This window comes from Neophocaena asiaeorientalis, unplaced genomic scaffold, assembly GCF_003031525.2.
Source record: "Neophocaena asiaeorientalis asiaeorientalis breed wild unplaced genomic scaffold, Neophocaena_asiaeorientalis_V1.1 scaffold77, whole genome shotgun sequence".
In the NCBI taxonomy this organism is placed as follows: Eukaryota; Metazoa; Chordata; class Mammalia; order Artiodactyla; family Phocoenidae; genus Neophocaena; species Neophocaena asiaeorientalis.
The window spans coordinates 3,865,288-3,928,214 of record NW_020174645.1 but is presented as its reverse complement, the minus strand read 5'-3'; the positions used below and the strand labels follow the sequence as shown (position 1 = coordinate 3,928,214).

General features: G+C 54.3%; 1 protein-coding gene across 3 annotated transcripts; it reads left to right on the top strand.

Annotated features, from left to right (window-relative positions):
- The first annotated feature begins 3,955 nt into the window (after nt 1–3,955).
- On the top strand, nt 3,956–53,930 carry AACS (acetoacetyl-CoA synthetase). 3 transcript variants are annotated; one of them, XM_024758554.1, is made up of 18 exons: nt 3,956–4,200; nt 8,672–8,775; nt 10,625–10,745; nt 11,477–11,590; nt 16,170–16,267; nt 24,435–24,549; nt 24,735–24,816; nt 28,461–28,608; nt 33,697–33,777; nt 37,503–37,627; nt 41,644–41,708; nt 41,844–41,966; nt 43,819–43,932; nt 44,630–44,755; nt 49,244–49,313; nt 49,883–49,941; nt 50,747–50,949; nt 53,606–53,886. In XM_024758554.1, exons 1-18 carry the CDS (start codon nt 4,068–4,070, stop codon nt 53,741–53,743), a joined length of 2,019 nt encoding a protein of 672 aa, XP_024614322.1. In that variant the 5' UTR covers nt 3,956–4,067; the 3' UTR covers nt 53,744–53,886. The 3 variants fall into 3 exon arrangements, with proteins under 3 accessions (XP_024614322.1, XP_024614325.1, XP_024614324.1); XM_024758557.1 differs by lacking the exon at nt 50,747–50,949 and having other exon boundaries at nt 53,606–53,930; XM_024758556.1 differs by lacking the exons at nt 49,244–49,313; nt 49,883–49,941; nt 50,747–50,949 and having other exon boundaries at nt 53,606–53,930.
- Nucleotides 53,931–62,927: the final 8,997 nt, after the last annotated feature.

Here is a 62,927-nt window from a genome sequence, read left to right as displayed (position 1 = left end):
CATCTACAAAGAGAGGGTGTGGGGGGGGTGTGTGTGTGTGTGTGTGTGTGTGTGTGTGTGTGTGTGTGTGTGTGTGTGTGTAAATAAGATTTCTCTGCATCTTATTACACCATCTATACCCCCCTTCACCATTTGTGCCCCTTGACTGCACTAGAGACAAGTTTTCAGGAAATACAGTCCTTCTCCTGGGAGCCTGGCTCCTGAAGAATGAACTTTGCAAATACATAAGAAGCCAAATCAAGCCAGAGGGTGGCAAGTCACCTCATCTGGTCCCTGTGTCTTGCCCTGTTAAAAACAATATAGAGGGCTTCCCTCGTGGCGCAGTGGCTGGGAGTCCGCCTGCCGATGCAGGGGCCGTGGGTTCGTGCCCCGGTCCGGGAAGATCCCACGTGCCGCGGAGCGGCTGGGCCCGTGAGCCATGGCCGCTAGGCCTGCGCGTCCGGAGCCTATGCTCCGCAACGGGAGAGGCCGCAACAGCGAGAGGCCCTCGTACCACAACAACAACAAAAAAGAGAGAGTATAGAGAGGAAACCATGGCAAGCCTTAGAGGACTTGTACGGTTGTTTTAAATCTGTAGGATTAAATGAGGCCTCTGCTTGTAGGAATACCTCTTTCACCAGAAGCACTTGGCTCATAAGGATTAGGGCTGTCTTAACACCCAGTACATAGTGTATCACCGAGTTGTGGGTGATCTTGAGTGGCTGAGTGTCATACAGAAGAAGAAGGACAAGAAAGTGGCCTGTGCCCTCTGGGTGTTTGCCTTAGAAAAATGAACAACGTTAAGAGTTGCGAGTTAAGTTTTATTTGGGGCAAAATGAGGACTGCATCCCGGGAGACAGCGCTTCAGATGACTCTGAGAACCTGCTCCAAGGAGGTGAGGGGGGAGCCAGGATATATAGGAGTTTTGCAACAAAGGGCGGGTAGCCGGGAATGTCAAAAGATTCTTGTTAATTAAAGAAAACCAGACGTCTCAAGTTAAGGGATTTAGGGCTTTTCTATGTATGGGAAGATGCAAGAGTCTGGGCTCACTGAAATCATTCCTTTGAGATGCACTTCAGCTCTCTGGGGCCAGTATCCTGTATTTTCACATCCTGAGTTTCCTCAGGGCTCACGGGCTCACGTTAGAGGGTTGCAATCTTTGGTGACTGTGACATCCTTTGTTTATTGATATGGCAGGAAATATTCCATTTATAAATATTCCATTTATCAAGTGGTAGAGATCAGTGAGCTGTAGGGGACATTTGCATTCACGTGACACATATTTCCTGCCTGCCATGTGCCACCACAAGGAGAAGGGACCCTGCTTTCATGGAATTTCATGGCGGTGGGAGAAGACAGAATAGAAAAAAGTAAAGAGATTAATAATCAGAATGATTTAGACTTAGACTATGAAGGAGGCAGAGCGAAATACTTGTAGCTTGGGGAAGGGGAAGGAAGGTGTATCTAACTGTTGGCTGGCTGCGGAGGGCCTAATGGAGGGGATGACAGTTGAACTAAGAACAAATGTCTATGTCAGTTGATACCAGAAGTGGTCCAATTCATCCAAAACCAATTTGCCAAATGCCAATGTGCCAAATAAGCAATCACTGGGTTAGCAGAATTGGCCAGATTTACCAATTTATCAAAAAACAGGTTTTATGTGAAAACCACTGATAACATTTCATCCCATTCTCCTACTCATGCTTTTTGTAACCAAATGAGCCTTGCATTTTCCCATGCCTCAGCTCATGCCTCTGTATGCCACAGAAAATATTCACCCACCTTTCATTTCTTTTATATGTATTTGCCCTTCATCAAAGTGTACGTCGAATTCAACATATCCATGAAAGCTTTCGGTTCTGAACGAAATCATGGAAAAGTACTTATTTGGCACTTCCACAGGAGATCACACTGAGGCAGGAGGTAGACGGGCTCCAGGCTAGACGTTTACAACTGGCCTCCTGTTCACACTTCCTGAGGGGAGAAGAAGATGGGCTCCAGGCCAGACATTCATCACCAGCCCCCTGTTTACATTTGCTGAAGCAAGAGATAAACAGACTCTAGGGCTACATATTTATGACTGGACTCCTGTCTATATTTTGAGATCTGCACCTCGATATAAAAACCAGTAAGAGAAATAGGGTAAATAACCTGACATTGGACATTTTTATGGCAGGGATGGAGTGGGACTAAATCCTGTTAAAAGATCAAGAGGTCATACATCTCTGATCCTTGGGGCAAGGGAGACATTGCACATGCACAGAAAAGCTCCTTGGGGGTCAAAAAGGAGGGGACACCACCCCATAATATGTGATGGTAGGGTCGTCGTATAAGCGTCTGGGCTGTAATCCATGTTGGAAAGAAGTTGCACACGCATGTTTGGGAGGGTCCTAGGGCAGGGCAGGTGGGGAGAAAGAAACCTACTATGGATCGGGCTCTGGGGACCTTGTGGTGACCAGTTAGACAGGGTTTTACTCCCGTGGAATGTGCATTCCAGTGTTAAAGGGATGAACATACATACGTGAATCCCTCGCAGATGAGTCTTCTTCTGGGTTGAGATGGACTCATGCTTTCACAAAGGAGATGACTTGCAGACAGAGCTAGAATTGGTCCAGAACTTGGAGGTCAGGGGAGGGGGATATTCTGGAAGCACCCTGTCTTAAGTTAGAATCTATGTTTCTTTGTCGTGACTGGGAGATGGACACTATTTAGGATTAAGTGGTGGAGGTAGGGGGTGGCTTCCTAAAACTCCAACACTGCAAAAAACTGTTATTGGGGGAAGCTGATTGGGTTGCTGTTAGAATAAGGAACGACGAGGAGTATGGGAAGGTCCCTAGCACAGTGCCAGCGTGCAGTAAGATTACAGTAAATAAAACTTCAAAATACATCCCATCCCATTTTTCTCTCCATCTCCACAGCCACCATCATCTCTTGCAACATCATCGTAACCAGCCCCCCTGCTTATGTCCTTACTTCCTGAAGGCTATTCTCAACACAGCAGCTGGAGGGATTCCTATGACAGCTGTAGTCAGAGCTTGTCCTTCTGCTCACCACCTTCCAATGCTCTCATGTCACCCGGTGTAACACCAAAGTCTTCAACGGTCTCCAGGACGCACCTGAGCTTCCACCTCTTCCTTTATTGACCTTGTTCTCTACTCTAGGTCTCTCTAGGGAAAGACATTGGCCTCCCTGCTAGTTCACTAACCAAGTCCAACACTCTCCTGCCTCAGGACCCTAGCACCTGCTGTTCCCTCTGCCTGGAAACTTTTCTCCCAGATACTAAATAGCTCACTCCTTCTTCAAGTTATTGATAGAAGTACCCTTTTTAATGGGACCTTCCCTGACAACCTTTTTTAAATAGAAACACTCCTCCCATGTTTTCTACCCTCCCCTGATTTTTCATAGCACTTATCACCTTTTATTATATGAGTGATAATCTACATATTACTCTATTATGTATATTATGATACTCCTTGGTATACTGTTTTTTATTGTATATATTATACTATGTATGACGTATATATAATGTATAATATTTGTTGATTGACTCCGCTTCTCCCCACACCTGTCCCCCACCCCTTATCTCTTGTTGACAGAGGGCAGGAATTTTGCCTCGCTCTGTGTTGTATCTGCAAAGCCCGCACAGTGTCCGGTACCCAGCAGGCGCTCGGTAAATAAGGGCAGGAAGAATAAATCAATCGTGAATGAATGAACACAGGAACGAGCCTGCGGCTTCTGGCTCTTGCCTTCCGGCGCTGCTTTAACCCCTTCGCTCTCCAGGTGAGGTCGGGGAGCCCGGGCCCAACGCGCCTGCGCAGCCCCACCGGGTCGGCGGGCTCAGGCTCTAGTCCGGGCGGCGGCAGCACTCCTTTGCGAGGCGCGGCGCCCGCGGAGGGTTACATTCGGGGCGGGGCCGGACAGCTGAACGGCGGGACCTTCGGGGGCGGGGCTTGCTGAGAGTCGAGTTAGGGCTGCATCTCCTCTTAAAGTTGCTCCACGTCGGCCGCTCCGCTCAGCCCCGTGTCCCGCGGCCCGGTCCCCATCACCGCGCAGCCCCGGCTTTTCCGCCGGTCGTCCCCGTCGCAGCCATGTCCAAGGAGCCGCGGGGTGGGCGGGAGGAGATCCTGGAATGCCAGGTGATGTGGGAGCCTGACAGCAAGAAGAACACGCAGATGGACCGCTTCCGGGCGGTCGTGGGCGCTGCCTACGGCCTGGCGCTGGGTGAGTGCGGGGCGCGCGTCCTGGGGGCTCCCCGGCCACCTCCCGGGGCCAGGAGCTTCCAGAAATCGGGCGCCCCCCCTTGGGGGTCCGAGGGACCACCTGACAGAGGGACCCTCCTCCTGGGGTCCCGGGCGCCCCCTTTTCCAGGGCGTTGGTGTCAGGGTCCCTTCTAGTTGTTGGAATGGTCTCCTGATTTCCAGTCTCCCTCCTCTGGGGGTTGGACGAGCCGCTGGACGGGGGGGCCCCTCCCCAGGGGTGGGACATCTTCTGACTGTGCGGTTTTGCCCCCTTGTCTGTGCGGGTTGTCACCTCCTCTGCTTTCAGGGAGCCGGTCCCCTCTTCACTGCAGCATCCATCTCCCTGAGACTGTTCCCCATCTGGTCCTGGAACCCCTGTGGACTGAGAGGTCCCTTGCTAGGCGTTCCTACCTGTGAGGTGTGCTCCCTGGGGTCCTGCCCTCGAGCCTTGGGGGCTTCCTCCCCGACCCAGGGCCTTTCTGGCTTTTAGCTCTTCCCTTCTGTTGGTGGGGAGTCACTTGTCAGCCAACAGTACCTCGTGCTGCCCCCTCATCCCCTCCCCAGGCTGACCCTGCTAGAGGCCAGCATGGATCCTGGGCACTGGGGAGAAGGGTGGTCAGGTAGGAGTCTGCCTCTGGGATTGGGGCCGAACTCCGTCCCCTCACGTGTTTACACTCCCAGCCCCAAACCGGACCTAGTCAAGGGCCCCCCTTCCAGCTGCCGCCCTGGCCTCGGGAGCCACCTGGCTGGGTGTGGACCTGGGCGAGGAGGCCCTTTTCCGGATGAGACGCTTTCCCCCGCATCCACCTGGCTGGTCTACCTACCTTCTTCACCCTCCCCGCCTCAGGGGTTTGCAACTCATTTTGGCCCTTTCCCTCCCCTTCGGGCCCCCTCCGCTGGCTGCAGGGACCCCTGTGTTTCTGTTGGTGGCATCGCAGTTCTCAGGGAGCCTCACAGAAATGGAGGTGTGGGCCGTCTGACTTCTTACATCGTCCCCTTTCCAGCCCAGCGTCAGCATCTCCCCTGGGGCCCTCGTTTCCTCTGCCCTGAACTGGCTGGTTTCCCTGCTTCCTGCTTTTCCTCCCTCTGCCCTTCAGTGCCGCCTGCGTGCGGGCTCTGCCAGAGCAGCCTTGATGCACAGGCCTGACTTTGTCACGCCTGGGCTCCAGGGCTTACAGTGGCTCCTCGTTGACTGAGGATTTGCAAACTCTGCCGCCTGGCAGCTTCCAAGTCCTCCACAGCATGGTGGGTGTCATAGCCTCCACGGAGCCCCTTCCCTTGGCTAGCCCAGCTGCATCCCTCTCCCGCCCTCCTGCTCCCTGGACAGTGAACCCCTGTAGACAGGTGTGGCTTATTACTCACCAGGCCTTCTTTCAGGTAGTAGCTGGTAATGTGTGCTGGATTGGGGGATAGACCTTTTTTTTTTTTTTTGCCACGCCGCGCAGCTTGTGGCATCTTAGTTCCCCGACCAGGGATTGAACCCAGGCCCTCGGCAGTGAGAGCACGGAGTCCTAACCACTGGGCCACCAGGGAATTCCCTGGGGGACAGACTTGATTCCTAAGAAGAGCCAGGAGTGGAACTGCATTCTTCTGTGTTACTGTGCCGTGGTTCCGTCTCTCTTTCCTCCGCCAGCTGTTCCCCCTGCTGCTTTACAGAACGATTTCACAGAAGGGCCGTCCTGTGAGGTGCGGGAGACTGAGCTGCAATCTCCCGGGATTTTGAAGTGGCTCCACCACTTACTAGCTGTGTGGTCAGAAGGAAGTCACCCGATCTCCCGAGCCTTGGTTTCCTCACCTGTAAAATGGGCATAATGAGAGGACCCGTATCACTGGGTGACAGATGATTGGGCCGAGCGCCCACCCGCACCTGGCCTGTGGGGTTTGCTGAGTAGACACTGGCAGAGGCACCAGTAGCTCCCCGTCTGCCTGCCCAGCTCCTCTCTGCCCTTTAAGGCTGGGACTGGTAGCCTGCGGGCCACGTCGGGCCTGCAGACTTAGTTCGGGCGGCTCACACACCGAAAGACCGCATAGGAAAAGTAAGATTTGCAACTTCTTTTGAAAACCCGAAGGCCCGTGCTGCTGGGTCTCTGTGCTCACGTGACGGCATCAGCTGGGCTGAGTGGGGCTCCTCTCTTGGTCTGGGGGTGGCTTAGACCTTGGTGTTTTTCTTTTCCTCCTCTCCCACGACTGATGGTTAACCCACCCTGCTTCTCTCCTTTCCGTGGGCCTGGCCCTGGACGTTTTGGTCTTTGCTTTAAGAGCCAACTCAAATGCTGCCTTCTCTCTGATTATTCTCTCTGACCGTTTTCTCCTTTCCTCTGCTCTCCAAGTGCATGTAATTTGGACTTTCAGCCTGTCTTGCCTGTTAATTTATTTGTGAGCATTTTTTTGGCTGAGCAGCATACGGGATCTTATTTCCCTGACCGGGGATCGAGCCTGTGCCCCCTGCAGTGGAAGCGTGGAGTCTTAACCACTGGACCGCCAGGGAAGTCCTCAAGTGTCTTTACACCACAAACTGTGACTCGCCTCTGCGTGCCAGCATCTGGCCAACAAACAGAAGGCCTGGTCTCTGTTCTCCAGCAGCTCAGGTGTACTTGTAGGGAGAAGGCTCGTGCAAAGGTAGCAGCGCTGAGCAGCGGGTGTAGGGATGCGTGCTGTCCGCCTTCTGAGCTCCGGGTCTATCGGGATGCTGTTGAAGAGGGCTGGCAGGATCTTGAGCTGAGACTTGAAGGTGTAGGCTGGTCAGAATTCTCACAGATGGAGAGGAAGGAGCAGGTGAAGTGGCAAGCGAGGCTTACAAACTCGGATGCCTGCGGGGACCAGGCAGGTGACAGGGGTATTAATAACAGCTAATATTTAGCGAGCGCTTCCTGCACGCCAGGCCCCATTCGGGAACTTTACATGGATTAACTCACTTAATCCTCAGTAACCTGGCCAAGTAGCTGCAGCTTTGATCTCGTTTCCCAGCTGAGAAAGTGGAAGCTCAGAGTCGTGGTTGAGATCTCGCAGCTGTGAGCCGTGGAGCTGGGCTCAGTGCTCAGTCACCGCCGGGTTAGGTTGCCTCTCGCGTGGGTGTGAAGGGCCAGGTGGGGCAGCTGTGAGCTGCTCCAGCTGACTGTCACCGTGTGCAGTGACAGGGCACCAGCTACCTACTGCTGCGTTGCAAACCACCCCAAGACTTAGTGACGTAAAACGACGGTAAGTGTTTAGTATTTCTCGGTTTCCGCGGGCCAGGTTTCTGGGAGTGGCTTAGCTGGTGGTTCTGGCTCTGGGTCTCGCGTGGCTGTATCCACCCGTGGGCTGGGGCTGGAGGCCCACTTCCCAGGGGCCGGCTCACGTGGCAGTGAGTCAGTGCTGGTCGTGGGCGGGAGGTCTCCGTTTCACGCCGCCTAGGACTGCTTGAGTGTCCTCACAACATGGCCACTGGCTTCCTGCAGAGCAAGTGATCAAGGCGGAAGCCGCGGTGTCCTTAGGACTTTGTGACCCAGCCTCACGAGGTGCACTCGGTCATTTCCTTAACAGTCGGGCTCAGCGGGGGGAGGGGACGACACAGGGACGGAAATACCAGGAGGCGACACTCGTTGGCCAGCTTCCATGGCCAGACGTCCTGTCTTCTCAGGAGAAGCCAGAAATCCTGCACTTTATTTGGAAACCGAATTTAACGTCAGCCCAGTTCCTGAGCATCGCGCAGACTGAACTAAACGTGCCGGTGGTCCGTCCCCCAGGCTTCCAGATCGCAGCCTCTGAGCTGGGTGGGGGGACGGCGGGGGACACGTGTGGGCAGAAGCCCCAGGAGCCCCTGCTCGACTGGAGAATCGTGTCAATCCCTTGGCTGAGTCGTGGACGGTGGGAAAGTTTCCGCTCAAAGCCCAGCCACTCCTCCGCCGTCCGCTGGGGTCCTTGCGGTGCTGAGATGCTGCTGTGACTGCTCGCGCCCCGGGTCGGCAGGCTGGTTCCATCCTCCGCCCTCCCGGATGCTGTGGTGGCGCCCTTTGTGATGATGGGCTTTCCAGGTCTTCAGGGGGAGGCCCTGCGCCGTCTCTCGTGTCAGCCCGGAGGGGTTTTTGGTGCTGGAGCTCTTTGCAATTTGTGAGGACCAAGGTGACTTAAAAAGCACTTACATAGATTGCCTGAGGCCTCACAGCTAATAAATGGCCAAGCCAGGATTTGAACCCAGGCCTTCTGGGTCCAGAGTCCATGGTTTTTAGGCATGCTGGTTAAGGTATAAAATCACCGCCTCGTGACTTTTATTCATTTGGGGAGTAGCGGTGGTGGGTTTGCTTTAACAGAAACTAAGATGCCCTGCGCTCCCAAGACCCTCTCTCATCAGGTGCCTTTGAACCCCTCAGACACACATAACTCCTCAGGTGTATCCATCTTATCACTGAACCAAGACTTTCCTCCTAAGATTTGTAGGAGTTATGTGCCTTTTCTTTCTTTCTTTTTTGTTTCAGAAAATTATGATGACTTATATCATTGGTCAGTTGAGTCATATCCGGACTTCTGGGCAGAGTTCTGGAAATTCAGTGGAATTGTCTTCTCGCGCACGTATGATGAGGTAAGTAGAGACTGTGCTTACACGTTATCTTTTCGTGGTTCTGATCCAAAACGAAGTGTTAATTTTGAGGAAGACTAAATCATATCTTCTTCTAAATCCCCACATCAGCGGGGAAAAAAATCATTGCCCTAGAGAGTTGGCAGGAAACTGTGTTGGGGTCACGGACCTCATGGGGACTCTGCAGGCTCCGGGTCCCCCGATGCGTGTGGACCCATGCCTCGTCCTGGGAATCTGAGTGATCCAAAGAGTAGGGCATCGCCGTATTTTATTAAAATTTTTTAGAATTGCGGTAAAATACACATAATACAAAATTTACCATTTTATCCATTTTAAAGTGTACAGTTCAGTGATGTTCCATACATTCACATTTTAAAAATTTATTTGTTTTATTTATTTATTTTTGGCCACACTGTGCGGCCTGCGGGATCTTAGTTCCCCAACCAGGGATGGAACCTGGGCCCCCCGCCGTGGAAGTGTGGAGTCTCAACCACTGGACCACCAGGGAAGTCCCCATACTGTAATTGTTTTTTCTTTTTAAAATTTATTTATTTATTTATTTTTGGCTGCGTTGGGTCTTCATTGCTGTGCGCAGGCTTTCTCTAGTTGCAGCGAGTGGGAACTACTCTTTGTTGCGGTGCGCGGGCTTCTCATGGCTTCTCTTGTTGCAGAGCACGGGCTCTAGGCATGTGGGCTTCAGTAGTTGTGGCACGCGAGCTCAGTAGTTGTGGCTCACGGGCTCTAGAGCTCAGGCTCAGTAGTTGCGGTGCAACAGGCTTAGTTGCTCCGCGGCATGTGGGATCTTCCCGGACCAGGGCTCGAACCCGTGTCCTCTGCATTGGCAGACGGATTCTCAACCACTGCACCACCAGGGAAGCCCCCTGTAATTGTTTTTTAAACTATCAGTAGTTTTGTTATTTACCTGGATTTTAGAGATTTTTTTTTATTCCCTCAATAAATATCCAGGGAATAAGAAGTCTGTTGTATGTTTGGTTTGATTATGGGGTGAGCCATTCTGAAAGGTTCACCTGAAGAAGAAACCAAGGTTCCAGCTCTGATGGATGAGGCACGGATCCAACTTCCTAAAAACTGTGGCAGGGTGTCCGGTGGGCCGTGTACTTTGATCTCCTGGTTTCCATGCTCTGGTCAGCCCTGGAACATGTGGTAGCTGCCGTGTCTGTCCGTCTGTCCTTTTGTCATCAGCATCACTCATAAAGTAGGTGCTTAATAATTAACAGACTAAACTAGTGGGGTGGAGTTTTCCCTTGGCATTAATTTTTTTTAACTTTAGTGAGGAATAATTGATACATCTAATTTGTTTTTTTTATTTGGTTGCGCTGGGTCTTAGTAACGGCAGGCATGCTCCTTAGTTGCGGCATGCGAACTCTTAGTTGCGGCATGCGTGTGGGATCCAGTTCCCTGAGATTGAACCCGAGGCCCCTGCATAGGGAGCACGGAGTCTTAACCACTGCACCACCAGGGAAGTCCTGATACATATAATTGTATCTATTTCAAGTGTACACGTGAATGATTTGATATACATATGCCTTGCGGAATGAGTACCAAGTTAACTGACACATCCGTCACCTCACACAGTTACCTTTTTCTTTTTTTTTTTTTGTGGTGAGAATGCTTGAGATCTACTCTCAGCAACTGTCAGGTACACAACATCGCATTCATTTCTATTCTCAGTTTCAAGCCTTTGGGCCAGGTCAGCGTTCAGTCTGTACAGCGATCTAGTGATGCCTTGGGCTGGCGAGTTAGCTGGCCTCCTGTGACGCGGAATCCCTTCTCTGCATCTGATGTTGCTCTCACGCACGTGTGTGTCTTGGTTTGCTGTTGTCCTCTGTAGGTCGTGGACACGTCCAAAGGGATTGCGGACGTCCCCGAGTGGTTCAAAGGTAGTCGCCTCAACTACGCGGAAAACCTCCTGCAGCACAGGGAAAATGACGGAGTGGCCCTTTACGTGGCACGTGAGTCCCGACAGCTACGCGGATTTTCCTCTCTTAGCGTGACGGGGCCAGGTGTTCAGAGAGGCTCCGAAGCACTCAGAACCTGCAGTATATGATTCCAAACAATAGCTCAGCACCTTTTTTTGTGTGTGTGTGGTGAAAAACACAAAACACTAACTTTACCATCTTAACCACTTCTAAATGTACAATTCAGTGGTGTTAAGTACTTCACATTGTTGTGCAGTAGATCCCTGGAACCTTTTCACTGAAGCTCTGTACCCGCTAAACCCTGATTTCCCCATCTCCTCCCCCAGCCCTTGGAAAATTATGGTAAAAAAAACCACAACCAGGGGCTTCCCTGGTGGCGCAGTGGTTGAGAGTCTGCCTGCCGATGCAGGGGACACGGGTTCGTGCCCCGGTCCGGGAAGATCCCCAAAAAAAAAAAAAAAAAAAAAACCACAACCAAATCAAAGGATTCTTCACTTCATAAAAACATTCCCAGTAGTAAAAAAAGAATCTTTAAATGGCAAATTCTGGGCGTGCATCTCAAGGATGCCCTTTCCCAAGCGTTTCTTTTCCGGAACGTCGATTAAACCTGCATCTGGTTTGCATTCCCTGCACCTGTGTAGCATCTCCTGGGCGCGTATGTCTAACCTGTGTTTGAACAGGTGTGAGTTTTCATCCGTGTCTGTGACTCAGAACCTCTGTTTTTAGGATGGTCCGAGGATGACCTGTCCTTTTTCTCTTCCCAGGGGAAGGCAGGGAGGAGATCGTGAAGGTGAGTTTTGAAGAGCTGCGGCGACAGGTGGCTTTGTACGCCGCGGCGATGAGGAAGATGGGCGTGAGGAGAGGAGACCGGGTCGTCGGTGGGTACTTCTGGTGCCTGTCACAGTGGGGGCAGGGGAGTGGCTTGGAAGGAATGAGGTGGCGTCGGGTCAGATTGCACGCACACGGCTTCGCGTGTGTACCCGTGTGGCACAAACCAGACGAAGAGGGACGAAGAGGGATCAAATCGTTGCAAGTGCGGCCCGGCCAGAGTGAGCTGGGCTGTGAGGGTCCCCGGCTCCCGGCCTCCATGTGGTCATGTCCTCCTGAGCCAGTGCTCACAGACGTCTACATTATTATTAATAATAATTTTTTTAATGAATTATTATTTTTTTTAATGAAATGTGGTCCTTAAACTAAACACAAACCAGAAAGCTCATCAGGTCCTTGATGACAAAGCCAGGACCCCTTCCAGGGTCGGGAAAAGCTGCTGCATTTTCTGGGTCTGCCCACCTCCAACTCGATGCTTTCCTGAGGAATTCCTGAGGGCTGGTTTCCATTCTGTGATTTTCGCCATCTGTGCTGACATGATTGTAGACTGATTCCTAACCCCCAAAACCCAGCAGAGGGAGTTTTGTCAGTGGAGAGACTCACTAGACTGGTTTCCTCTAACCCACAGACGCCAGGGGCAGGTGCCACCAGCCTGCTTGTTTCCCAGATGAAAAACTGAGGCCCAGAAGAGAAAAGTAAACTAATCATTTTTTTTTTTTAAACTTGGAAAGGACTTTATTAAAAAAAACGGGTGTTGATTTAAACAGTATAGACAATTTCAGTTCATAAGGTCGTTAACTGAAAGTGTGTGGATATACTCAGCCTCTGGAGGTAATAAATAGACAGTCACTTTTTTTTGGCCGAGCCACTTGTGGGATCTCCGTTCCCCGACCAGGGACTGAACTTGGGTCCTTGGCAGTGAAAGCGCAGAGTCCTAACCACTTAGCCGCCAGGAAGTTCCCTGAGAGTTAGAGAGGCATGAAATTTGATAGCCAGGACACTTCATCACACGTCCGTTGGACGATGGGTTGTAATTATTTGGTGCCGCGTGTATTTGATGGGTTGATGGGTGCCGCGTGTATCTGATACAGCAGCGTGCGCCTGGGCCCGAGGTTCCTGGTGCCCGGCTGGTGGCCCTAGGCCACACTGTTCCTTGGGATCCCCACCTGGGCCTCCTCACTCAGTGCGCTTCTTCCACTTAGTTCTTCCTGGTGAGAACTTGTTTAGCAGCATCCACTCCCTGGAGTCAGGAGACCTTCCCTCGGTGCCTGGCGCTGCCTTTGGGCCTGTGGGTTTGGATGACTTTCTCCTCCCTGGACCTCGAGTTTCTGCATCTTTAGACAGGGCAGCAGAGAGGCTGAGGGGCTTGTTATGTAGAGTCTCCCGTGGGCAGAGAAGTTAGGTGGGCTTTCTCGGCCCTGCCCATCCACACGCACCCCGGGAGGGGCTGGTGACAATGACGCATGTGTCCAGAGGCGGTTCCCAGTCTGGGTCTGGCTGGGGTTCTGTGTGCTTTTTGCTGCAGTGCTGGGGTCAGAGTTTATTTTTTATTTTTATTTTTTTTTATGGGGTCAGAGTTTAAATTGCTCCTTCCGGGATCAGGCATCAGATCTTATTCTTAAACCAAAGAAGAGGGCTTCTCTGTCCTCTGGCCACACGACTTCACTCGTGGCACCAACCCCAGTGGCATCAATGGTGTCCGTCCCCTGCTCGGAGGCTCGCTGACCCCCGCTGCCTCCAGGGTGGGGATGAGAACCTGCAGCCGGGTCGGCGGCCCTGCGCGCTTGCTTCCTTCCTGCCTCTGCACTCCCCTCCCGGCCCCTGTCCTCCTAAGAGGGTCCGGCAGAGCCTTTGTTGGGAAGCCGGCCTCCTCCCCGCCTGCCCCCAGCTCTGTCCCCAGATGGCCTCACTCAGGGAAGCCCCCTGGTTGCCCCTGAGCCAGGCCCTCCTGTTGGACCCTCTGTCGGCATCTCGTTTTCTTTCTTCAAAGGATGCGTCATTGGTAGTTACCTGTTTGGTTTTGTGATTATTTGAGCATCAGTCTCCTTTGTTTGGCTCTAAAACCCGTGAGGCCTGGGGGTCTGGCTGCTGGGCTGCCCTCCCCACCTCCGGGGGCCATGGGACCAGGGCTGCAGGCCGGGCCGTCAGCAGGAGAAGCCACCGGCATGTTGGCGTGACCGTGCCTCTCCCGTGGGACTCACTGCAAGTGGGCGCTCGGCGTGTGTTTGCAAAGAGGGCAGGCTTACCCTGTGTAAACCATGTGAAGGGGCCAGACCCCGAGTGTCCTTCTCAGATGATGGAGCTGGGCATGGAGCGACCGCTCACTGTGTTACTTGACTGGAGAGGAATGAATAGTAAGTGATGGGTAAGGGATGTGCCACTGATCGCCTGTCTCGGCCCTGGATGGAGTGTTCTGCAGATCCAAGGGTTTACCCTGGGTCATTGAGGTCTCTGCTCAGAAGCTGTCCGTGCTGTCCTGTGGAAAAATCCATCACCACTCTTTCTGCACCCCGCTTTATTTTCCTTTGTCGCCTGCTGCCTCCTTGAAATCACAGGATTATTCGTGTGTGTGCGTGTGCGTGTGTGCGCACGTCTGTCCCCCTGTACCAGAGGATGGGGCTTTGTCTTCTGTTCACTGCTGCATCTCAGTCTGTGGGTACCTGGCTCATGGTAGGTGTGTAGCGAGTGTTTATCGGATGAATGCATGAGAGTGCTGGGTCAGAGCAGGCATTTTTGTGGTTGAAACCTCAATATCTTGGGTTCTTCGTGGTCCAATTTAATTTGTCTAGAAAAGGAATTCAAAAGGTTCTTCTACCTTCCAGTAATTTTTCTTCCCTCCAGTTTTCATTTTTAAAAATCTCCCTTTGAAGCAAACGTTTCTTGAGAAGGAGAAACGGAGAACAGGACATCCTGGGGCTGCTGCTTGGCCGTGCTTACGTGGGGGAAGCCTGCTCCGTTGCCCTTCACTCCTCAGAATCAGGCTGGTGCTTGGTGACACCCCCTTCTTGAGTGTCACATCTTGGATTCTAATTTGACCTGATCACAGTTACTAGGACAGGGGACTGTGTTTCCCAGAAGAGAGCACTAGGGAAGAGTGCAGAGGGAGATTGAATGGGGGGATGCTTGGAGGCCTTCAGAGATGCGGTTACAGCTGCTCACTGCTCACGGCGCTGTTCCTTGTCTGTGAAGCGGGCGTCTCCCGGCTGCGTGTCAGTCCCCACAGCCAGCAGGTCACCCAGCCTCCCTGGGTGGTGAGTCCCGCCCTGCCTGGGGCGATGGCACCGTGGAGACACCTCAGTACGCTCACGGCCAAGTCTCTTCTTGGCAGCTGACATCCGTCAGCGGGCCTGCTGTGTGCCAGGGCTGGGCGGGGCCCGGGGGCCGTGGGAGCAATGCACGACCCCTGCCCCATGGGACACCCAGCAGGGGCGATGCAGTGAACCCGAAGAAACGAAGTATCCACCGCTGTGGTCAAGTAGGCAGTCCAGAGCCATGGGAGGAGGGGCAGCGGGAGAGCTGTTCAGGGCACCACGGGGTGCTGGAGCCCAGAGGGCTTTCGTGTCACCCAGGGAGGGAGCCGTGTTCAGGGCAGGCCCTGGACCTGCTCCCTGGTGCCTTGTGCACAAATCCTTTTTCCTCTGGAGCATTTAGGACGGTCTCGCCGTCTTTTCGTCCATAAAGAGTCTCTGCCTCTATTATCATAAAAGCCCAGAGGACTTCCCTGGGGGTCCAGTGGTGAAGGCTCCATGCTTCCACTGCAGCGGGCCCAGGTTCGATCCCTGGTCGCAGGCCACGTGGTGCGGCCAAAAACAAAACAAAACAAAACTCAGCTTCCTACTAGATGGAGGGCTGAGTCCCTTGCAGGACTGTATATGTCTTGACTGGTCTGCTCAGTCTTCATTCCCCTGCAGCCTCTCCTTCCCTCCCTCCATCCAAGCATCCTCCCACCAGCCGGCCAGTAGACCAATATCTGCGGACCTTGATCTGCAGGGCGTACCAAAAGGCATTAGGTAAAGCAGGGAGCGAGACAGGCAACGTCCCTGCCCTCACAGGAGAACCAGATATGAAGTTGCCAGTTATGATGATTGTACTTAGATGATGATTATGCTAGATCTGGTGAGGGAGAAATACGATGTGCTTTGTGGGCGACTGGCCAGGGGACCTGAGTTCTTAGGGTGGCCTTGGAGGAGGCTTCCCTGAGGGAGTTCCATTTGCCTTCGGAGCTGAAGGATGAGTAGGGGGGGCTGGTGTGGGTGGAAGTGTCCAGGCAACGCAGGCAGCTTGTGCAAAGGCCCTGAGGCAGGGGGAGCTTAGAACTGAAGGGAGGCTGTTGTGACCGAGCCCACAGTGGGAGGCGGAGCGGAGCGACAAAGAGGCCAGGATTGTGCAGGGATCCCTGATCAGAATGCGTCGGAGGGGGTGATGATGGGAAGCGGTCAGGCTGACAGCAGTGATTGGGTCATCCGAGCAGGAGATGTCAAGGTGGTTGGGTTGGGCCTGGCCCTGCTCTGTGAGCCGCTCACAGCCAGCTCCTCTCCCCACTCCCACCGTGACTCTGGGAGGTGCTTCTGGAAGTCCGCGGCATCCTCACACACTGAGCCAAGCTTTCTCCCTGTATCCCCCCTACAGGTTATTTACCCAACAGTGCGCACGCCGTGGAGGCCATGCTGGCGGCCACGAGCGTTGGCGCCATCTGGAGCTCCACGTCCCCAGACTTCGGCGTGAACGTGAGTCGGGGTCCCCTCAAATGCCCTGGGTGTGCGGCCCCCACAGGGGAACATTCCGTATGATTTCCCCGTGACATCTTGGGTCGGGGTGTGGGCAGCTGTGGGGCAGGACCAGCCAGGCTGGGAGGAAACGGTGTCACGATGGCCTCCCGTCTCCCCGGCTGGTGACTCGCAATCAGCAGGAGAGAAGGAGCCAGAAGTAGCGGGATCTCTCTTTAAGTGTAAAAGTGAACGATCCTTGCTTCCTTTCCAATATTCCCCACACCCAGCCGTGTGCATTGGCTGCATTAGTGTGTGTTACATGCGACAGGCGGTGTTGCGAGTATCCAGCAGGAGACGCCCGGTCACGGCTCCTGTGACTTCATGACCACGTGAGGTTTTCTGATGTCCGTCCTCTGCAGATTTGCTCGTGGAAGGTTTGCTTACGGAGAGTTTGCTCCATAATTGCCGTTTCTGATCCCTTCATTTGGGGCTGAGCTTTGTGCTCTGTGTGGGAGGGCGGCGGGCCTCTTTATCCCCGTAAGCCCCAGGGGCACCAGGGACCAGGGTGCGCCAGCTGCGGCGTGGCCCAGGCAAGGCAGGAAGCACGGACTGAGCCCCACCATGGGGAAGGAAGAAGCAGCAGAGCAGGACTTACTGGGACCCCCACTTCCTGATCAGGGACCTTTCCAACCTCGGGGATGAGGGACCCTCAGGAGCCACGAGGCCGGGCCCGTTAGAGGACATGCCGGGCATCCACGTCCCTGACCGTTCTTCCTCTGCTCTGGGTGTGGCCCCTGTGCTGGGCACCGGTCAGTGCAGCCCAGGGGCTAAGGGCTGGCCTGGCTTTGCTGGCCGTGCATCCCTGGGTGAGTTATTTATCCTCACGTGCAAAGCAGGGGCATCAGGAAGAGAGAGTCTCATGATACGAGCGTAGACTGCGTGGGCCTGTGATTGACGCAGGAGGATTGCTACATTTAAGATACAGGTGCAGGGACGGCGCTGTTCCAGCTCTGTGCTCTGCGGTCCATGTTCCTTGTCCACAGGCTGGGCATTTTGGGTGTGAGCTTGATACTCAACCTCTGCCTTGAGGCTTGCTCTTCTGGAAAAGGTTTTCAAGGTATTTCTTTGCTTTTTTAAAATATTTATTTATTTATCTGGCTGCACCGGGTCTTAGTTGTGGCACGCGGGATCTTTGTTGCGGCACGCAGGATCTTTTTAGTTGCGGCAGGCGGGATCTAGTTCCCTGACCAGGGATCAAACCTGGGCCCCCTGCATTGGGAACGCGAAGTCTTAACTGCTGGACCACCAGGGAGGTCTCTCAAGGTATTTCTTTGCTTTTTTAAAATATTTATTTATTTATCCGGCTGCACCGGGTCTTAGTTGTGGCACGCGGGATCTTTGTTGCGGCACGCAGGATCTTTTTAGTTGCGGCAGGCGGGATCTAGTTCCCTGACCAGGGATCAAACCTGGGCCCCCTGCATTGGGAACGCGAAGTCTTAACTGCTGGACCACCAGGGAGGTCTCTCAAGGTATTTCTCATCTCCTCCCACACCGTGCGGAGGAGGGACAGACGTGCTTCTGCAACACAGAGGCCTGGAGCAGTGAGGCGATTGGCTGAGGCCGGCCCTGGCCCCATGGGTTGAGGACTGGGCCCTGCTGAGTTCGGGGAGGGGGTGGTCACCCCAGACCTCACTGCTGGTGGCCGTGGTTGTGCCTCCTGGGGCTTTGCTGGGCCTCTCCCAGATCGCCTCCACCCCTGACCACCCAGGGCAGCCAGGACTGACCTGAGCCTGGAGCTCCAGGGGGCCTCTTGGTCCCCAAGGCCCTCTGTGAGGCCGTGTGAGCTGCTTGGGACCAGGCCATCCTCGGGGGGGGCGGGTCCTGGAGGGTTGGGACCCCGTCCCTGGGCGCTGTTGTCCTTGGATCCCTCAGCAGGCCTTGAGCTGCGCTGCCCGGAAGCGGTGAAGGAGCCTCGGGGCTGGAGCAGGCATGTGGCGTGGAGGTTACCAGCAGGCAGGCTCTTGCCTGGGTTTGAATCCACCTCTGCTGCTTCCTGTCTCTGTGTCCTTGGGGACACACCGTAGGAGGGCTTGTGTGGGCAACACCATTGACACCCATCTGGGGTTGGGACAGCGCGCAGGCCTACCCCCCAAGCTCGGTGAAGGTCAGCTGTTCCTAATGAGGAGGGAGTGGGTGTTTTTGAGTGAATCGGAACTTGTAAGCAGTTGTGATGTTGGAGAAGCATTGTGCAGCCTGGGGGCGTGGGCGTGGCCTTCTAGGGCCCGAATGAAGCCCCTGCCTGAGTGCTTCACAGAGAGCGGAGCTCCTGGGTTGGCCTCAGGTGGTGGGTCTGAGCCACCTGGTGCAGGGCGGGAGGCTTAGGGGACGGGCTGGGGCCCAGCCACCTCCTGCTTGCCTGTAGCATCAGCAGCTGGCCTGGACCCTGCGCCCATCCTCGTGGGTCTGTCTTGTGCAAAATGTCACCACCGCAGGCCACTGTGGCCGACTCTGGTCCCGGGTCCCGTTGTGGAGAGGATGCAGCCAGTGGTGGCTCTGGAGCGGCATCCCTGGCGTTCCTTCCTTGGTTTGAGGCTGGTTCGGGTTTTCTGGGGTGGCGGCTCTCGTTGGAAGCGCACACGCACTAGATGGCAGCCTGGCTCCGCCCTGACCACGGCCTTCAGCACAGTTGCTTGCAGGAGATCTTTGAGGGCGTGATGGCCTGAGCCTCAGGAGAGCCCTCTATTCGGTCAGAAAGTGACAGGGCCGAACGCCGTTCTACTAAGATGCTTCGCTCTGCCCTGAGTTCTGGGAAGGGGTCCTCGTTTTGCCGGGACCCTGGTGTAGAGCCAGAGGCAGGTAGCCATGTGCACGACCCTTTGGAGTGATTGTTGAGCAGTGAATGACAGTTAACGTATCAGCCTGGTGACTTGAGGGCCCCCGGCTGCTGGCACCACCTGCCAGCTCCCAAGGGTGAGCCCTCCTGGCCGGGAAGCCCTGGTCCGGGTCACGAGGCATAGTGCTTGCTCACGTGGGCACCGGTACCTGTGTGCTAAGGACCGGGGACGAAGCAATGACTCCAGGGCCTCAGATGTCTTCTCTGTTCTTTTCCAGTAGCTAAAGCCTGCAGGGAAGCATCTAGAGTTAATGATGAGGTGCGGCCTGGGGCGGGACAGAGGGGTCACGGGGGCCCAGGATGGTCCTCTTCGGTGGTTTGCAAATCTCTGCTTTAAAAAGAGGCTCCTGGGCTTCCCTGGTGGTCCAGTGGTTGGGACCCCGAGCTTCCACTGCAGGGGGCAGGGATTCGACGCCAGGTCGGGGAACTAAGACCCTGCATGCCACGCAGCCAAAAAGAAAAAAAAAAAAAAGGAAGCTCCTGTTCTTAATTTCCGACATCACTGTTTTACACTTTAGATGGTCTCCCAGTTTCAGTAAAGCGTATGTTTCTGAAATTTGCAGTGAAACATGAATGTTTTTCCTACTTTCAATTGTTTGCTGCAAATCACTGAAGAATTTTCTCTATAATAAAGGGAAAATTGCCACTCTCTTGCCAATCCTGATTTTAATTATTTGGTTCTTTTACAATGGGGTCACATCATTACTGACTATGAAGTAAGTTCTAGCCCCGTGGCACACACGTGTGGGATGGTTACCAGGCAGTTTACAGGTATGGGGGCGGGGTCTCCATACACGTGGATTCACCTGCCCACAAATGCGGTGGTGACCTCCCCTCGCCTTGCCAGGCTGGTGATGGAAGGACCCCGTCTGTTGGCAGGCCGTATGCCTGTCTGTGCAGGCTGCTTCAGGGAGGGGTGGGGACGCCGCCTTTGCTCGAGGATGCTGGGGACCGTTCCTCACTTCTCTTGGAGCCCCTTGGCTCTGCGTCTGCCCTGCCCCTGCCCCTCTGCTCACTGCGTGCCCCTTCCTCCAACTCTCCCACGTCTCCCACCCTATCTGCTTGGATTTCCTGCGCCCATTGGGCTCGTGGGCATCTCCAGGTGCGGGACTGCTTGTTCTTTGGGTCCCCAACCTGCCAGCCTCACCAAGACCTCCAGGTCCTGTGTGTTTTGACGCTTGTTTTTTTCTTTGTTTCACTGTTTACCTTTGAGTGGGGGCTTTTTCAAAGACATCGGGGGAGTCCCACCTCTGATATCCACACATCTCAGCGGGCAGCCTGGAGCCCTCCCCATCACAGAGCACTTTCAGGTTGCTGCACGCGCACACATGTGCGTTGGTGCACATAAATAGGACAGCTGTTCTCGCACCGGTGGCTGTCCACTGGATCCCGCATCTGCTGGGCTGTTGGTTTCAGGGCCTGATTGGTCGCTAAGGGTCGTATTTGGGTCGGCTGCACAATCACAGGTGTGTTCATTTCCTCGTGACGTGAAAGCAGCTCTGGACTGAGCAGCCCTCTTCTGGACCAGAGCAGGCCAGCAGCTGGTTTCTGGCGCTCAGAGATCCTGACCGGCTCCTGACCCGCCAGGAACACGGCCACCGTGTTGTGGGGTCTCTAGAGTCTTTCCATGGTGCCAAGTTCTGACCTCTAGTTGTGAAACACTTGTCATCTTTGCTGTCTGTTCTCTCCCCCTGTGAGGAAGGGTCACCTCTTATGTCTGAGCCCCAGGTCACTGCTTTCTGATCCTCCCACCTGTGTGGGCTAGCCCACCAGGAGGGATGCTGGGTGTCACGGAAAAAGCTCTGCCGCCTTCCAGGGCTCTCCAGTCTGGCCTCATCCAGCTCCTCCCTGGTCCCAGGCTTTCTAGAAATTCTTTCCCTTCCCTGGGCCAGCTCCCCCTGCCCGGGGCTCTTCTCTTGGTGCCCCTGAGCAGAGGTGCTCTCTCCGGGGTCTTCCTGGGATGCGCTGGCCGTGGTTCTCGCGTCCTCCTGCCGATTCAGTGTTCGGGGACCCCAGTCCTGGCTGTCTTCTGCCGCCCTTTGGTTCCCTGTCCCGAGGGCTAGTCTTTCCTTTGTGGAGTCAGCGCTATGGTTAGGAGCATCAGCCCCCGTGGCACACCGAGCAGGCTGGAACTCCAGCTCTGTCACTGGCAGGTTGTCTCACCGAGGATGTGGAGGCGCTCACAGCCCCACCCGCTCCTGGGGGCCTGACCTCGGATGTGTGAGTGCCCGTCACCAGCTGGAGAGGCGCATGGTGAACGCTCAGTGCATGTAGGGGTTTTTACTGGCAAAAATGTTCCTCCCAGCTACAGCGCAGACTCTCTGTCCCTCTTAGAATGCTGGGGTCCAGGCGTGCTGTTTATTTTGCTGTGTGGAGTTTGTACACGGCCACCTTGCCAAACCCCGTTCTAATGGTTCTACCGGCGGTTCTCACCGGCTTTCTTTGTAGCCCTTCTTGCCGTCCGCTGCTTGGTTCCCTCCTGCCCGCTCCAGGCTTCTTGCTAGATGGGGGCGCCAGGAGAGCGTGGAAGTCCGCGCACGGAAGCTAGTGTCTGTTCTTCACCAGGACTTTTTTTTTTTCTTTTGTGGCCACAGTGCGGCATACGGGATATTAATTCCTGATCAGGGAGCGAATCCGTGCCCCCTGCAGTGGAAGCACACAGAGTCCTTAATCGCTGGACCTCCAGGGAATTCCCACCAGGACTCTTTACCATCAAGAGTGATGTGTTTGCCATAGATTTCTGCGAGACACCGTTTGTCAGTGAGGAAGTTTCCAGCTTATTAAAGCTTTTTGGGAGGAAAGCGTGTTGCATTTTATTGAAAGCTTTTAAGATAATCAAAAGATTTTTCCCCTTTAATCTGTTAGTGTAGTAAATTACATTGGTCTAATCTCTTTTTTGGTTTGTGTGTTCTCTGTCTCTTTCTATCTCCTGTAATGGTTTGTAGAAAAGGAACGTCTTAGTGTGTGAGGATTTGGTGGCACTTGCCGGCAGTTCTGTACCTCCCTGGTGTCTGTGTTAAGAGGTGACCTTTGGGGACTTCACTGGTTAGGAATCCGCCTGCCAGTGCAGGGAACACGGGTTCGAGCCCTGGTCCGGGAAGATCCCACATGCCGCGGAGCGTCTAAGCCCGTGCACCACAACTACTGAGCCTGTGCTCTAGAGCCCGCGAGCCACAACTACTGAGTCCACGTGCCACAACTACTGAAGCCCGAGCACCTAGAGCCTGTGCTCCGCAACAAGAGAAACCACCACAATGAGAAGCCCGCCCGCCGCAACTAGAGGGAGCCTGTGCTTAGCAATGAAGACCCAGCACAGCCAAGAAAAAAAGAAAAAAAAATGGGGGGTAGACTTTTGACTGCTTTTTCTCCCGTGGTTATTGTCTCTTCAGGTGTTCTGCTGCTTCTTGAATCATTTTTGATAAATTTATATCTTCTTGGGGAATCACCCACTTCATCTGGCTTTCATGAATTTATTAACAAAATTGAACATAGTGCTTTGTCATTTGTTATTCCCTCTTTCTGTAGTAACGTTTGGTTTCCGATTTTGTATGGTTGTATGCCTCAGTTTATCCATCTGGAATATGGGAATCATAATTCTATGTCAGAGCATTAAGTGAGTGAATATTAGTAAAGTACCTAGGACAGTGCCTGATACGTAATAAGTACTATGTCAGTGTTAGCTAGAAATATCTGTCTTCTTGGTCAGATTTATCAAGAGGCTTATTTTATTGATCTTTTTGGAAAAAAGATTTTGTTTGTATTGATCAAGTCCATCATTAATTTTTCCTTATGACTTTAATTCCTTCCTTTCCCTCCTCCCTCCCTCCTTTCCTCCCTCCCTCCCTTCTTGTCTTCCTCCTTTTCATTTTCCTGGCTACCTAAACCATGGGTATAGTTAACTGAAAACAATTAGAAACTGGAATCCTGGCACAGTAGGTGGGATAAACAAATGCTTCCTCCCCCTCTCCGCCCGCGGCTCTTCTCTGTCAATTCAGCTTCTGGTCTTGAAAATCCGACGGCGTTGAAAATAGAATCCGTCCTTGAATCTTTAGCCCAGAGAGTCTCAAATTCTGTTGTGCATTAGGGTCACCCGAAGCGCTTGTGAAAACACGGATTGCTGGGCCACCTCCAGGCCTTCCAGTTCAGTAGGTCTGGGGCCCCGAGAGATGCTGTTGTCGCCAGGACCCCTCCGAGGGGCCTGGCGTCCCCTCGTCTTAGGCATGTGCTTTGCTGACTCCTGGGAGCTCTGAGAAGCAGTGCCTGGCCCACTCCAGGCCAGTTAATTAGTTACCTAATGAGTTGAATTAATCGTCACGCCACAGGTGGCTCTAACCTGCAGCCAGGGTGGAGACCCTGCCCATCAGGTCCTCACACGGAGGTTCTGGCATCACTGCTGGTGCCTTTGGAGTAGCCCGGGCATTGACCTTGAGCCGCTGCACTGGACTGAGGGATCAGGAGCGCCACGTGGGTGATGCCTTCCAGGTGCTGTTCTCGTGGATGGAAATGGCTCCACCACGGTCTGCACTTGGCAGGCTGAGAGGGGAGCGGGAGGGGAGTCCATCCGAGAGGGCCTGTACCCGTCACCCTCGGTGTCACACGCAGGTCGTATCAGTGCCTCCTGAGGCTGCGTGCGGCAGTTCACAGCAGTTCCCGAAGCAAGTTGCACATGTGCACGGGGGGTGCCCCTTCTCTCAGGGAGAGGGGGGTGCTTGGCGGGACGGTGATCCCACGTGTGGAGAGACAGACGGCTGGGGTGTGGAGAGCCTGCTTTTCCTCATGGGGCTTGTTTACGAGTGTACACATTTGTGAGTTCATACGTTTGCTCGGCAAGAAGTATCATTCAGAGGATTCACGAACCTCTTTGACTGAAGATTAAAGGAGGGGCTGAATATGGCACCACTTTGCATACAGAGCTGCCTTCCGGGAAGGGGCGTCTTCACTTACATATGCCGGAGGAGCTGTGTTGGGAGGCTCTTGCTGAAAAGTGGGGGATCTCTGTGGTCGTGCAGATACTCACCCTGTGTTTTCCCATTTGATAGACTCAGTGTATGTCTGTAAGTCAGTCCGGTGTTTCTTTGTACCGATGCTTTCTTTGAAGTGATGATCCTGTCTCGGGGGCATGTCCTGTTTGCTTGGCTGTCTCTCTTGGCCTCTGGGTGACGGGGACGCAGGGACGTGGCTAGTATGCTGCGCACGCTGCTTTTTCTTTCCCTGGAGATGCAGCCGTGCCGTTGGCTGCTGGAGGATTTTGCCTTTTGGATGAACAATGACGACTCTTTCCTTCCACTCTAGGGCGTTCTGGACCGGTTTTCTCAGATTCAGCCAAAGCTCATCTTCTCCGTGGAGGCCGTCGTGTACAATGGCAGGGAGCACGACCACGTGGACAAGCTTCAGCAGGTCGTTAGAGGTGCGTGGGCTGGCGTGGGGGGCAGGGGGCAGGGGCGAGAGCCCCCCCAGGGGTCCCAAGAGCCCTGCAAAAACGGAGTAGTCTCAGTCCTAGGTCGTGTTACGTTTCAGCAAAAAAGAAAAAGATTAGCGGCTAGGTATGTTGTGTCCTGTAAGCTTGTGTTTTCTCCTCCCCCCTGCTTTCAGGACTAGCAGACCTGAAAAAAGTGGTGGTGATTCCTTACGTTTCCTCCAGAGAGAAGATAGACATTTCCAAGATTCCAAATAGGTAAGCCAGCCGTATGCTGATGACTGGTTGCATGTGAAACCCACTCAGAGCCCCAGCCGGGGTGCAGGTTCTGTGGATCTTTGCACTTGGGGCTGGAGTGTTTCAGAGGTGCAAGGTGTCTTAGTTAAAAATTGTCATTCTGTAGATGGGGACCCGAGGGCCCCAGGGGGAATCCCTTGGGGCCACGTGGTAACTTAGTGGCAGAACAGAGACTGTCCCAGGCATCCTAACTCTTCCTGTCTCGTGTCCCTTGGAAGTGGTGGGCTTGGATGGGGCCAGGCTGGCTCCCTGGATTGGCCACAGCAGTTCTGAACAGTGACTCATGTGTATCCACAGGTGCGTATGTGTGTGGATGTGCGTATGTGCACACACACACGTACACCTCTGTGTACGTGGTTCATACTTATGTGTATTTGTATGCATGTATGTATACACGCGCAGCCACACAAAGGTGTACACATACGTAATATGTGGGGTTTTTCTTTCATTTTACAACCTAGTTTTTGTTGCCATTGCTAACGGCATCTTCCTTTGCTTTTCTGACATTTATAAGCCGATAGACCACAGGCCTTGACGTGGAATAGAATGGTGAGCACCTTAATTCTGAACAGAAGTTAAGAAAATGGATTATGATTTGGTCCAAGTTGAGATTCTTCCCAAAGTTCTTGTTATACACCTTTCATCTCTCTGTAAGCCATCATAGAGGAGCGAGTTCTGAGATCGGGCGTGTTTACCTATGCAGGTAAACCTGTCCATTTAGCCTCGCGTCTGGGCTGCAGGCAGGAGTCTCTGAGTGGCCCCAGGCCCCATGAGAAGCGGCGGCAGAGCCGCAGGTGGGGATCCTGGGTGTGCCATGGCGGGGAGGGAGGCGGCGAGGAGGCCTTGCTACTCAGGCAGACGGGGTGGACGCGTGGCTGAGCGGCGCTGTGCAGGCGCCCTCCAGGGGCACTGAGGGGGCTAAAGCTCATGTACTGTCCCCCACGTTTACAGTTGAGCTGGGGGGACAAGACACGCCTGCAGGAAGGGGGAGCTGTGACCGCTCGGCCCAGTAGACACAGCCATGCTCACTGAACTGGGGACAGGAAGTGCCCAGGAGGTGAGAGGAGGGCGTGGTTGCTTCTCTGTGGGGCCTGGGGGAGGTGACACCTGAGGGACCTTAAGAGGTGAGCAGGGTCTGGGGACAGCTGCAGTACCGGGGTTCCAGAGGCTGAAGGGAGCTGCAGCAGAGTGATTGTTCCTTTAAAGCCATGGTCTCGAGCCACACTGTTCGGGGTCAGATCTCAGCTGTGTGGCCCTGGGCCAGCGATCAACCTCTCTGTGCCTTGTTTTCCCCATCTGTAAAACGGGGATAACAGTACCTTCCTCGCAGGCTTAGCAGTGTGCATGAAGTTAGCTCTCAGTAACGTCGTCATTATGGGCAGGTGACAGCTGCAGGCCAGAGTGGACTGTGTCCTCTGGAGCATCCGGGTCAGGATGTGCAGGTCCTTACAGGCAGGTCCGGGGGCGTGGACTGTCCCCTAGACTGTGGGAACCCTGCCGACCTTGATAAATTACACCCCTGCTGTGAATATAGCTCCCCTGGTTTTATTGATGGGGCCGTACGCACAAAGGCCAGGAGGAAAACAGGACGGTTTGCTGGCCCTGCGGTGGCCTGGCTTTTATTTTTCTGAATGTGTTTATTGGTGATTGATAGAAAGTGAGGGCATCCAGAAGTAACATTAACCACTTGGTTTAGCTTCAGGCAGTGCGGAGAGCTCTGCAGTCCTGGTCCCCACCGCCCGGGGAAGCAGGCCCCCAGCGCTCTCCAGCCTTTGATTCCTGGGTGCCGCAGATAAACCGAAAGCGCCTCTGCGCGTCTGTGGGGGGACTGCCCTTTGGGTTTTTCCTTTTTAGAAGAAGCAGCAAAAGGAATCGCTATTTACTGTGATTTATAGACCAATGGAAAGAAAACGTTTTTCTCTGTGTGGTGCATTCGATTCGATTGGGCCCTTTGTGTAAATGGTATTCGGATGGGAGGTGGAGGCGGAATGGGACTTTCATTGACTGGAAGGCTCCACAGTGAATAATCTTCCTGACGCTCTGGAGAGGAAGGGTCTGCTTGTTTACCGCTCAGAATTATTTGGGGTGCCCATTTCAAATGGCCGCACCTCTCCCGGGAGACATCCTCATCTTTTCTTTCGTTTAAAGATTTATTTTTATGTGTTTATTTATTCATTTTGGCTGCGCTGGGTCTTAGCTGCAGCATGTGGGATCTTCGTTGAGGCATTTGGGGTCTTTCAGTCGCGGCACGCGTGCGGGATCTAATTCCCCGACCAGGGATCGAACGCAGGCCCCCTGAATTGGGAGTGTGGAGTCTTACCCACTGGACCATCAGGGAACTCCCACATCCTCATCTTTAAGGGGGCCTTTCCGTGCAAGACAGCACACTTCTTCACTTTCGTGTGCATCCGTTTGTATTTCAGAGTAATTCTCCTTGGCAGTTTGCTGCAGGCCGCGTTTAACTGACTTCTCCCCCTTCCTTGAAAGAAAGTTCCATTTGACAAAGCAGTAGTTTCGATTTTTCCCCTTTCTTCTCCCTTCTAAACCAGTGGAGGAACAGGGCCGGGGTTTTGGGATCGATGTTTCCGCCGATCTCAAAATACAGAAACCACCTGTCTCCCAAGGTGGCTTTGTGGCTTCCACTACCCTGTTTCTGCTCAGAAAACAGCCCCTTCGGCGGTTCTTGGTGATGTGCAGTGGCGCTTTACGGCAGCTCTGGGGGCAGGGTAGGGCAGGCTGTTTAGGCTGGAGCCGGTAGCTGGGCTTAATTGTATTTGTTCCTGGACAGCTGCTTGCGTCTGGCCATTGTAAACCTCAGGATACAGGAAAACAGTGAGAACAGTTGCCCCACAGGTTGGCATCACTTTCTGGCTGTGCCCTTCAGGTGTCAGAAGAGCTTACAACCCGGCACCTCCTGCCCTCCCTTCTCCTGGGGGGAAAGGGAAGGATTCAGACACGCTGGGCTCTAGCTTGCCTTTGGGGAACCTGGGGAAACCAGGCATCTGCTGACCAGACAGTTAGTAGCAAACAGGAGGTGCGCCTGGGCTCCAAGGACTTGAGCATCACTTCACAGCCCCTCCGCCGTTTGCATACAAGCAGCCAACGTGTTAAATGCAAGGGATCCTTCTCCACAGCGTTTATTAAAGCGCTTAGATTCTCTGGAGAGACAGCCCTTGGCCCCATCAGCGGTGCTAATAAAGCAACCGGAAATTTTTGGGACTTCCCTGGTGGTCCAGTGGGTAAGACTCCGAGCTCCTAATGCAGGGGCCCAGGTTTGATTCCTGGTCGGGAACTAGATCCCGCATGCCTGCCGCGACTAAGACCCAGAGCAGCCAAAATAAGTAAATAAATATTAAGAAAAAGAAAAAAGCAACTGGAAATTTTCACTCAGTTACTTTTTATTCAATTAGCATGAATCCTTGAGCCCCGACTTCTCCCTTCTCTCTTGGGAAGCTTCCAGACAAGGCAGGTCCCTGGAATCTAGGTCGTCACCCAGGTAGACGTGGAGGGGGGTGAACGGGAGGACTCGACAGATTTCCGCACCCCCGCCCCGCCAGGCGTTCTAGAACCTTCACCGTTTGTCTCCTGCGCCTTTTTGCCCACAGCGTGTTCCTGGAGGACTTCCTGGCCACTGGGCAAGGTGCGCAAGCCCCCCAGCTGGAGTTCGAGCAGCTGCCCTTCAGCCACCCGCTCTTCATCATGTTTTCGTCAGGCACGACCGGAGCGCCCAAGTGCATGGTGCACTCGGCCGGGGTAGGTCTGCACCCCGTCCCTGCCTGGGGGCTTCCTGCTGGCTAGGGCGGCACCCCATCCCCGCTCTCCAGGTGGGTGCTGCGCCGAGATCCAGCCTCGAGCCGGGCGGTGGGGGGCTGCTGCCCCAGCTGCCGTGGCCCCGTCGCCACGGGGTCCCGGGACTCCACAGCCTACCAGGGCAAGGCCTGCGCCGGGCGAGCCGGTGACAGTCATGCTGTACGTCATGACCCCTTAGGGTATTGTGAGTCCGACAGATGGGCCCTGCCCACATTTTATTTTATTTATTTATTTTTAAATTAATTTTTCTTGGAGTAGAATTGCTTTACAATGTTGTGTTAGTTTCTGCTGTACGGCAAAGTAAACCAGTGATACATATATCCCTTCTCTTTTGGATTTCCTTCCCTTATTTATTTATTTTTAAATTAATTTTTCTTGGAGTAGAATTGCTTTACAATGTTGTGTTAGTTTCTGCTGTACGGCAAAGTAAATCAGTGACACATATATCCCTTCTCTTTTGGATTTCCTTCCTATTTAGGTCACCGCAGTGCACTGAGTAGAGTTCCTTGTGCTCTACAGTAGGTTCTCATCAGTTATCTATTTTATACATAGTATCAATAGTGTATGTGTGTCAGTCCCAGTCTCCCAATTCCTCCCCCCCCGCCCCCTTTTCCCCCTTGGCGTCCATACATTTGTTCTCTGTGTCTGTGTCTCTATTTCTGCTTTGCGAACAAGATCATCTGTACCATTTTTCTAGATTCCACATTTGTGCGTTAAATATACGATGTTTGTTTTTCTCTTTCTCACTTACTTCACTCTGTATAACAGTCTCTAGGTCCATCCACGTCTCTACAAATGACCTAATTTCGTTCCTTTTTATGGCCTAGTAATATTCCATTGTATATATGTACCACATCTTCTTTATCCATTCCTCTGTTGATGGGCATTTAGGTTGCTTCCATGTCCTCCTGGCTATTGTAAATAGAGCTGCAATGAACATTGGGGTGCATGTGTCTTTTTGAATTATGGTTTTCGCTGGGTATATGCCCAGGAGTGGGATTGCTGGGTCATATGGTAGTTCTATTTTTAGTTTTTTAAGGAACGTCCATACTGTTCTCCACAGTGGCTGTATCAGTTTACATTCCCACCAACAGTGCAAGAGGGTTCCCTTTTCTCCACACCCTCTCCAGCATTTATTGTTTGTAGATTGTGGTGATCGCCATTATGACCATGTGAGCTGATACCTCATTGTAGTTTTGATTTGCATTTCTCTAATTAGTGATGGTGAACATCTTTTCATGTGTTTTTTGGCCATCTGCCGGCATTTTAAACAGAAGGAAACAGGTTAGGTGAGAAGAGAAGATATCAGCTCATCAAGGGTCCTAAGAAGTGTTGGTGTGTTTTCTCAAAGCCGTCACGTAAGCGTGGGTACGGACGGTGCACGTGCCAGGCAGCGTCGCCAAACTTCTGTCTGACCGTGGGCTGGGGTCAAAAAGTTTGAAAGCCGCCGGGTTATATTATAAAGTGCGGTTAACCAAGGGAGGACTTACCGTGCTGTGTGAGTCAGCTCGGGCTGCCGTAGCAAAAGAGCATGGGCTGAGGGGGTTCTTAAACAACGAAGATTTACTTCCTTGCGGCTCTGGAGGCTGGGTGTCCAAGACCGGGGTGTGGGCAGGGTTGGTTCCCTCTGAGCCTCTGTCGTCGGCTCGCAGGGGGCTGCCTTCTCGCTCTGTCCTCACGCGCTCTTTCCTCTCTGCACGCACATTCCCGGCGTCTCTTTGGGGTCTAATTTTCCTCTCTTCGTAAGGACGTCCATCGCGGTGGACGAGCGCCCACCCTATCGGCCTCGTTTTAACCTCCTCCCCTCTTGGAGGCCCGAGGATTATCTGAGTGGAGAAACCTCACGTTGTCTAAGAGCCTTCTAGCTACAGTGCTTGGTCAGACGGTGGTATTTGAACATGAAATACAAAATTCTCTTATTCCAGCTCATTCAGCTTGTACAGCTGTTCTCTGCTAGAACATCTAGAAGCTGTTTGAACCCCTGCCGTAGAATCACTCTAACGCCTTAATACAGCTCTTTCCATAGTGTTCTCATGAGAACGTGGAAAGAGGTTAACACAACTTTGTCATCACCTGGATTTGCATCCAAGGAAGATCCGATGGCAGGTTAGGAATGATAAACGCCAGATACACACGAGCCTGTTCACAGTGGGTGACTTCTCAGGAACCACGGAGTGGGAGGGAGGGGACATCGGGGGCCAAAGCCTTGATTTCTGGAAGCAGCGTGGACCGAGCCGAGGGGCCTCCTTGTAGGAGCGGGTGCTTGTTGCTTACCAGCCTGTTTCGTCACACCGAGTCGGGCGTGTTCAGAGCCTAAGCTGTAGCTGCTGGCATCGCGTTTTGCCTGGAGGGGGACCCCTGGTGTGCCTGGTCGGAGGCCCGATATCCGGCCACAGAGATGAGTGTTTTTAGAAGCCTGGCAGGCGAGGGCGTTGCGGGGTGTGTGTGTGGGAAAACAGCACATTTTAGGAAAGCCTGCCGTCCCCGACTGTACTTCTATTCTCAGTGCTCTTTGCCTAGCGAATGTCCCTTCTTTAGGAGTGGAACATAAAAATGTATCAGATGAAATGTAGTTTGCTCATAAAATCATTGTGCTTGGTATATTTAGAATATGGAAAAGTCAGGAAAAATTATATTACTTCTGGCTTCGCTGGGCTCTTGCATCTCCAGAGAAGTGACTAACATCTTGCCTGTTTTCAAGCGTTATCTCGAGCGGAAACTTGAAAACAACGCGGTGGGACCGCCGACAGTGCCCCTGGGGCTGGCAGCATGGTCAGGGTTGGGTTGGGACGTTGTGATCCCCGTTTGCTGTTTTGTGGTTTCTAAGCCCACAAAAGAGCCCAGAAAACAGCTTCCCTCTTCCTTCTTTTAAATTACTCTTCTTGCTTGAGATTCAGAAACCACGCTGCTTACACTTCCTGACGCTCAGGGAAAGCATTCAGACTTGCCATAGATATTTAGAAATTAAGGGACGAGCTGTGGACGCGACTCGTTAAGGTTCACACAGAGAGAAGCAAAGGAGGGCTCTGTGCCGTCGAGAGAGTGAGGTTGCCGAGCAGGTGGGCACATGGCGGGTTACGAATAGGCCGGGCTCATAGAGGCAGACCGTACGGGCGAAGGTGCCCTTGAAAGGCCAATCTAAGTGAAAAGGGAAATCGACGGGCATCTGCCACGGGTTCCTATAACCCAGGAGCTCCCAGTCCTTTCTGTGGACTTGCCACGTGAGCACTTAGCGTTCATCGAAAGGGTTCCTGAAATGTTTGTTGTCCCCACGTGGTCGCCCGCCTCCTCTGAGTGAGAGCAGTGTGTGTTGAGGGACTTTCTGAGGAAGCCTGTGACTGTCCTGGGTGGGCGTGGGTGTGCTGTCCCTGACCCTGCAGTGCACGCACGGTGAAGCCACCGGGCTCTTGGCTCCCACGTGCAGACCCAGGGTGGCCTCGGGGAACCCTCAGAACGGGCTCTCCCTCCCAGCAGCCTTTCTAACGCTGTCTCTCCGACCCCCGTGTGGTCCGTCCCCAGGGCAGGCGTCCCCACTGCGGGCCTGGCGACGGGGTGCCATCCAGGACAGACTCGGGAATAGGAGTGCTGGCTCTTGAGTTAGAGAATTTGTTGGGTAGGATTGTTTCTGTTGAGCTTTGAAAGGGATCATCTCCTCCTACTTCTCTCCCGTTGTGGAGCACAGGCTCCGGACGCGCAGGCTTAGCGGTCATGGCTCACGGGCCCAGCCACTCCACAGCATGTGGGATCTTTCCAGACCGGGGCAAGAACCTGTGTCCCCTGCATCGGCAGGCGGACTCTCACCACTGCGCCACCAGGGAAGCCCTGGCTTGTTTTTTATTTCCCTTGGGTACAATGAGGGTCATCAAGGCTGGTTTTAATACGTGGGTCCCGATAGTCCCTAAACAACCAGGGCCACCGTTGCCGTCAGCTGGCGGCTCCCGTCTGTGGCCAGACTGAGCGCAGTGGTTGGCCTTTTCAGGGGCTTCGGAGGGGCCGCGTCCCTGATCTAGCCTTAGGATCTTGTGTGAGATCCATTGAAAGGATGGGAAAACCGAGAGATGAAACAGCTGGTTCAGGGTCCCCTTGCTCTGCTCTCTGCATTGTGCTTGGGGCTGGGAAGCTTCCTGTCCTCCCTGTGAGCCACAAGCGACACAGAGTCATTTGGAACAAGTGGGGTCTGGGCTTTGGAATACTATACGGCTGTACGAAAAACCATGAGGGAATCTCCCTGTATTGATAAATGGAAAAAGCAAACTGCAGGACAGTGCGTCCAAATAAAAAACCAGCATAAATAAATACATGCAGATAGGCAAGAAACATACCTGGAAATGTACACGGGAAACGTATACGGTTACTGGTTGCAGAAGGGGATGGGGGGCTTGTCATGGTGTATGCTTTCGAGTTTCGGTCCAAGCGAATATACTGCCCTGTGAACATTAAAATAAAAAGTAATAGATCACATGTCGGGGTTGGGAGAGAGGGGTCTGACTGGGCGTTTGAGCTGAAAGCAGGGTCTTGAGCTACCCCTCGGCCAAGGAGTCCCTGAGCTCTGATCCGAGGCTCTCGGAGCTGCAGACCCAGCGGCGGCTGTGCACCCCGGGGACAGTCCTGCTCAGGCATCCAGTCTTCCCCGTCCACCACGAGGGAGCAAGGCTGGCCTGTAGTGCCCTGGTCTGGAGCGGGGCAGGTGTCCCTGCACCCAGCCTTTTACCTTCATCTTCGTGACTCTCCGCTCCGTGATCTTCACTTCTCTCTGCCTGAGGTTGGTGGGTCCCCTGTGCTCCTGATCACCTGGCGCCCAGAGCCTGCAGGCCGGCAGGGTCGGGTCAGGGTTTCTTCTCGTGTCCCCAGCGAGTCTTAGGGGTCAGGTGGCAGAGGGACGGGAGCACTGCTCGTCATGGTGAGGGTGCTCAGAGCTCTGCCTCTTCCTTGACCTCTCCTGCCCCAGGGCCAAGCGTCTGGGCTGCACGTGCCTCTGTGCCCTCGGAGGAAGCAGCCTGGTTCACGCGGAAATCCCCCGCTTCTCCCCAGGGGACCCTCATCCAGCACCTGAAGGAGCACATTCTTCACGGCAACATGACCAGCAGTGACATCATCCTGTATTACACCACGGTGAGTGCGGGGGCTGTGCTGAGACGGGTGCCCTCCCCCTCCTCCGCGCAGCTCCCAGGACGGGCTTTGGTTCATTCAGGTAGGGTGGACTTTATCTTTACTCTTCTTTTTGCCTCTCCACCTTTGCACACGTCAGGAGCCAGAAGCGCAGCTTGAGCCGCAGGCAGCGTGCGCCAGACCCCAGGCCACGTGCGCCAGGCCACGTGTGCCAGACCCCGGGCCGCGTGCGCCAGACCCCGGGCCGCGTGCGAGCAGCCCCTCCTGCGGGATCCTTCGCTCTTGCTCTCTTTCTCTCCCTCCCGGTGGCTGCCCACTTGAATCTCGGCAGCAAGGTCGAGCACCAGGCTGGCCCGTCCCCGTGTTGACCTTGGTTGCCGCTGGGAGCCCTGGAGCCCTGGGGAAATCTAGAGAAACCGAGGAGACTGTTAATTCAGTCTCTTGAGCCTGTAGAGGTGGGGATGAGTGTCACGTGACGGAAATCTGTGGCTCAACCTGGGGGACAGGAACTTACCAGAGATGCCATGAGGACGGTCAGTTCTTAGTCGTGTGCAATAGTAAAGGGACTCTGACCAGTTGAGGCGGAAAAGGAATTTACTGGAAGGCCGTGGCGTGGCACGCTGAGAGGCAGAATAACGGCCCCAAAGGTGCCCATGTCCTCACTCCCGGAGCCTGTGCGTGTCACCTGATGCGGCAAAGGGGCTCTGCAGATGTGATTCGACTGCAGCTCCGGAGACCGGGAGAGTGTCCTGCATTGTCCGGGGCCCAGGGTGATCACCAGGGTCCTTACAAGAGGGAGGCAGGAGGGGTGGAGCCAGAGGGGGTGGACGACAGAGCAGAGGCCAGAGCACGGTGGGTCCATGAGCCAAGGAGCGCGGGGGCCCCTTGAAGCTGGAAAAGGCAAAGAAAGACCCTCCCCTGGAGCCTCCAGAAGGAACTCCCAGCCCCGCTGACACCTGAGTTTGGACACCCGACCTTCAGGACTCTCAGACAGTACATTTAGACCAATGGGTTTGTGGCCGTTGTTTACAGCAGCCAGAGGAAGGGCATGCAGGGTGGCTCGAGCAGTTACTTCCATGGCTGGGGATCCAGGCGTGAGACCAGGCGGGGCCTGCGGGTGGCCGCGCGTGCAGCCGAGAGCCGCCGCTGTACTGCAGAGCCCGCGGGAGGCCCGCAGTCCTGCCCCCAGGACGGAGGTGGTCCTGCTTCCAGCCCTTCCCGTGGGTTCGCGTGGAGCGGGCGTCATCAAACCAGAGCTTGAGCTCAAGGCGCTGGAGCTGTTCCCGACGCTGCTGAACCCTGGAAGGTGAAAGGTTAACAAGCCGAAGGAAGTGCTGTTTGTCCCAAGGGAAGAAAACTCAAAATCAGCTTTGTCCAAGACCGCAAATATCCAGGGGCTCCAGAGTGATTTGGCTCCCATTTCCGGTCTGAGTTCTCAAGGAAGCAGAACGCTGAGGCATCTTCCTAACCTGGGAGGTCAAGGCCCAGGCCCTGCTGCTTCCCTGGGGCCAGAGCCCCAGGACCCGACGCAGACACAGGAGGGAGCGCTGATGTGCGACCAGGGGCAGGTCGCCCTGTGTGCCCAGCCGTAAATCCAGGGCTTTGGGCCAAATAATTTGGGTTTCTTTCAGCTGCAGGCTTTCCTTCTATCCCCCTCCCCCATCGTGAACAGTGAGTAGTGCTGGGTCCCCGCCAGGCTCTGCCAGGCTCCGGCCCTTTCAGACAGGAAGCCCAGCCCTGGGGCGTTAATGGAGCAGCGTTTTGAGTTGCAGAACCCCACCCCCCGGGGGAAGCCACAGCTATGCTGACCTCCAACTCAGCTGCCTCCCTGGGACACAGTGAGGGGACAATGGAAGGACTCAAGGATCCAGAGCAATTCTCTCAAAAGCAGTTCACTTTTCTGGGAAGTATCCTGCCCATGAAGGATGGGGCTGTTGCATTTTTCGGTGGAGGATGCCAGGTGCCAGCAGCAGCCTCGGGTGCCCCCAGCCAGGCCTGTGCTGTCACCTGCTGACTCACTTTAACAGCTGGACAGTGAGGTGGCCAGGATGCAGTGCTGCCTATTACAGTAATTCCTTGGGAACTCCCCGGCGGTCCAGTGGTTAGGACTCCACAGCTTCACTGCCGAGGGCCCGGGTTCAATCCCTGGTTGGGGAACTAAGATCCCGCAAGCCGTGCTATGAGGCCAAAAAAAAAAGAAAAGTAAAAAAGATTCCTTATTAGAAGAAACTCAACTTAGGATGTTAAAACCCTTAAAAAAAAAAAAAAGGCAACTCAACTAAATGGAGATTCTCGTGTGACCCCTGGTTCCCTTTGCCGTTTCCATGGTGCCAAAGGGGGAGCATAGGTTGGTCATCGTGCTCTTACCCGCGTCACTCACACTGTTGTGAACTGTCTGGGGATTCTTAACTGCCACTTGGGTGCCACCTCACGTGGCCGCCTGGTCCCCGATGGCGGGATTCTGACCTGGGGACGCCAGGTGACCCGGGACACTGGGCCGCGTCTGCTCCAGGCTCGTGGGTGGGCATGCTCCTGCCCTCGTTGCTTACGGGGTAGAATTGGGTTGTTCTGCCCTCTGGACAGAGGTTCCTGCTTCCTTGTTCTGTCGCTATATTGCTTTAGGCCGGAATCGCCTACACATTCTCCCAGCGTGGGTGGGAGTGCCATTGTCAGTGGGGCTATGAGCACACTCTTTGGCTGTGAAAATTTTTTTAATTAAAAAAAAAAATGCTCTCCTTCCACGTGGTAAGCATTTCATGCAGCACCTGGGAACTTGGTGAGAGGTTGGCGTCTTCCAGGGCCCAGAGGCAGCCACGTCCACCCTGCTCACTCCCCTGCCCCTCGGGCCCCTTTGCAGGCCCAGGGGTGGGGCTGGGGGTTCTGTATACGAATGGGGCGCTGCACACCCTCTGCCGGGCTGGCTCTGCCGCTTTACGGTCTGTCTTCGAGACTGTTCTGTACAGAGCCAGGCCTCGTTCTTTTTGATGGCTGCACAGTGGCTGACTCCTGAGTGCTGGCTGGGTGCCAGGTGCTGTTTCCCACGTCCGACCTCGGTCGCCTGCTGCAGCGCCCAGGGTTCCCTGCGTGTGTGCACCACGTGACCACGCAACGGGCATCTCTGTTGCCTTCAGTCCCTTGTTGTCACCAGTGAGGCTGCAGGAAACATTCTCCGACATGTCTTAGTGCACACGTGTGCGTTGATCCCCGCCATAAACTCTCTTAATTTTTATTTTTATTTTGGCTTCATTGGGTCTTTGTTGCTGCGTGCGGGCTTTCTCTAGTTGCTGCGAGTGGGGGCTACTCTTTGCTGTGACGCGTGGGCTTCTCATTACGGTGGCTTCTCTTGTTGCGAAGCAGGGGCTCTAGGCGTGCGGGCTTCAGTAGTTGTGGCACGCAGGCTCAGTAGCTGTGGCACACGGGCTCAGTAGTTGTGGCGCACGGGCTTAGCTGCTCCGCGGTATGTGGGATCCTCCCAGACCAGGGCTCGAACCCGTGTCCCCTGCATTGGCAGGCGGATTGTTAACCTCTGCGCCACCAGGGAAGCCCCTTACTGTAAACTGTTGACGGGGAATTGCTGGGGCAGAGCGTTGTGCATTTGGGCCGGGCAGTGCTTGGCTACTTTGGCTCAGTGTCGGGTGGTTTTCTAGGGATGTGAGAGGCTGCGTGACGGGGCCGAGGGGAGCTGGCCCGGTGCTGGGTTGACACGTGTTCCCTTCTGTCTGCTCCAGGTCGGCTGGATGATGTGGAACTGGATGGTGTCTGCTCTCGCCACGGGGGCAGCCGTGGTCCTCTACGACGGCTCCCCGCTGGTGCCCACCCCCAATGTGCTCTGGGACCTGGTCGACAGGATCGGGTAGGTACCCGGGACACTCAGACACAGGGCGGCCGCTCTGAGGATCTGGGTGCCGTCTCTGGAATGCTTTGCCACCCTCGATGTCCCCCTCTTGGTGGGGGTGGCTGTGTGAGGGTGTGGAGGTGCTAGGAGTAGGTGAAGCTGTCAAGGAGGGTGGGAAGGGGCGGGCGCCCCTGACAGGGACCGACCATGGAGATCCATGTAGTGCGGAGGGGGCTGCCCCACCCCTCAAGGCCCAGGTGTGAGCTCTGAAACCTCGGGCACCGGGAGAGGGAACGTGGTCTTTTTTTTTGTAACTCTGGATTCTAAGAACTTGCAGAGCTGCGACCCAGAAGAGAGGCAGACTGAGGGCTGATGAGAGCTTTGTTTCACGCGGGGCCCATGGCCGCAAGGGTGATAGAGAATGACCCAGGCTGAACCTGGGGTCGGGACGGTGTGGAGATGCTCATCCGGGGGAGGGCAGGTCTGTCTCTGGGGCGTTCCCAGCGTTTGGCCTTACCGCCTGCCTTTCTGCGAGCCCTCAGGGCTGGCCAGCGCCTCGAGGGTCTCCCAAGACCCAGCAGGGTGTTTCCAGATGCCCCGCTGCCGGTACCGCAGAAGGGCATCCCCGCCTCCCCACAGTCCTGTGAACAGGACGGCAAGCGGCATCCTGATGGCAGAGGCGGCGGCCAGCTAAGGGGCAGTGTCAGGGGAAGGGCGAAGTGGCCCCTCTTCTTCCCCAGGCCCCCTCATGGTCACTGCCAGAAACTGTCCAAAGACCCTGTTCCGTTGGCACTTCCTTTGCTGGTGAATTCATCATAGGCGGCGGACGCATTCTCGCCGCTGCGGCTGGTGGTCGCCGTTGGCCTAATGATCGTGTTTCCGAGAACGAGAACACGGAAGCTGGCCGGGCTCCCGTGGCCCAGAAGTTAGCCACGCTCTGAAATGTTCTAATTACGTTACCTTTGAGTCCATTTACGTTGGGGAAACAGGAGGAACCGCTAATGTTCTTAAATCCTCGGGCATTAATATTTGAAGTATAACTTTGGCCTGGGTGATATTTAAATCCTGACATTTGGCTCACAGTATTAGCGAGGAAATTTATTTCCTAATGAGCTTGTTGCCAGTGAAAGGTTAATCAAACCCCTGGGAGGATCTCTGCCCTGAACACCTGTAAGCCGCGCTCAGGAGGAGACACTCTGGACGTGTGTGCCTGTGCCACGGGAGGAGGGATGGAGAGAGAAAGGTACATCCCCGGGGCTTAGAGCTAATGAAGTCGAAGGATGGAAGGCCCGGGCAGACCCAGCTTTGCGTGTGTGTACGTGCACATGTGTGGGTGTGTGTGTGCACGTGTGAGCACGCATGTCTGTGCGTGTGCCCTTACACTCGTGGACACGTGGGTGTGAGAACACCCATGCCTGGGGATGAGTGTGTGTGTGCCTGCATGTGATTGTGTGCAGGTGTGTGTGCAAGCGTGCATGTGGGAGTGCGTTCGCAGCCCTGTGGTTTGGGTCTGTGTAGAACGCACGTGCTGGGCCTCCGCCTTACATCCCGGTTTGGCCTGTGCCCCGGACGCCAGCTGAGCCGTGGCCTTGGCCGTCCTCAGGGCCCCTCTGGCCTGGCCCTTCACCCGGCTGGGGGGGCTCATCTGCTGAGGTCAGCGAGGCAGGTGCCGCTCGTTGGCCTGTGAGGGGCGCCCGAAGGGCAGCACGGTGCTCCGGCCGTCCACGCGGGTGACAGGAGAGGGGGCAGGTCAGACGGGGCGGGATGCCTTCATTCCAGCTCTGCCACCTCCCGACGCTGAAGTAACACCAAATCAAACGTGCTTTCACCTAAAATCCTGTGGGTTTGTGGCAGGAGGAGCGACGCTTCAGCGCTGGCAGGGCGGGCAGGGGCCTCGCAGTGCGATTTAAGGGCCTCTCATGTTTAAATAACGTTGATGCACTTGGGGACGAAGTCTTCGTCGATTGTCACCGTGTCAGCGCACAGGCTTACTAACATGTTTTATAACTGAGCAGTTATTTTGGAGACGTGAACAAGGTTAAAGGACGGATTGTCCTCTTTGTTTGGGGTGTGTTGCTGGGCTCTCCAGGTCTGGGCCGGGGAACATTCTGGTTGGGGTCAGGGCAGAACTCTGGGGTCTCTGTCCGGGTTTGCAACGGGGCAGGCAGTTCACGTTTAGGACTGCGGGACGCGTGTTGCAGGCCAGGGCAGTGGCGGGTGCCGAGGCCCCAAGGGGACCGAGATGGGGGTGGTGCGGAGGCTGGGAGGAGGCCCTCGTGGCTGGATGTGGGCAGTCGATTAGGGCGGTGGAGCTGGGTGGGGGGGAAGGCAGGGTCCCCCAGGGATTTCGGGGCTGTGCCGCGGGGCGGGTGTCTTCCGCGTGACGTGGCACCCCGTTGGGGCGTTGAACTTGGGGGCGCTACACGATCCCCCCGCGAACTGCGGGGTCGAGGGCAGACCGGGCAGACCGGGGCTCAGGCTGGCGGAGCCTTGGAGGAGCTGCGTCTGCAGGTGGCTTCTTGCAGGGCTCCGGGCTGGGGTGAGCCGGGGAGCTGCCTCGTTCCTCGTGGGGTGCTTCCCAGCAGCACTCGCGAAAATGACACAGCGCCGAGCACACAGGCACGGGCACCTGCGCTTCATGAGCTCTGTGTTTTTTAAACTGCCTTTTACCCAAGCCCTGGAGACAGACGGTGAGGCCTGGCCGTTCCTTCACACAAGCAGGCCTGGGGCCGAGCCCCGGGGACGCCGTGGCAGTCTTCACACATCGCTGAGCGCGGTTTGCAGACAGACACCTGCGACTTGGGGAGAGGGGAGCGGATGGGGGCTGAGCAGAAATCCGCGTGCTGCTCTGTGTGGTCGGTGGCTGGAGATCTCTGTACCTGTGGCTGAGGCTGTCACTGCTGTCCGTCAGCATGTGATGGGTCCCTGGTCTCCTGTTGAAATACGGGTGACGCCTTAATTCTCAGAGGTGATCTGGAATCAGCTAATCAGACTACCTGAGTTTATGGAATAAGTGAGGAGGGGGTGGGGATTGTGTACGTTTCCTGGTCCCCACGACCTCCCAGCTCCCAAAACAGCCTTCACCAAGGACACAGCGACCCAGGAAGTGTCCGCGGTTTTAGTGGTTGCAGGGTGTCCCGGTGAAGTGAAGAAAAGAAAGGGACTGGCGGCATGAAGGACAGTAGTTTTGAGCCGTGGATTCTGCCCCTCCCAGCCCAGCCGGCCCTGGTTCTGTGTGTCTGTGCCTCTGAGCTCTGTCAAGCACCAGATAGCACATGGCTGTCTCCCTGGAATGAATCTCGCCAGCCAGGTGCGAAGGGATGGGTTTTGCTGCCCAGAGGGGCAGGAGGGACCTGGATTTTATGGCCTCCTTCAGCCCCCAGGAGAAAACAGCCATTAGTTAGGAAGGTAGAGCTTTCTAGGAAGGAAACAGAACATGAAGTAACACTCTTCCCTTGAAAACACAATGACTTATACTCAGCATAACGTGTTGTTCTCAATGCAAACTTGGGGATAAAGGACTAGATTCTAAATGTTCAAAAAGAGAAGAAGAGTGGTTTTCTAAGTTTCATAAAAATGTGAGCTTATTTAAGAAAGGGAGATGGGTCAGGAATTCCAGGCATGGCACCTGGAAAAAAAAAAAAAAAGCTCCCACGGCCCTCTCCACTTCCCTGGAAAATGATCGCAAGCGCTCAGAATTTGAGGGGTCTTGATTCTGTGGCCTCCTTTGGTCCCCCCGAGAGAAAACGTCCTGCAGCTGGGAAGATGGTGGGTTTATGTGCAGACGGTTGTTTTAAGTAGAGCCAAAGGTTAAAGGGAGCCCGGGTGCTCTGCAGACGTGTCAGTGCTGGCCTCAGAGTAACGCAGGTGTTGTAACTGGCTTTCAACTACATATTAAGCGTTAATTCAACCCAGAAAAATGACGTGTCTTGGATTTTGCAACCTCGTCCGAAATGGGTCACTAATTTGAGAAAGCTTCGGTACCTGGAATATGCAAGAGCCTTGACGAGTTTCCGGTGTCTTCTTAACTTCAGCATCACCATCCTTGGAACGGGTGCAAAGTGGCTGTCAGTGCTGGAAGAGAAAGATGTGAAGCCAGGTAAGCGTGCCTCCCAGGGTGTCCGTTCCCTGTCTCGCCAGCCGCGGAAATCAGATCCACTCTGTTACCTGGTTCCTGCAAGCCAGGCAGAAGGTGTCGGGTTTGGCTCTAATCTCTCAGTGATTCTGGCTCTAGTGGAAACTCACAGTCTCCAGACGCTGCACACGATCCTGTCCACCGGCTCCCCACTGAACGCCCAGAGCTACGACTATGTCTACAGGTGCATCAAGAGCAGCGTCCTCCTGGGCTCCATCTCAGGTACGGCCCCCACCATGTGCCTGTGCCATGGAGAAGGTTCTGGAAGAACCAGAGGACTTGGGGACCAGGCTTGGCCGTTAAGCGTGCTTCCCCTGTGACCCAGAGAGTCCACCGGCTTGAATTTATCTACGTGAACAGTCAGCAGGGCATGCACGTTTGCACGGTCGATGTTCCTTATTCTCGGTAGTTATGTTCTAGGGAGAGGCTACAAACACTGAGTTAGCCATTGCTGAACCTTTGCCGGGGGTGGAGAACGTACATACACTCCGCACCCTGATCGTAACCTTAGATCCTAAACAACTCATCCTGGTAGATTCTATTTTCTTTACAAAAGAGAAAACAAGGTTCGCACGTGCCAAGTGACTGGCCTGAGGCCACCCACTAGCTGGGTACAGAGTGGGATTCAAACCCGGTCCTGCCGCCTCAGAGCCGAGCTTCCTGCCCGCCCAGCGCATCCCTTGGTCCTCCCCAGAGCCCGCCTGGTGGGCAGGGGTGCTGCTGTCGGATGGGCGTGGGGCTGTCTGCCGGGCCGGCCCAGCCCATCTCGGGGCAGCCACGTCTGTTAGGCTCTCGGCCTGTCCTCCTGCTGCTGTCCCGAGCGCCCCAGCTCCAATCCGGAAGCAGCGGAAGCAGCACTTCTGCTCCCAGCGCTGTGCTTCGTTGGGGCGCGAGACTGCCCCGAGCTTGCTGGTCACGGCCGTGAACGCGATTCTCCCGTCTTCATGGGACGTGCCAGCCGGTACCTCGAGGTGTCTGGAGGAGGGAGGCAGGTCAGCACGCTTCGATTCTGCCCGGAATTAATCCTGCCAGTTGTTGAAGCATCGAAACATTTTATGTGGGTTTCAGTCACCCTGCCCCACCCCGTTCATATATACAGAGCGTGATCAGGGAGAAGACACTTCTTAAATCACAAGGCTGTCTTTTTAGGTGTACAAACAGGTGTAAAGGGGAGCACGGACACCAGTGTCCAGATCGCCGAGTCTAGGAAGGGACCAAGTCGGGGCTCCGTGTATGCCCTCTGCCCACAGCCTCCCCCGCTTTCCTCCCTGGGCTGCCGTCTCCAACCCCTGTGCGCCCCGGTGGGCTCCGTGCGTGTCCCTGTGCCCACAGAGCATCCCGCACCGCGGGCACGTGCGAGGGGGCAGTTGTCAGCGGCTGGGCCCAGGTTCAGGCGTTAATGCCACTCCCTCTTGATGGCACCTGGGGTCCGACTCTCTTTCGAGCCCCTCCCTGAAACGGAGTGTTTTGCATCCAGCACGTGCTCTCGTGCGGGAGACTCGCACTCCAGGGACCACGGGGTTTCTGCTTCTCCGATGATTAAGTGAACATAAACCACAGCAAAGAGACTCTGCACGCGAGCCGTCTGCCGCGGCAGTTCCTGCAGACAGGTCTGATGGGGCGAAGCTTCCACTTTCGTGAACCTGAGTCTAGGATTTCCGTGTGACCACAAGAGGTCATTTATCTGGTGTCTCCTTCAGCACGTAGCCCTGGTCAGAACGATAAATCACCCGGACACGGGAGGTTCAGTCCAGTTTCTAAGTCACCTCCCCGCTCCCTCCCTGAAGAGAAGCTCAGCTCTCTGGGAATTTTTCTGTATTTATCTGGAGAAAGAGTAGTATATATTTGTCCTCCGGGGTCTTTCTCCTTTATTGTTCATTAATAAAAAACATGGACAGTTCGTCTTAGTCTTCTGAAATTTTTTTTTTTTGGCCGGGCCGTGTGGCTTGTGGGATCCTACTTCCCCAACCAGGGATCGAACCCAGGCCCTCGGCAGTGAAAGACTGGAGCCCTAACCACTGGACCGCCAGGGAAGTCCCGGTCTTCTGAATCTTGAATCTCCTTTTGTTTGCAGGTGGCACCGACATCATGTCTTGCTTCGTGGGCCAGAATCCTTCAATTCCTGTGTACAAAGGGGAAATTCAGGCCCGGAACCTGGGCATGGCCGTGGAGGTGTGGAACGAGGAAGGTGATGGCTCCAAACCCTTTCTCTCTCTGTGACGAGGTGTGAGTGGTAACTTGGGTACGCTTGGATGTGTAACTTTGCTTGGGGCCAGTTCTCCAAAACTGCCCCATCTGAGGGGCCGGCCCCTGCCACCGCTCGCAGACTGACGGCCCCCGAGCCTGGCTGAACACCCGCTGGGCTCCCCGGCCTCCTGCAGCCCGTCTGGCTGAGGGGAGTAGGTGTTGGCCTGCAGCACAGACGGAGGGCCACGTGCTTGGAACCCCAGGCAGGCATGCAAACTCTGGGGTCGCTGCTGAGGCCACCCCACTGCCTCAGCAGCCCCGTGCCCTGACCCTGGCGAGGACCCAGAGCGAGATGCAGGACCCGAGGGGCAGCGCGATACCGTTTGTGCGGTGTTTAGAAACACGCAAAATGACATGTTATCCAGGTGTATGTAGATGTGGTAAAATGATTAATCCACATAAGGGAACGGTACAGGATTGAAGTTGAGCGAGAGTGGGGGGAGCGTGGTGGGGAGCAGTAACGTGGCTTTCGGTGACGCCGGCCTGATGGGCGTGTGGGCGGGGCCGGCTGCATGGCTTTGGATGTGTCTGAAATACTCTGTGATAGCTCAGAGCTTAAAAAAGGAGAGAAGGAGAGAGAGAGCCGGGGCGTTTGGCTGTGGCATGTTCTCAGTTTAGCTTTCATTCCTCCCCGGCAGGAAAGGCAGTCTGGGGGGAGAGCGGTGAACTGGTGTGTACCAAGCCGCTCCCCAGTCAGCCCACGCACTTCTGGAACGACGAGAACGGCAGCAAGTACCGGAAGGCGTATTTCTCCAAATTCCCAGGTGGGTCGGGATGCAGGTGGAGCTGCCCAGATTCCCGCCCGGGCTGGGCCTTCGGTGTCTAATTCTGGACGGGCCTGCCCCCTGCCGGCCACCCCGCCAAAGCCTGGTGAGGCTGCTCGCAGCTCATTCCGCCAGGGGGGCAATGATGAATTTTTGATCAGTAATCTGGTCACCGTCAGCTTGAAGCCATCTTATGAAACCCTAATCTGGGTGTAGATTACTCTTAACCACCCTCTGTGCCCGGAGCCCCTTGGCCCGGAGCCCTGCTCCTGGCCGCCGGCACGACCCGCTGGTTTGGCTGCGTAGGGGCGGGAGGCCCGCTTGCTTATCCAGGCTCGTCTGCCTGTTCGGGGAGAGATGCGTGTGCGAGAGGTGTCTGGCTGGGGTCTCCTCTGTCTCACACCCCATCAACCAGTCCTCGTGGAGGTGATGGGAGAAGAGAGCTTTTGCAGCGGGATGATTAATTCCAGGCCGTCACTCACTCAGGCTGCCAGCCTCCGTTCACCTTCGGAGTGGTGTCTTGCCCCAGAGCTGGAAAGTCTCTTTATTTAAAGTTCTGATTCCTGCCTCCTTATCTTATTTCATAAGCAACCTCGAGTGATTGCAGCTATGTAACTCATAATGTAGCGAGCCTTCTGCTCCAGAGTTATTTACACCTAAGTACTTGCTGTCTTCAACCTCTAGAAAGGTAATTCTATCTGGCATAAATCACATGTGGTGAATCAGAAAGCGGCAGGTGACCATCGCGGGTAGAAGGTGCCACGGATCCGTCCCGTTTCTCTACTCGGCCTTGCGTGTTCCTGTGTAATGTCCCACATAAAAGCCATCGTACCTGGCATAGCACGTCGCATTTGAGGGTAGTGGGAGCATCCCTCCCCGCCATGTGGCCTGGCCTCCGTTGGATGCCTCTGCATTTAAGCCCCACCTTGGGTCCTGCCAGTGTGTAGCTGTTCAGACAGACTAAAGCAGACTAGAGAGAGAGAGAAGTTCCTCAAATGACCTTGAAGAGGAGTCGGGGCTCCTGTCCTAGGAAGGGATTAGAACCTCAGCTTGAAGATCCATCTAAGAAATGACATCCTCTTCGTCTTCTGCAACACTGCTCTTTGAAAACTCTTTTCTGTCATTTTTTTGTTATATATGCAAGGGTTCTCATGATAAATGTCTCTCAGGATTAATTTCAGAAAAAGTCTTTATTTCCAAAGCTCTGATATTCCTTCTTGGAGGAGACAAATACTTGGTGACCTGTTATATTTTCCATTTTTGCCTTGGCTGCCAGGAAACTCAGAGCTGCCATCATTGCTTTGTTGTAGCAGTCCTCTCACCCCAGTGCAGAGTTTCTGATCCTTTCAATAATCCCATCATATAGTTGGCTTTATAGGTAGCTTCCTCAAATACTTTCTGGAAGTAGGTGTGACATATGAATAAATACGGAGAAATAAGGGCAGATAAGATAATGGGATCTGAAGCTGTTGGTCATGGTCAGGGTGGACACAGGCTGAACTTAGACCACTTCTCCAGGCCCAGCACTGAGAGATTCTTGGACTGTATAGGACATGGCTTGATGATAAAAGAAAACAACAACAAAGAAGCAAGGTCTTCCTTTCTGCAACAGGCATCCGACATCACTGCCCTGAAAAATTAGGCCAGGTGAAAATGTAAACTGACAAGGTGCCGATATGGAGAAGTATCCAAGGATTTATTAAGTGACAAATAGTGCAGAACCGAGGGCATTGTATGCCTTCTGTGTGAGTTTTTAAAAGGAAATGTATGTGTGTGAATAATACAAGCCATTTAGATTTTCTTTGTGACTTTTAATTATCTTTAAAAACCTAATAAAAATTTAAAAGGAGATTAAAAGCAGACTTCAGAAAGATTTAGATCATTCTGATTCTTCAAAGCAATGATTTCAGCTCTGAGTTTCCTGGTAGCCAAGGCAAAAGTAGAAGTATGATGGGTACAGGTGACTGAAGATGGTAAATTCCAAATAGGAGACCAGGCCTGCCCATGAGCCATCAAGATTTTGAGCTTGATGAGATGGAACAGGCAGAGCTTCCATTGGCCCTCGTTAGCTAAACAGGTCCAGTGGTCACAGGTCCTTTAATAAGAGAAACGTGTATGTGCAATGTGTTGTTTATTTATATTTACATTTATGTACATGGAAAGCTGGGCCACCTTTTTTTTTTTTTTTAATGTACGGGTATACATGCTCACTCTAAAAAGATTTCGGGCAGTAGACCTCCAGGAATTAAAAGCAGGAGAAAGGCTGGGTTTGCCCATTCATTCTGGTGTATTTGTTCACGGGTCCCATCACCGAAATGGGAGAGCACGAGGAAACTCAGAGTGAAGCAAAATCACCATGAAAACAAGAGAGTTTGAACTGCAGGCCCAGGGGCATGGAAACCTAGAAGGAAACCCTTAATTTCTCTGACGTGGCAACCGGGCACCAGAGCCTCCAGCCACTTGTGGATTCATCCCCTCAGCTTCGGTTTTGCAAGAGGTTGAAGCATGTCATTTCATTTTCACAAATGAAAACTTCTTCCGGGAGATTTGCATCTTCCTTTTTCTTTGCATTTCCAGGGCTTCAGTAAGGATCAGACTCATGGGAGGTCTGACTCCATATAAGCCAGACTGTGTGTGGATCTTGGCACCCAAGTTCCAAAATGAAAAAGGATTCCTGGGAGGTGGGTGGGACAGGCCCTGCTGCTTTGTCTGCAGCTTGCTGTCTCCTGGGACCACCATGTATAAGCCTGGTTTTCTGTGTAGCCATACAGATGTGCTTCTGCCAAACTTTGGCATGTCATTTGCAAGCCTAGGAATGACTTCCACCCGTTTGTGTAGGGGAACCCTTTAAATATCCAATTAGAAAGGAGAGGTTTCAGCCACAGCAATCAGACAAGAAAAAGAAAGAAAATGCGTCCATATTGGAAGGGAAGAAGTAAAACTGTCACTGTTTGCAGATGACGTGATGCTATATATAGAAAACCCTAAAGTCTCCAGCAAAAAGCTATTAGAACTAATAAATGCATTTAGTAAAGTTGTAGGGCATGAGGTTAGGATACAGAAATGTGTTGTTCTCCTGTACACTAATAATGAGCTATCGGAAAGAGAAAGCAAGAAAACGATTCCTTTAAAGCTGCATCAAAAAGAATAAAATACCTAGCGGGGAAAAAAAAGAAAAGGTTTTATTTTTTAGCTTGGGGAGGAGGGAAGAAGGCCCTCGAGGCCTCCCGTCCTCTTTGCTCAGAATAAATGAGCTCGTGAGGCCTTTCCTTCTCTTCCATGGCCTCCCACGCACTGCATGCTCCCTGCGGGCCGGGGACCTGGGCTCATCTCCGGAGAAGCCTTGGTCGTGGCTTGTAGCCACTTGTTGGGATGAGGGCCTCAACGGAGTATGTTGTCATTGGAGGGGTAGCAGCTCAGAGTCACGCGCCAACTGGGTTATTAGCACTCACAGTTGGGACGTGTGTCAAGAATTCGGAAGGAAGAGATGGCGTCCGTGAGGACCCTGTGCTGGCTTGGTCTGCCATTTTCCCCTGGCTGGATCGCGGGGGCTCTGGGGCTTGTTCCGGGAGGCCAGGCAAATGAGTTCCGGCAGAGCTGTGCTTTTGACTGCCTCCTCCCTCCGGGCGTCTCCTCTATTTGTGGGACCCGCCAAGGGAGGAGGCCTCCAGGCAGTTCCCCTGTGCGGCGTGGCTTCTCTCTGCTGCTCCGTGTCGGGTGGAGGATGTGTCCAAAGCTGGGGCCTGATCCCTTGGATCTGTTGCTTTGCTGCATCCAGGACGGGGGCCTCCCCATGAACGACACCAGCCCAAGGGCCCAGCTGCACACTGCGGGCCACGTCGGGGTGGCTCAGGGCGCGCGGTGTCAGTGTCACCTGTTTCTTCCCTCTGTCTCCGCCCTCCACGTGCCCCGGGTTTTACCTGCTCGTTAAGCCTCTGTCTCCGTGGCTGGTGCCTTAGTTCAGGCTTAGGACTGGGACTGTTGCAGTAGCCTCCCGCCTGGTCATGCTCCTTCTGTTTATTCTGTTACAAGGTGGGCCCCAACCCCTCTGGACCTGCTCCCTCAGCCACCCCAGACCACCCTCTCTTCCCAAGGCGGGGCTTGTACTTTCCCACCCTCCATTCAGAGGCCCCCCCGAAAGCTCCATTGATCTCCCCAGTCCCCCGCTTCACATCCTCACTGCTGGGGTTGCTCTCAGGCCCCGTGAATGCCCGCAACCCTCGTTGGTACCTGCGGGAGGGGTGTTTCTTGCGTGCTGCCGCATCTCAGACCTGGGTGTAGGGCAGACCCCACTAGGTGTGCCCTTGGGGGTGGGAGCTGTCTGGTTCACTTCCGCCCCCAGACCCACATCACACCTGCTTCTGGGCCTCGGGTGTGTCTGTTGACGAGAGTTACGTTGGTGTCATGCCTTCCGAGGGTGTCTGTCCAGGCAGCCGGTCAGAATTCTGTCCCCTTGGGGTGACCGAGTCCCTCTGCCCCCCCCGGCAGGTGTCTGGGTGCACGGCGACTACTGCAGACTCAACCCCAAGACCAGGGGCGTCGTCATGCTGGGCCGAAGGTGAGGGCCGCGGACTTGGCTTCTCTTCTCTGGGGCCCCGCTTCCCGAGGCAGCCGGGCAGGGAGAGGGGGGCGCTTCCCGTGTCCTGGACCCTTCCATCTGCTTGGCCTGCGAGGTGGGTTGGCTGCCCCATTTGGGGCCTTTCCTGGGTTCTTCCTGTGTCAGCTTCCCAGGGGTGGGTCTGGGCCTGACGCACATTTCTGTGCCCTGCAGTGGTGGGTCGGGGGGCTTTGGGGTGGGAGGCCTGCAGCCGACGTGCGCCCCACGTCTTGTCTGCCGTCGCTACGGCCCTTCCTGGAGTGAAGGGGGGAGGGGTGCCCGCACCCGGGAGGGAGCACCTGTGCGGGGGGGAGGGGCAGGGAGGTGGCTGATGTCCCCACACAGAGGGGACCCCCTTGATAGCTAGCTTTGAGTTTAGAGGGAGAAAGGGGGTGGTTGGGATTAGGAGCTGAGGAGGCGCCGGTACTGACGGCACGTGGTCGTGGAAACGGGGTGACTGTCCCTGGGGCCCCTGCGACGGGCCTCACTCTGGAGCCGCCACGTGTCCACGACCTCGTCTCTCTCTCCAGCGACAGCACACTCAACCCCAACGGAGTGCGATTCGGCAGCTCGGAAATCTATAACATCGGTGAGCATTCTCCTCTGTCCCGGCATTATTCCCAAGTCATCCAGGAGCGGCGCAAGGACCTGCTTTCCAAAGATGCCACCTTTCGGCATAACTCTTGCCCCTTTGCCTCCGGGCGTGAGAATAGACATGTGTGAGGGTGTCCTTCTTTCTAGAACATGCCTCGTCCACACTGCTTGTAGCTCAGGAAACCTCAGGACAGGATTCCTAAGGTCCCGTGGCCCATCCCCATTCCGTTACATCTCATCCTCACGGTGGGCTCCATCAGGTCGGTCAACTGTGTCTACTCTTTATGGGTGGAGAAAGACACACAGAGAGGTTGTGTGATTGCTGGCAGTCACACAGCACCATCCAGGACGCCAAATAAAGACAGTGGGCCTTATGGGTGCACAGTAGAGTCACCTGTGAGCCTTCAAAATGTCCCACCGGGGCCACGAAATCAGCCTCCCGGGGAGGTGGCCTCATGCGGATGACAGAGTCCCAAAGTCATGTCAGGGTTGTGTAATCAGGGTGGAATCTCGATCCATGTGATTCCAGCCTTTCTTCCTCCCACCAGTGGAGTACCCTCGCGGCACTTGATTCCTTTCCTTATTTTTAAATTTGTAATTGAGTAAGTAAGGCAGGTGCCCGGCTCCTTGTAAGACGTCAGCCCTTCCAGCGCAAGCTACGGCTCTCTGACTCTGCTGGTGATAGGTGTCCTTCTGCCTGTTCCCCGGGGCTCCTGCCGGGGGCGGGGGGCAGGGGAGTCACTGCAGTCCCCATCAAGGTGGGATGGTGTGAGAGCGAGGCCCTGGCCCTGTCTCCGCAGTGGAGGCCTTCAAGGAGGTCCTGGACAGCCTGTGTGTCCCCCAGTACAACAAGGACGGGCAGGAGAGGGTGATCCTCTTCCTGAAGATGGCTTCCGGCCACACCTTCCGGCCCGACCTGGTGAAGAGGATCTGCAGCGCCATCCGCCTGGGCCTGTCCGCCCGGCACGTGCCCAGCCTCGTCCTGGAGACCCAGGGCATCCCGGTACGGCCCCCCACGAGCCCGCATGCTTCCGGAGCTCTCATCTAGACGCTTGCTCAGGCTTTAAATATAGTTGGTCCCCGTTGCCTGGCAACCCCATCCGGCCATCTCCCTCTCTCTCTCTCTCTTTTTTTTTTTTTTACTCTTCCTAAATTGCATGTAAAGCAACTTCTGCTAAATACCAGTCTTCAGAGGGTAAGCAGGCCCCGCCCGGCACGTCCAACTGGCTTTTCCCCTGTGTGGTTTTAGCGTGTGCTCCAATTATTAATGCAAAAATTAATTTTAACTTTTTAAAGAGTCGCTGGGGTGCCGTTCCTCTTGCCTTTTAATTTTAAGTTCTACCTGCAGAAAGAAGATTTGAATCTGTTTAGAGGCGCAGCTCCAGAAAGCTGTCCCCCCCACCCAATACTTTGTTTAGGTTCTCAGTGCGGGAGGAGATGCACTCAGATCGGATCACGGCTTTAACTTGTGGTCGCTTACAAAACGAAGGCCTCTGTCAGCCGAGAAGGCCTCTGTGTACACGTGTGTGCGCACACAGCAGCGTAAGGGCACGGCCGAGCCAAGCCCGCAGAGTAGCTGTTCACAGAGGCGGGGACGGGAACGGGTTAACCGGGCCACTGGGGGAAGGAGAGTCTGGATGTCGCTCCCCGAGCAGGGGCGGGCATGTGAGGTGCAGTTAGAACCAGGGCTTTTTATACCGTCCACATATTTCCTTTCCACTTTGGTTATGCGTAGGAAGGGCCCCCGCGGCCTGGGAGTTCTCTTGTCTCACTCGGCGGGTGACTCCGGGTGACGCTGTGCAGACAGTGGCTCTCAGGGAGAGAAGGGGCTTCTTGAGTCAGTGACACTCACTGTCTTTTCCCTGGTGAGGGTCTTAGGCTTCCCTTCAGTGGATCAGTTCTGTCTGGATCTGGAACAGTTTGGGGAACTAGAATGTGAGAGTCCCCTTCGCTTTATTTTGTTGAGAATGAATCTGTGTCCTTTGCTGCCGAAATGGTGATTCCCAAACTGTATCTGCTCACAAGAAAAGTGGAGCGATTTGCTGGAAGGTGAGGAACACCCCGGCCTGTCTTTCTTTCCGTCCTCAGCCTGGCTCTCGTCCCCTGACTTCCGGGCACTCAGTTCAGCTCTCTCCTCCTCCATCGGCTTGGCCTGTGAAGTCGTTTAGAGGGTTCCCGGGGCTTTTTCAAGCGCCCTCGTGTTCTCAGATACCTGTGGTCTGAACTAATGGAGCACTTCGGAGAGGATTCGCCCTGTGCCACCAGGCTGGGGGGTGGGGGGTCTGGCCCAGCCACAGGGACTCGGGGCTGGACATGGCCAAGGTCACGGCCGGGGGTCTGGTCACACCAAGGGGAGCACGAACGGGCATCTGAGGCCCTGCCAGGCTGGAGGGCCGGCGGCCACGACTGCCCTGATCTCAACAGGTCTTTGTCACTGGTCACAGCTGACGTGCTGGCCCATCCTGACGGGAGGCTGTGCCTTATCTCCTGGGTAGGGGGGTAGGGAGGGGGCCAAGCAGGAGTCCAGGGACCTTCTGCCCCACCCCAGCCCTTCTCACCAAGAAGCAGGAGAAGGATTTCTTTTTTTTTTTTTTTTTTGCGGTACGAGGGCCTCTCACTGCTGTGGCCTCTCCCATTGCGGAGCACAGGCTCCGGGCGCGCAGACCCAGCTGCTCCGCGGCATGTGGGATCTTCCCGGACCGGGGCACGAACCCTGCATCGGCAGGTGGACTCTCAACCACTGTGCCACCAGGGAAGCCCAGGGGAAGGATTTCTTCTCAAACGATGCCTTGTTTGTTTTGTCAGCTGATGCAGCCTGTTCTTGGGGCTTTAAAGCACAGAAAGCACGCGAGACGTTTGCATTTCAGGGCGAGAGGGGCTGACGACACCCCAGTGACAGGTGGTCCCTCAGAAGCCGGTGCTCAGATCCTTAATTAGTTCACATGTAGACCGAGGTTTTCAATGAATGAATTTTAATTACATCTCAGGATTAAAAAAAAAAAAAAAGCCAGTGTGAGGAGAGATCAGGGCACTGGCGGCTGTATTAAAGGGCTCTCTGTTTGTTCCAGAACTTTCCTGGTCCCTAAACACGCCAGCACAGCCGCCAAATGACCATTGGGGTTAAAGATGAAACGCGTGCTATGAATTTTAGAGGGGCCTTTGAGCATTTGGACAGAGTCCGACTATGGGAAAAGCAGTGCCCCATCTCACTCAGATGACGGTTTTGGGGGAAGATTTGCCAGAAGTTTGGCGAGGCTCTTGGACGTAGCTCACTTTCCGGTGGTCAGGGAGAGTCACAGGAAGCCAGCCCACTCCTGAAATAAGCTAGTCTTTCTAATATAATAAACAGTGTAAGAAAGTAAATGTAAGTAAGAAAGAGGCAGTGTAACAGCAAAGCACGTCCGAGAGCTGTGTGCGCCTTAACTTATCAGCTTGCCCACAGCCTCGGGGTGATGCTCTGGTCCCCAGTTGATGTTCCAGGGGACAAACCCAGGTTAAGGAACTCGCTCACGGTCACCCACCGAGAATCGCTCGCTCTGGTCGCTCCAGGTCACGATGGTCGTCTCGGCTTGGACGTGCCCAGATGTCAGAGCTGAGGGACTTCTTTCCCCTTCGGGTCTAAACGCTCTTCCTGTCTGCTTCTTCCCCTCCCCCGGCAGTACACCCTCAACGGCAAGAAAGTGGAAATGGCCGTGAAGCAGATCATCGCTGGGAAAACCGTGGAGCACCACAAAGCCTTCTCGAACCCCGAGACCCTGGATTTGTACCGGGACGTCCCCGAGCTGCAGGACTTTTGAGCCAGGCCAGCTGGCACGTCCCTGAGCCACACAAGTCTGTACTGTCACTTCTGTGCGTTCAAGAAGTTACTTAGAGGGACTTCCCTGGTGGCGCAGTGGTTAGGAGTTCGCCTGCCAATGCACGGGACACGGGTTCGAGCCTGGTCCGGGAGGATCCCACATGCCGCGGAGCAGTGAAGCCCGTGCGCCACAACTACTGAAGCCTGTGCTCTGGAGCCTGTGCTCTGCGAGGAGAGAAGCCACCGCAATGAGAAGCCCGCTCGCCACAACTAGAGAAAGCCTGGGGACAGCAACGAAGACCTAACGCAGCCAAAAATAAATAAATAAATTATAAAAAAAAAAAAAAAAGAAATGACTTAGAAACCTATGGCTCTTTGAAAAGCAGTTTGCGCCAAGTCCGTAGGCCTGGGGAAGAACGATTCTCCGCTCTGCGGTTTCATCTGGTGGATCCCTGAGTCTTCCACCCGCCACAGGGGGATCCTGACCTTCAGGAGCCGAAAGGGAGGGTTTGGGTTGTATGTGTGGCAGTCTGGAGATTGTATGTCTTTGCACACTCGCAGGGAGGAGCTGGGGTCTCCTGTGCGTGCACCGGCATGGCCGACGCCTGGTCTCCATCCAGGGCCCGCAAGCATCCTGGTGACGGCTCACCCCAGGGCAGTGACCGGCCTGCAGCTTTGTACTGTGGTTCCATTTCCCTCTCTTAAGGCCCAGATCTCTTTCTTCCCTTTGTTTTGGTCTCCCGGCTCTGGCCTCCACCCTTCAGGGCCCATCTGTCTGCTGTGGCACGTTACCTGTCACGGCGCCCGTCCCAGGGTGACTTTACAGCATCTCACGGCAGATTCTCAGGACCCCGGGTCGACCGCTCTCCCGCGCTTTGTGTGTCACAGACAGAATCTGGGCAGCTCCTGGGGGGACCGTGTGTCACACCCAGCCACCGGTGCTCCCCAGCAGATAGAGTTCCAGTTCCCTTTGGAGAATGAGTGAGTTTCACGTTTTAATAGGATCTCTTAATTTCACGGGCTTTGAGTGGTTTGAAAATTTTTTAATGTTAATTGTGTGGTGTGTGGGTGTTTGAAGGTGTGGGTGATGTCCACGCCGTGGGGAGTGTCACTCAGGGATGCGGACGAGCCCCCAGGTCACGGGTCCTGCTGAGGCAGAGCCGCGGGGCCTCAGGGGACGTGGCCTCACTGCACAGGGGGTCGGGACCTGCACATCAAAAGCTTGTCGCCAGCAGCTGTATGTACTTTTGAATGTACTGTTCAGTGCAGCCTCTTAACACACTCCTGTCATCGTAATGTTCATTTCTGTATTATTTGAAACCGAGTACGGTGAAAAGCTTTCTTGAACCCTTTTTCTTGTGGATTATAGAAAAGGGGCAGCCCTGAGTTTACTGGAGTTAATTTATGACCACATTTTAAATGCAGAGTAAAGTCCGGAAAAGTGATTCTATCCCGGGATAGTAAAGAGGTTTCCCCTCAGGTGGCAGCTCTGGTAAACTGGTGACAGGCAGAGTGTCCCATTCAGAAGGACTCTGAAGCCAAATCTCAGCTGAAAAGAAATGCATCAGGATTGGCCAGCAATGTCTGTCATGGCTAAACGATGGATTGTTTCTTGTCAAGTGTGAATGTCAAGTATGAACTGGGTATTGTAAGAGATTGGATAGGTCTCTGCCAACTTAGAGGCAGACACACAATGTTTAATAAACTATTTCAAACTTCATAAAAAAACGGGGCAGGTGCTATGAGGCATTTAATACAGTAAGCATATACGTATACGTGCACACACCTGTGCGAGCGGTGTGCTGCGTGTTTTCTCTGAAGCCGGGGCTGGATCTGAGGGCCTAAAGCTGGTGCAGATGGGGCAGCCAGGAGCCGCAACCCGCTGGGAGATGTTTGGCCCAGGTGGCGGGGGCATGTCCTGGGTCCCTGCGAGTTAGCGGCTGTGCCTGGTGACCGAATGGCCCCCGAACCCTTCTCAGTGTGAAGCCACCCCCCAGAGGACGAGGACTTTCCTCACCCTGGGCTCCCCCAGGGCTCAGGGCCGCCGGGGTTCTGGACAGCACTTTCTCATCATTGCAGGAGCCGGGTGCCACTTGGGTCGTGCGGCTCTGTGTCGCAGCATCCGGGCTGCCCCCTGGCAGGGCTCATTTTTCTCGCGTCATGGCAGGTTAGGGGCCGCTGTAGGGCGAGTGTAGGGGTGATAGGTGCCCGGCTCCTCCTGTGCCCTGGGCTCCGCCGTGCTTGCGTGGGGCTGCTCACCCCGCCCACGTCCCAGGCAGGAAGGAGGACGTGACCAGGGCTGGGCGAGAAGCAAAGAGCCTGTCCCTCCTCAGCATGCCCCGTTTGTATCAGCAAAACAATGGCTTTTCTGGAAAGCCCACCCAGTGCACATCTGCTCATGCCTCAGAGGCCAGAACTGGCCACAGGCCACCTCTCCCTGCGGGGGAGGCTGGACAGCTGAGTGTTTTTAAACCGGGCCTGTTACCTTTGCGTACAGGCATACCTCATTTTATCGCACTTCGCTTTATTGTGCTTCGCAGATATTGTGTTTTGGGTTTTTTTTTTTTTTACCAGTTGAAGGTTTGTGACAACCCTGTGCAAATCTGTTGGTGCTGTCTGCTCACTTCGTGTCCTTGCGTCACATTTTGGCAATTCTCGCGATATTTCAAACCCTCCACCTGCAAGAAGATGACAACTCACTGAAGGCTCAGACAGAAGTTTTTAGCCATAAAGTATTTTTTAGTTAAGGTACGTACATTTTTGTTTTAGATATAATGCCATCGCATAGTTAATAGACTACAGTATAGTATAAACAACCTTTATGCGCGCTGGGAAACCAAAAACTTCGTGTGACTCGCTCTATTGCGGTGGTCGGGACAGAACCGGCCATGTCTCCCAAGTATGCCTGTATTAGTTTCCTGCTGCTGCTGTAACAAATTACCACAAACTTCAACCAGCATGAATTTATTATAGTTCTGGGGGGGTCGGAAGTGTGACGCAGGTTTCGCTGGGCTAAAATCAGAGCGCCGGCAGGTGGTGTTCCTTCTGCGGGCTCTAGGGGGCGCCCGTTCCTTGCCGTCCAGCTTCTGGAGGCACCTCCCTCCTCGGCTGGTGGCTCATCCCTCATCCTCAAAGGCCGCAGCAATCTAACACCCCTGCCTCCCTCTTCCGCGTACAAGGACCTCTGTGATTACCCTCACTCGAAGAGTCCAGGATAATCCCCTATTTTAACACCTACTGATTAGCAAGCTTAATTCTGTCTGCAGCCTTAAATGCCCCTGGCCACATAACCTAACGTTTTCACAGGTTCCAGGGATTGGGATGTGGGCATCCTTCTGGGGGTGGGAGTGGGATTATTCTGCCTACCTGGCTTTGCAAACTCCGCCAGGTGCTGTAGGGCAGGAAGAGGGAAGAGTGGTGGTCAGGAAGGCGTGAGCCCCGAGCCGGGAGAGTGAACAGTCGGGACCCCTGGTTGCTGACTGTCCCCGGGCGGGGCTCATCCTCCCCGTGTGACCGGCCTGCCAGCCTCCCTCCCAGGGCTAAGGTCAGACCCGGGACCCCCGGCCCTCTCCTCCGGCCGGGTGCTTGGAAGCCACTTCATATTGGCTGTGCCTGAGGAGTCGTTAGGGCTTACTCGCCCTGCCCTTTAGTTCTGGCAAGACGTCCCGGGCCGGCTGAGCTCACGCGTCCTTATTAATAAGCCGCGCTGGACAACTTCATTAACGAGAGACAGATGGGCTGGAACAACAGCCCACTCCATCGCCCGCGGAGCCAGCTCTCCCGTGGAGTGCCTTGGCCCCAGCATCGCTCTTCAAAACCCCGGCACCTGCCGGCCAGCTGCACTGAGCCTTCCTCCCTACTCCTGTGCTTCCCGTTCCCACACCACCCGTGTCCCAGCAGGAGCTCCAGGGAGCCTTAGGACCTGCAGCGCGGCCTGGCCGGGGCTGCGAAGTTCTGTGCCCCTGGTCGCCCCCCACGGGTGACAGAGGAGAGTAGGGAAGGAGAAAACGGGCAAGCTGACTTCTGGAAAATTCTTCCATCCACCCGGCGCCCGATCCAGACCCTCCCTGCCGCCCCCGCCCTCCCCCAGCGCCACCCTGTCACCCCGAGCACCATCGTGCACAAAACACAAGAACGGTTCCGGTTCATCAAGCAAATAGGTGTTGAACACACAGCCAAGGTGATGGGGAGCCTGTCGGATTCCGCCGGGAAGCCCAAGCTGGCGTTGATGAGCCGAGTTGCCGTTTACATCAACACAAACTCATTCTAAAAGCCTGCTGCCATCATGTCCCCAAGCCTTGAAGGCTGTCATAAATGGAAAAGAAAAGGCCCGCTTAGATGATGTTTAAAATGCACTGTGAGCTAAGTGCCGGCTCCTTGTCACGGCTGATCATCTGGGAGCGTGCCCTTGGTCGTCCCAGCAGCAAGTGGATGGTCTTATAATTTCATTAGATGACTTCCAGGGGAGAAACCGTTGTTAAGTCAATTCATTATGCTCTGGAACAATTTCCAAACTTTTTCATCTTGGGACCTCCCTGTGCTTCCTCCTACTCTTTCTTTCCCTGGCTCGAACTGTAAATCATGAGTCAGGCTAGGTTTTGGGGAGAGGAAAAGGGACAGCTTGGACCCAGTTTTCATTTTCTGGCCTTCGAGCTTGCCGGTCTCATCAGTCCTGCTCACCATTTACCTGCTGAGCTTGGTCTCACTCCTTTTGGTGTCCGTTTGCATTTTTCAATCATGACTCAGGATTTTCCTGGCTACGTGTAACGGAAACCCCGATCCAAACTGGCTCAGGCGAAAAAAGGGTATTATTGGCCCACAATTCTGAAAACTCAAGTGCTACGACTAGCTTCAAGTGTGGCAGGATCCAGGGGCTCCGTGATGTCATCAGTGTGCTCTGCCCCCATATCAGCTCTGCCCTCCTCTGTGTTGATCACATTCTCAGATGGCTTCTCCTCTCAGGAGAGCAAGGTGAATACTTACAGCTCCAGGCTACGTCCTCACAGGGCTGAGAGGGGAGAAACATTTTTTTCCCCTAGCAGTTCCAACGTGAGTTGCCATGTTGAAGCTCATTGGACTGTTTGGATCACGTGCCCAAACCTGAGCCAATCACTGTGGCCAGGGGGAGAGACTATGCTGACTGGCTAAGCCTGGGTCACATGACTCCCCGGCAGGCGTGCAGCCGGCTCCTTCCAGTAAGCGGGACTGAGGGTGAGGGAGGAGGGTATTGGAGGAGCTTGTGGCTTTGCTCTAAGAAGCAGGGGCAGGGACTTCTCTGGTGGTCCAGTGGTTAAGACTCCGAGGAAGACTCAGCACTTCGGGGAGCGGGTTGGATCCCTGGTCGGGGAACGAAGCTCTCCCAAGCCGGGTGGGCACGGCCAAAAAAAAAAAAAAAAAAGCAGAGGCAGCAACCAGCCCCTCTGTTTCTTTTCATCTTTTCTTAGGTGTCAGCCCTTCTCTTCTTTCCTCCCGGGTTCCTTCTTTCTCTAGGAGAGACTCCTTCTCACCTGTGTCTCTCTCCCTGCTCCTGTGCCCCTCCCCAGCTCGACAGAATCTCAGGTTGCTTGGAAAACAAGCTGGGTCCTGGTGACTTAGAATGGATTTCCAGATTAAGAAAATAGGGGTGGGCTGGGGAGAAATGTGCTCTGTTTTTTCCATAACCTAAACTCTGCAAAGTAAAGCTCTGAAATCTTATGTTTGCCTTTAAAAGTCTGTGAGACTCTGGGTTAACATTTAGCTGCCCCCCTCTGAGGCCTCTGCAGCCCAGGTGCTGGGCCAGGGGCTGCGGTGTGGGCAGGTGGGCTCAGCCCGCCTGGGGGGCTGACGCAGTGCCACTCTTCCTCCTGCCCACACCTGGGGCCCCTGCTCCCCTCCCCTCCCCTCCCCTCTCCTTCCTCCTCTCTCCTCCTCCCCTCCCCCTTTCCCCTGTTCCCCCTTCTCTCCCCACCCCTCCCATCTCTTGACTTTAGACCAATCACTTTCCCTCTCTGTGCCTCAGTTTCCTCACTCAAGACGTGGGATGATAAGAAACAACCACCTGCTATGGCTGGGAGAGGCTGCAGTGAGGCCAGAGATAGAAATCACTATAAACAAAGGCACCGGAATCACTCAGGTCAAACCCTTCACCTGCCTGAAGTTCTTCACCCCTCAGACCACCACGCCTGAAACGGACTCACATCCCCTCTCCCTGGGAAGCCTGTCCCGCTGTGCCAGTCTGGGCTGACATGTCCCGTCTGTAGTGGACACACCCTACAATGGCCCCATAATTCCCACCCTTAGCACCCACACTTGTGTGTTACCCACTCCTCTTGATGTGAGTGGGACCTGTGACCTGAGTCTAACCAATAGGATATGGCAAAGGTGAAGAGATTTTGCAGATGCAGTTAAGGTCCACAATCAGCTGACTTTGCATTAATCAAAAGGAAGTCTATCCAGGTGGGCCTGAAATAATGACACGAGTCCTTTGCAAGAAGTTCCAGGCCTTCCCTGAAGTCAGAGACTCCAAGTAGCAGAAATTTCTGGCTTTAAAAAAGCGAGCTACCATGTATTCTACAGCCACAGGAAGTGAATTCTGCCAGCAATCTGAGAGAGCTGGGAAGGAGAGCCTTCTCGAATCAGGCCTCCAGACAGAACACAGTTGGACCTCCACCTTTTTTTTTTGGGCTGTGCCACGTAGCATGCGAGATCTTAGTTTCCCGACCAGGGATTGAACCTGTGCCCCCTGCAGTGGAAGCTCAGAGTCCTAACCACTGGACCACCAGGGACTTCCCCTGGACCTCCTGGACCTGGATGGAGCCTTGTGAGACCATGAGCTGTGAACCAGCTAAGCAGTGCCTGGACTTCTGGCCAATGAAAATGGTAAGATTGTGTGTGTGTGTGTGTGTGTTAATAAATTTATTCATTTTATTTATTTATTTTTGGCTGCGTTGGGTCTTCGTTGCTGTGCGTGGGCTTTCTGTAGTTGCGGTGAGCAGGGGCTGCTCTTTGTTGTGGTGTGTGGGCTTCTCATGGCGGTGGCTTCTCTTGTTGCGGAGCACGGGCTCTAGGCGCATGGGCTTCAGTAGTTGCGGCTCGCGGGCTCAGTAGTTGTGGCTCGCGGGCTCTAGAGCGCAGGCTCAGTAGTTGTGGCACACGGGCTTAGTTGCTCCGTGGCATGTGGGATCTTCCTGGACAAGGGGTCGAACCCGTGTCCCCTGAATTGGCAGCAGGATTCTTAACCATTGCGCCACCGGGAAGCCCTGTGTGTGTTGTTTTAAACCTTTTAAGTTTGTGATAATCTATTATGAAGCAATAGAAAACAAATACACCCTCTCAGTGGCCCGGGCCTCAGCAGGTGTGATCACACCCCACTTACCACCTCTCTGTGTGTGAGACCTGTCTCCTCAGCCTCCCTCAGGCCCTTGAAGATGGGACTCTTCCTCCTTCTCTGTATCTCCACCCCTCAGTCCCAACCACAGAGTAAGCCTTCAATAAAATGCTCATTTGAACTGGGACTGGCACCGTGACAAAAAGCCGTCTCTTATCAACGGGCTTCAGGCACAGCAGGATCCAGGAGCTGGGATAATGTGATCAGCATTCAGCATCATGCTCTCATGGCATCTTGTGAGGGCAGTAGGGTGTGGTGGTTAAGAGCATGGGCTCTGGAATGAGGTTGCCAGATGGAATACAGGAAACTCAGTTAAATTTGAATTTTAGTTACACAGTGAATAGCTTTTTAGTGTAAGTACGTCCCCAATATTACATAGGACACATTTATACCAAAAAAATATTCATTGTTTATCTGAAATTCAAACTTAACTGAGCATTCTGTTTCATTAAGTCTGTCGCCTTTACCCTGGAACCAGCTGCCTAGATCTGAATTATGGCTCTTCCGCTGTCTGTGTGACCGTAGAGAATTTACTTACCCTCTCTGAGCCTCATTTCCCCATCTATAAAAGTGAGGATTAAAAAGACTATGCATCTCACAGAGTTGTGGTGAGAGTGAAGTAAGCACATTGCCTATAAATAGTGCCAGGCATATAGTAGGCACTCAATAAACATCATCTACTACTATAAAATCTTGTCCGTACTTTCTTCTGCATAGGTGTTGCTCTTTGACTTATTGCCTAAGTTCCAACAAAAGGCCCGGTCTGCCCAAGGTCACGTGCACAATCACCGTGACCAGGGGAATGGAAGCTTCTGATTGGCCACACCTGGTGGAGTGTGGTCCCCATGTAGGAAGGAAGCCCTGGGTCGCCCTGAGCAGGGGTCCTCAACCTGCCGCGATGCTTAAGGACCGCTGGTGGGAACAGGAAACAGCAAAGGTGTTTGCCGGAGGGTGCGGCTGGTGCTTATTTCCCACCCAGGCTGAGCTGGAAGGAGCTGATGAATGTCACACCGCATCAAGCAGACGGTGGGCCTGCAGGGCTGATAATGACAGCCTGGGTCCCCTCTGTGCGCTGACATCTGAACCAGGTGCCAGTTGCCAAAGGCAACGAACTTGTTTCTTGTCAGTCTGGGCTGTCCTGGTGGCCAAGGGCTGTGGCGCCTGCTGGATTGTCTGTTTAGCTGTCCTATAACGGATGTGGGGCTCAGGACCACAGCTTCAGTGCCTGGAGCCATTTGTCTGGGCCTTAGGCTGGCTGGTGCTAATAATAGCCAACATCGCCCATGTGCTGGGCACTGTTCCAAGGGCGTGATCCTGACTGTGAGCCTGGGAGGTCGATGTCATCATTATCCCCATTTTGCAGATGGGGAATAAGGCACCACGTCCAAGGAACTTGCCCAAGGTCACTCAGGGCTGGATGCTGGTCCTGACCTTCCTCTCGAACCTTTTGGAAAGGGCTTGCAAAGAGTGGAGAGAATCCCCTTCTTGATAATCAAAACCTCATCATGTGGTCCTTTTTTTGGGTAGTTCTTTTTTGGGGGGGTGGGGTGGGTAGTTCTTGCATGTCTAGATTGATTAAAAAAAAATCACACCTCAGTGAGAAGGATCAGTTGTCACATACGGTTTCCAAGTCACTTTGACGCCGTCACAAACCCTCTCATATGTTTGAGCCTCTAATTAGATTTGGAGGAGAATCAATTCATGTGTCATGAAATGTTAAAAGACGACGTTCCATGAATGGTCCTTCCCGTTATTCCAGCTTGACTGAAACTGTGGCTTGTTCACAGCATGCTATTTATACTTGTAAGACAATGGAGCT

Excerpts from the sequence above, each read along its gene's own strand:
- AACS (XM_024758554.1), top strand. The coding sequence starts at position 4,068 with ATGTCCAAGGAGCCGCGGGGTGGGCGGGAGGAGATCCTGGAATGCCAG. Across the intron at positions 4,201-8,671 it reads TGCCTACGGCCTGGCGCTGG|AAAATTATGATGACTTATAT; the intron begins GTGAGTGCGGGG and ends TTTTTGTTTCAG. Across the intron at positions 50,950-53,605 it reads TGGAGACCCAGGGCATCCCG|TACACCCTCAACGGCAAGAA; the intron begins GTACGGCCCCCC and ends CTCCCCCGGCAG.